The sequence below is a fragment of the Phyllobates terribilis genome, unplaced genomic scaffold, assembly GCF_046119375.1.
Source record: "Phyllobates terribilis strain yellow unplaced genomic scaffold, ASM4611937v1 Scaffold_3__8_contigs__length_932513732, whole genome shotgun sequence".
NCBI classification, from domain to species: Eukaryota; Metazoa; Chordata; class Amphibia; order Anura; family Dendrobatidae; genus Phyllobates; species Phyllobates terribilis.
In genome coordinates, this window is record NW_027362763.1 from 593,071,217 (window position 1) to 593,143,305 (window position 72,089).

The following is a 72,089-nucleotide window of genomic DNA, read 5'->3' on the forward strand; positions in this document are numbered from 1 at the left end:
TCACACTTTCAGAGAGGGGAAATGTCAGTGAGCATTCCAATTTCAGTTCCAGAGCGATTCGCCTGATGAGTCCTTGATATTTAGTCGTTTTCAGCCAATTTTCTGAATTTTTGAAAATTTCAGTTTTTTGTGAAAATTTCCGCTAAATGAGGGAATAATATGTGTGAGGGTACCCCAGGAGAGTTCCAAATGTGTGTGGGTAGAATATATATCCCACGGGGGTAAAATTGAAAAAAGTTTAAAAAAATTTTTTTTTGGACTTAGTCATTTTTCCGGCGTTTATCACACTTTCAGAGAGGGGAAATGTCAGTGAGCATTCCGATTTCAGTTCCAGAGCGATTTGCCCGATGAGTCCTTGATATTTATCAGTTTTCAGCCAATTTTCTGAATTTTTGAAAATTTCAGTTTTTTGTGAAAATATCCGCTAAATGAGGGAATAATATGTGTGAGGGTACCACAGGAGAGTTCCAAATGTGTGTGGGTAGAATATATATCCCACGGGGGTAAAATTGAAAAAAGTTGACATTTTTTTATTTGGACTTAGTCATTTTTCCGGAGTTTATCAGACTTTCAGAGAGGGGATATGTCAGTGAGCGTTCCGATTTCAGTTCCAGAGCGATTCGCCTGATGAGTCCTTGATATTTAGTCGTTTTCAGCCAATTTTCTGAATTTTTGAAAATTTCACTTTTTTGTGAAAATATCCGCTAAATGAGGGAATAATATGTGTGAGGGTACCCCAGGAGAGTTCCAAATGTGTGTGGGTAGAATATATATCCCACAGGGGTAAAATTGAAAAAAGTTTAAAAAAATTTTTTTTTGAACTTAGTCATTTTTCCAGCGTTTATCACACTTTCAGAGAGGGGAAATGTCAGTGAGCATTCCGATTTCAGTTCCAGAGCGATTCGCCTGATGAGTCCTTGATATTTAGCCGTTTTCACCCAACTTTCTGAATTTTTGAAAATTTCACTTCTTTGTGAAAATATCCGCTAAATGAGGGAATAATATGTGTGAGGGTACCCCAGGAGAGTTCCAAATGTGTGTGGATAGAATATATATCCCACGGGGGTAAAATTGAAAAAAGTTTAAAACATTTTTTTTTTGGACTTAGTCATTTTTCCGGCATTTATCACACTTTCAGAGAGGGGAAATGTCAGTGAGCATTCCGATTTCAGTTCCAGAGCGATTCGCCTGATGAGTCCTTGATATTTAGTCGTTTTCAGCCAATTTTCAGAATTTTTGAAAATTTCACTTTTTTGTAAAAATATCCGCTAAATGAGGGAATAATATGTGTGAGGGTACCCCAGGAGATTTCCAAATGTGTGTGGGTAGAATATATATCCCACGGGGGTAAAATTGAAAAAAGTTTAAAAAAATTCTTTTTTGGACTTAGTCATTTTTCCGGCGTTTATCACACTTTCAGAGAGGGGAAATGTCAGTGAGCATTCCGATTTCAGTTCCAGAGCGATTTGCCCGATGAGTCCTTGATATTTATCAGTTTTCAGCCAATTTTCTGAATTTTTGAAAATTTCACTTTTTTGTGAAAATATCCGCTAAATGAGGGAATAAAATGTGTGAGGGTACCCCAGGAGAGTTTGAAATGTGTGTGGGTAGAATATATATCCCACGGGGGTAAAATTGAAAAAAGTTTAAAAAAACTCTTTTTTGGACTTAGTCATTTTTCCGGTGTTTATCAGACTTTCAGAGAGGGGAAATGTCAGTGAGAGTTCCGATTTCAGTTCCAGAGCGATTTGCCCGATGAGTCCTTGATATTTAGTCGTTTTCAGCCAATTTTCAGAATTTTTGAAAATTTCACTTTTTTGTAAAAATATCCGCTAAATGAGGGAATAATATGTGTGAGGGTACAACAGGAGAGTTCCAAATGTGTGTGGGTAGAATATATATCCCACGGGGGTAAAATTCAAAAAAGTTTAAAAAAATTTTTTTTTGGACTTAGTCATTTTTCCAGCGTTTATCACACTTTCAGAGAGGGGAAATGTCAGTGAGCATTCCGATTTCAGTTCCAGAGCGATTCGCCTGATGAGTCCTTGATATTTAGTCGTTTTCAGCCAATTTTCTGAATTTTTGAAAATTTCAGTTTTTTGTGAAAATTTCCGCTAAATGAGGGAATAATATGTGTGAGGGTACCCCAGGAGAGTTCCAAATGTGTGTGGGTAGAATATATATCCCACGGGGGTAAAATTGAAAAAAGTTTGAAAAATTTTTTTTTTGGACTTAGGCATTTTTCCGGCGTTTATCACACTTTCAGAGAGGGGAAATGTCAGTGAGCATTCCGATTTCAGTTCCAGAGCGATTTGCCCGATGAGTCCTTGATATTTATCAGTTTTCAGCCAATTTTCTGAATTTTTGAAAATTTCAGTTTTTTGTGAAAATATCCGCTAAATGAGGGAATAATATGTGTGAGGGTACCACAGGAGAGTTCCAAATGTGTGTGGGTAGAATATATATCCCACGGGGGTAAAATTGAAAAAAGTTGACATTTTTTTATTTGGACTTAGTCATTTTTCCGGAGTTTATCAGACTTTCAGAGAGGGGATATGTCAGTGAGCATTCCGATTTCAGTTCCAGAGCGATTCGCCTGATGAGTCCTTGATATTTAGTCGTTTTCAGCCAATTTTCTGAATTTTTGAAAATTTCACTTTTTTGTGAAAATATCCGCTAAATGAGGGAATAATATGTGTGAGGGTACCCCAGGAGAGTTCCAAATGTGTGTGGGTAGAATATATATCCCACAGGGGTAAAATTGAAAAAAGTTTAAAAAAATTTTTTTTTGAACTTAGTCATTTTTCCGGCATTTATCACACTTTCAGAGAGGGGAAATGTCAGTGAGCATTCCGATTTCAGTTCCAGAGCGATTCGCCTGATGAGTCCTTGATATTTAGTCGTTTTCAGCCAATTTTCAGAATTTTTGAAAATTTCACTTTTTTGTAAAAATATCCGCTAAATGAGGGAATAATATGTGTGAGGGTACCCCAGGAGATTTCCAAATGTGTGTGGGTAGAATATATATCCCACGGGGGTAAAATTGAAAAAAGTTTAAAAAAATTCTTTTTTGGACTTAGTCATTTTTCCGGCGTTTATCAGACTTTCAGAGAGGGGAAATGTCAGTGAGCATTCCAATTTCAGTTCCAGAGAGATTTGCCCGATGAGTCCTTGATATTTAGTCGTTTTCAGCCAATTTTCTGAATGTTTTAAAACTTCACTTTTTTGTGAAAATATCCGCTAAATGAGGGAATAATATGTGTGAGGGTACCCCAGGAGAGTTCCAAATGTGTGTGGGTAGAATATATATCCCACGGGGGTAAAATTGAAAAAAGTTTAAAAAAATTCTTTTTTGGACTTAGTCATTTTTCCGGCGTTCATCAGTCTTTCAGAGAGTGGAAATGTCAGTGAGCATAACGATTTCAGTTCCAGAGCGATTCGCCCGATGAGTCCTTGATATTTAGTCATTTTCAGTCAATTTTCTGAATTTTTGAAAATTTCACTTTTTTGAGAAAATATCCTCTAAATGAGGGAATAATATGTGTGATGGTAGACTAGGAGAGTTACAGATGTGTGTGGGTAGAATTTATTTCCCACGGGGGTAAAATTGAAAAAAGTTGAAAAATTATTTTTTTTTGGACTTAGTCATTTTTCCGGCGTTTATCAGTCTTTCAGAGAGGGAAAATGTCAGTGAGCATAACGATTTCAGTTCCAGAGCGATTCGCCCGATGAGTCCTTGATATTTAGTCGTTTTCTGCCAGTTTTCAGAATTTTTGATAATTTCACTTTTTTGTGAAAATATCCGCTAAATGAGGGAATAATATGTGTGAGGGTACCCCAGTAGAGTTCCAAATGTGTGTGGGTAGAATATATATCCCACGGGGGTAAAATTGAAAAAAGTTTTAAAAATTTTTTTTTTTTGGACTTAGTCATTTTTCCGGCATTTATCAGATTTTCAGAGAGGGGAAATTTCAGAGAGCGTTCCGATTTCAGTTCCAGAGCATTTTGAAAGATGAGTCCTTGATATTTAGTCGTTTTCAGCCAATTTTCTGAATTTTTGAAAATTTCACTTTTTTGAGAAAATATCCGCTAAATGAGGGAATAATATGTGTGAGGGTACCCCAGGAGAGCACCAAATTTGTGTGGGTAGAATATATATCCCACAGGGGTAAAATTGAAAAAAGTTGAAAAAAATTTTTTTTTGGACTTAGTCATTTTTCCAGCGTTTATCAGACTTTCAGAGAGGGGAAATGTCATTGAGCATTCCGATTTCATTTCCAGAGCGATTCGCCCAATGAGTCCTTGATGTTTAGTCGTTTGCAGCCAATTTTCTGAATTTTTGAAAATTTCTCTGTTTTGTGAAAATATCCGCTAAATGAGGGAATAATATGTGTGAGGGTACCCCAGGAGAGTTCCAAATGTGTGTGGGTAGAATATATATCCCACGGGGGTAAAATTGAAAAAAGTTGAAAATAATTTTTTTTTGTACTTAGTCATTTTCCGGCGTTTATCAGACTTTCAGAGAGGGGAAATGTCAGTGAGTGTTACGATTTCAGTTCCAGAGCGATTCGCCCGATGAGTCCTTGATATTTAGTCGTTTTCAGCCAATTTTCTGAATTTTTGAAAATTTCACTTTTTTGAGAAAATATCCGCTAAATGAGGGAATAATATGTGTGATGGTAGACCAGGAGAGTTCCAAATGTGTGTGGGTAGAATTTTATTCCCACGGGGGTAAAATTGAAAAAAGTTGAAAAATTTTTTTTTTGGACTTAGTCATTTTTCCAGCGTTTATCAGACTTTCAGAGAGGGGAAATGTCAGTAAGCATTCCGATTTCATTTCCAGAGCGATTCGCCCAATGAGTCCTTGATGTTTAGTCGTTTTCAACCAATTTTCAGAATTTTTAAAAATTTCACTTTTTTGTGAAAATATCCGCTAAATGAGGGAATAATATGTGTGGGTACCCCAGGAGAATTCCAAATGTGTGTGGGTAGAATATATATCCCACGGTGGTAAAATTGAAAAAAGTTGAAAACAATCTTTTTTTGGACTTAGTCATTTTTGCGGCGTTTATCAGACTTTCAGAAAGGGAAAATGTCAGTGAGTGTTACGATTTCATTTCCAGAGCGATTCGCCCGATGATTCTTTGATATTTATTCGTTTTCAGCCAATTTTCATAATTTTTGAAAATTTCACTTTTTTGAGAAAATATCCGCTAAATGAGGGAATAATATGTGTGATGGTAGACCAGGAGAGTTCCAAATGTGTGTGGGTAGAATTTATTTCCCACGGGGGTAAAATTGAAAAAAGTTGAAAAATTTTTTTTTTGGACTTAGTCATTTTTCCAGCGTTTATCAGACTTTCAGAGAGGGGAAATGTCAGTGAGCATTCCGATTTCATTTCCAGAGCGATTCGCCCAATGAGTCCTTGATGTTTAGTCGTTTGCAGCCAATTTTTTCAGAATTTTTGAAAATATCTCTTTTTTGTGAAAATATCCGCTAAATGAGGGAATAATATGTGTGAGGGTACACCAGGAGAGTTCCAAATGTGTGTGGGTAGAATATATATCCCACGGGGGTAAAATTGAAAAAAGTTGAAAACAATCTTTTTTTGGACTTAGTCATTTTTTCGGCGTTTATCACACCTTCAAAGATGAGAAATGTCAGTGAGCATTCCTATTCCAGTTCCAGAGCGATTCGCCCAATGCGTCCTTGATATTTTGTCGTTTTCAGCCAATTTTCAGAATTTTTGAAAATTTCACTTTTTTGAGAAAATATCTGCTAAATGAGGGAATAATATGTGTGAGGGTATACAAGGAGAGTTCCAAATGTGTGTGGGTAGAATATATATCCCACAGGGGTAAAATTGAAAAAAGTTGAAAAAATTTTTTTTTGGGACTTAGTCATTTTTGCGGCGTTTATCAGACTTTCAGAGAGGGGAAATGTCAGTGAGTGTTACGATTTCAGTTCCAGAGCGATTCGCCCGATGAGTCCTTGATATTTTGTCGTTTTCAGCCAATTTTCAGAATTTTTGAAAATTTCACTTTTTTGAGAAAATATCCGCTAAATGAGGGAATAATATGTCTGAGGGTACCCCAGGAGAGTACCAAATGTGTGGGTAGAATAAATATCCCACGGGGGTAAAATTGAAAAATGTTGAAAAGAATTTTTTTTTGTACTTAGTAATTTTTCGGCGTTTATCAGACTTTCAGAGAGGGGAAATGTCAGTGAGCATTCCGATTTCAGTTCCAGAGCGATTTGCCCGATGAGTCCTTGATATTTAGTCGTTTTCAGCCAATTTTCTGAATTTTTGAAAATATTACTTTTTTGTGAAAATATCCGCTAAATGAGGGAATAATATGTGTGGGTACCCCAGGAGAGTTCCAAATGTGTGTGGATAGAATATATATCCCACGGGGGTAAAATTGAAAAAAGTTGAAAATAATTTTTTTTTTGGACTTAGTCATTTTTCCGGCGTTTATCAGACTTTCAGAGAGGGTAATGTCAGCGAGCATTCCGATTTCAGTTCCAGAGCGATTCGCCCGATGAGTCTTTGATATTTTGTCGTTTTCAGCCAATTTTCAGAATTTTTGAAAATTTCACTTTTTTGTGAAAATATCCACTAAATGAGGTAATAATATTTGTGAGGGTACCCCAGGAGAGTTCCAAATGTGTGTGGGTAGAATATATATCCCACAGAGGTAAAATTGAAAAAAGTTGTAAAAAAATTGTTTTTGGAATTAGTCATTTTTCCGGCGTTTATCAGACTTTCAGAGAGGGGAAATGTCAGTGAGTGTTACGATTTCAGTTCCAGAGCGATTTGCCCGATGAGTCCTTGATATTTAGTAGTTTTCAGCCAATTTTCTGAATTTTTGAAAATTTCACTTTTTTGAGAAAATATCCGCTAAATGAGGGAATAATATGTGTGATGGTAGACCATGAGAGTTCCAAATGTGTGTGGGTAGAATATACATCCCACGGGGGTAAAATTGAAAAAAGTTGAAGAGAATTTTTTTTTGGACTTAGGCATTTTTCCGGCGTTTATCAGACTTTCAGAGAGGGGAAATGTCAGTGAGCATTCCGATTTCAGTTCCAGAGCGATTTACCCGATGAGTCTTTGATATTTAGTCGTTTTCAGCCAATTTTCAGAGTTTTTGAAAACTTCACTTTTTTGTGAAAATATCTGCTAAATGAGGGAATAATATGTGTGAGGGTACCCCAGGAGAGTTCCAAATGTGTGTGGGTAGAATATATATCCCACAGATGAAAAATGTAAAAAAGTTGTAAAAAAATTTTTTTTGGACTTAGTCATTTTTCTGGCATTTATTAGACTTTCAGAGAGGGGAAATGTCAGTGAGCATTCCGATTTCAGTTCCAGAGCGATTCGCCCTATGAGTCCTTGATATTTTGTCGTTTTCAGACAATTTTCAGATTTTTTGAAAATTTCACTTTTTTGTGAAAATATCCGCTAAATGAGGGAATAATATGTGTGTGGGTACCCCAGGAGAGTTCCAAATGTGTGTGGGTAGAATATATATTACACGGGGGTAAAATTGAAAAAAGTTGAAAAGAATTTTTTTTTGGGAAATAGTCATTTTTCCGGCATTTATCAGACTTTCAGATAGGGAAAAAGTCAGTGAGCATTCCGATTTCAATTCCAGAGCGATTCGCCCGATGAGTCCTTGATATTTAGTCGTTTTCAGCCAATTTTCTGAATTTTTGAAAATTTCACTTTTTTGTAAAATTATCCGCTAAATGAGGGAATAATATGTGTGAGGGTACACCAGGAGAGTTCCAAATGTGTGTGGGTAGAATATATATCCCACGGGGATAAAATTGAAAAAAGTTTAAAAAAAATTTTTTTTGGACTTAGTCATTTTTGCGGCGTTTATCACACTTTCAGAGAGGGGAATTGTCAGTGAGCATTCCGATTTCAATTCCAGAGCGATTCGCCCGATGAGTCCTTGATATTTAGTCGTTTTCAGCCAATTTTCAGAATTTTTGAAAATTTCACTTTTTTGTGAAAATATCCGCTAAATGAGGGAATAATATGTGTGAGGGTACCCCAGGAGAGTTCCAAATGTGTGTGGGTAGAATATATATCCCACGGGGGTTAAATTGAAAAAAGTTTAAAAAAATTCTTTTTTGGACTTAGTCATTTTTCTGGCGTTTATCAGACTTTCAGAGAGGGGAAATGTCAGTGAGCGTTCCGATTTCAGTTCCAGAGCGATTCGCCATATGAGTCCTTGATACTTAGTTGTTTTCAGCCAATTTTCTGAATTTTTGAAAATTTCACTTTTTTGTAAAAATATCCGCTAAATGAGGGAATAATATGTGTGAGGGTACCCCAGGAGAGTTCCAAATGTGTGTGGGTAGAATATATATCCCACGGGGGTAAAATTGAAAAAAGTTTAAAAAAAATCTTTTTTGGACTTAGTCATTTTTCCGGCGTTTATCAGACTTTCAGAGAGGGGAAATGTCAGTGAGCATTCCGATTTCAGTTCCAGAGCGATTTGCCCGATGAGTCCTTGATATTTAGTCGTTTTCAGCCAATTTTCAGAATTTTTGAAAATTTCACTTTTTTGTAAAAATATCCGCTAAATGAGGGAATAATATGTGTGAGGGTACCCCAGGAGAGTTCCAAATGTGTGTGGGTAGAATATATATCCCACGGGGGTAAAATTGAAAAAAGTTTAAAAAAATTTTTTTTGGACTTAGTCATTTTTGCGGCGTTTATCACACTTTCAGAGAGGGGAAATGTCAGTGAGCATTCCGATTTCAATTCCAGAGCGATTCGCCCGATTAGTCCTTGATATTTAGTCGTTTTCAGCCAATTTTCTGAATTTTTGAAAATTTCACTTTTTTGTGAAAATATCCGCTAAATGAGGGAATAATATGTGTGAGGGTACCCCAGGAGAGTTCCAAATGTGTGTGGGTAGAATATATATCCCACAGGGGTAAAATTGAAAAAAGTTTAAAAAAATTTTTTTTTGAACTTAGTCATTTTTCCGGCATTTATCACACTTTCAGAGAGGGGAAATGTCAGTGAGCATTCCGATTTCAGTTCCAGAGCGATTCGCCTGATGAGTCCTTGATATTTAGTCGTTTTCAGCCAATTTTCAGAATTTTTGAAAATTTCACTTTTTTGTAAAAATATCCGCTAAATGAGGGAATAATATGTGTGAGGGTACCCCAGGAGATTTCCAAATGTGTGTGGGTAGAATATATATCCCACGGGGGTAAAATTGAAAAAAGTTTAAAAAAATTCTTTTTTGGACTTAGTCATTTTTCCGGCGTTTATCAGACTTTCAGAGAGGGGAAATGTCAGTGAGCATTCCAATTTCAGTTCCAGAGAGATTTGCCCGATGAGTCCTTGATATTTAGTCGTTTTCAGCCAATTTTCTGAATGTTTTAAAACTTCACTTTTTTGTGAAAATATCCGCTAAATGAGGGAATAATATGTGTGAGGGTACCCCAGGAGAGTTCCAAATGTGTGTGGGTAGAATATATATCCCACGGGGGTAAAATTGAAAAAAGTTTAAAAAAATTCTTTTTTGGACTTAGTCATTTTTCCGGCGTTCATCAGTCTTTCAGAGAGTGGAAATGTCAGTGAGCATAACGATTTCAGTTCCAGAGCGATTCGCCCGATGAGTCCTTGATATTTAGTCATTTTCAGTCAATTTTCTGAATTTTTGAAAATTTCACTTTTTTGAGAAAATATCCTCTAAATGAGGGAATAATATGTGTGATGGTAGACTAGGAGAGTTACAGATGTGTGTGGGTAGAATTTATTTCCCACGGGGGTAAAATTGAAAAAAGTTGAAAAATTATTTTTTTTTGGACTTAGTCATTTTTCCGGCGTTTATCAGTCTTTCAGAGAGGGAAAATGTCAGTGAGCATAACGATTTCAGTTCCAGAGCGATTCGCCCGATGAGTCCTTGATATTTAGTCGTTTTCTGCCAGTTTTCAGAATTTTTGATAATTTCACTTTTTTGTGAAAATATCCGCTAAATGAGGGAATAATATGTGTGAGGGTACCCCAGTAGAGTTCCAAATGTGTGTGGGTAGAATATATATCCCACGGGGGTAAAATTGAAAAAAGTTTTAAAAATTTTTTTTTTTTGGACTTAGTCATTTTTCCGGCATTTATCAGATTTTCAGAGAGGGGAAATTTCAGAGAGCGTTCCGATTTCAGTTCCAGAGCATTTTGAAAGATGAGTCCTTGATATTTAGTCGTTTTCAGCCAATTTTCTGAATTTTTGAAAATTTCACTTTTTTGAGAAAATATCCGCTAAATGAGGGAATAATATGTGTGAGGGTACCCCAGGAGAGCACCAAATTTGTGTGGGTAGAATATATATCCCACAGGGGTAAAATTGAAAAAAGTTGAAAAAAATTTTTTTTTGGACTTAGTCATTTTTCCAGCGTTTATCAGACTTTCAGAGAGGGGAAATGTCATTGAGCATTCCGATTTCATTTCCAGAGCGATTCGCCCAATGAGTCCTTGATGTTTAGTCGTTTGCAGCCAATTTTCTGAATTTTTGAAAATTTCTCTGTTTTGTGAAAATATCCGCTAAATGAGGGAATAATATGTGTGAGGGTACCCCAGGAGAGTTCCAAATGTGTGTGGGTAGAATATATATCCCACGGGGGTAAAATTGAAAAAAGTTGAAAATAATTTTTTTTTGTACTTAGTCATTTTCCGGCGTTTATCAGACTTTCAGAGAGGGGAAATGTCAGTGAGTGTTACGATTTCAGTTCCAGAGCGATTCGCCCGATGAGTCCTTGATATTTAGTCGTTTTCAGCCAATTTTCTGAATTTTTGAAAATTTCACTTTTTTGAGAAAATATCCGCTAAATGAGGGAATAATATGTGTGATGGTAGACCAGGAGAGTTCCAAATGTGTGTGGGTAGAATTTTATTCCCACGGGGGTAAAATTGAAAAAAGTTGAAAAATTTTTTTTTTGGACTTAGTCATTTTTCCAGCGTTTATCAGACTTTCAGAGAGGGGAAATGTCAGTAAGCATTCCGATTTCATTTCCAGAGCGATTCGCCCAATGAGTCCTTGATGTTTAGTCGTTTTCAACCAATTTTCAGAATTTTTAAAAATTTCACTTTTTTGTGAAAATATCCGCTAAATGAGGGAATAATATGTGTGGGTACCCCAGGAGAATTCCAAATGTGTGTGGGTAGAATATATATCCCACGGTGGTAAAATTGAAAAAAGTTGAAAACAATCTTTTTTTGGACTTAGTCATTTTTGCGGCGTTTATCAGACTTTCAGAAAGGGAAAATGTCAGTGAGTGTTACGATTTCATTTCCAGAGCGATTCGCCCGATGATTCTTTGATATTTATTCGTTTTCAGCCAATTTTCATAATTTTTGAAAATTTCACTTTTTTGAGAAAATATCCGCTAAATGAGGGAATAATATGTGTGATGGTAGACCAGGAGAGTTCCAAATGTGTGTGGGTAGAATTTATTTCCCACGGGGGTAAAATTGAAAAAAGTTGAAAAATTTTTTTTTTGGACTTAGTCATTTTTCCAGCGTTTATCAGACTTTCAGAGAGGGGAAATGTCAGTGAGCATTCCGATTTCATTTCCAGAGCGATTCGCCCAATGAGTCCTTGATGTTTAGTCGTTTGCAGCCAATTTTTTCAGAATTTTTGAAAATATCTCTTTTTTGTGAAAATATCCGCTAAATGAGGGAATAATATGTGTGAGGGTACACCAGGAGAGTTCCAAATGTGTGTGGGTAGAATATATATCCCACGGGGGTAAAATTGAAAAAAGTTGAAAACAATCTTTTTTTGGACTTAGTCATTTTTTCGGCGTTTATCACACCTTCAAAGATGAGAAATGTCAGTGAGCATTCCTATTCCAGTTCCAGAGCGATTCGCCCAATGCGTCCTTGATATTTTGTCGTTTTCAGCCAATTTTCAGAATTTTTGAAAATTTCACTTTTTTGAGAAAATATCTGCTAAATGAGGGAATAATATGTGTGAGGGTATACAAGGAGAGTTCCAAATGTGTGTGGGTAGAATATATATCCCACAGGGGTAAAATTGAAAAAAGTTGAAAAAATTTTTTTTTGGGACTTAGTCATTTTTGCGGCGTTTATCAGACTTTCAGAGAGGGGAAATGTCAGTGAGTGTTACGATTTCAGTTCCAGAGCGATTCGCCCGATGAGTCCTTGATATTTTGTCGTTTTCAGCCAATTTTCAGAATTTTTGAAAATTTCACTTTTTTGAGAAAATATCCGCTAAATGAGGGAATAATATGTCTGAGGGTACCCCAGGAGAGTACCAAATGTGTGGGTAGAATAAATATCCCACGGGGGTAAAATTGAAAAATGTTGAAAAGAATTTTTTTTTGTACTTAGTAATTTTTCGGCGTTTATCAGACTTTCAGAGAGGGGAAATGTCAGTGAGCATTCCGATTTCAGTTCCAGAGCGATTTGCCCGATGAGTCCTTGATATTTAGTCGTTTTCAGCCAATTTTCTGAATTTTTGAAAATATTACTTTTTTGTGAAAATATCCGCTAAATGAGGGAATAATATGTGTGGGTACCCCAGGAGAGTTCCAAATGTGTGTGGATAGAATATATATCCCACGGGGGTAAAATTGAAAAAAGTTGAAAATAATTTTTTTTTTGGACTTAGTCATTTTTCCGGCGTTTATCAGACTTTCAGAGAGGGTAATGTCAGCGAGCATTCCGATTTCAGTTCCAGAGCGATTCGCCCGATGAGTCTTTGATATTTTGTCGTTTTCAGCCAATTTTCAGAATTTTTGAAAATTTCACTTTTTTGTGAAAATATCCACTAAATGAGGTAATAATATTTGTGAGGGTACCCCAGGAGAGTTCCAAATGTGTGTGGGTAGAATATATATCCCACAGAGGTAAAATTGAAAAAAGTTGTAAAAAAATTGTTTTTGGAATTAGTCATTTTTCCGGCGTTTATCAGACTTTCAGAGAGGGGAAATGTCAGTGAGTGTTACGATTTCAGTTCCAGAGCGATTTGCCCGATGAGTCCTTGATATTTAGTAGTTTTCAGCCAATTTTCTGAATTTTTGAAAATTTCACTTTTTTGAGAAAATATCCGCTAAATGAGGGAATAATATGTGTGATGGTAGACCATGAGAGTTCCAAATGTGTGTGGGTAGAATATACATCCCACGGGGGTAAAATTGAAAAAAGTTGAAGAGAATTTTTTTTTGGACTTAGGCATTTTTCCGGCGTTTATCAGACTTTCAGAGAGGGGAAATGTCAGTGAGCATTCCGATTTCAGTTCCAGAGCGATTTACCCGATGAGTCTTTGATATTTAGTCGTTTTCAGCCAATTTTCAGAGTTTTTGAAAACTTCACTTTTTTGTGAAAATATCTGCTAAATGAGGGAATAATATGTGTGAGGGTACCCCAGGAGAGTTCCAAATGTGTGTGGGTAGAATATATATCCCACAGATGAAAAATGTAAAAAAGTTGTAAAAAAATTTTTTTTGGACTTAGTCATTTTTCTGGCATTTATTAGACTTTCAGAGAGGGGAAATGTCAGTGAGCATTCCGATTTCAGTTCCAGAGCGATTCGCCCTATGAGTCCTTGATATTTTGTCGTTTTCAGACAATTTTCAGATTTTTTGAAAATTTCACTTTTTTGTGAAAATATCCGCTAAATGAGGGAATAATATGTGTGTGGGTACCCCAGGAGAGTTCCAAATGTGTGTGGGTAGAATATATATTACACGGGGGTAAAATTGAAAAAAGTTGAAAAGAATTTTTTTTTGGGAAATAGTCATTTTTCCGGCATTTATCAGACTTTCAGATAGGGAAAAAGTCAGTGAGCATTCCGATTTCAATTCCAGAGCGATTCGCCCGATGAGTCCTTGATATTTAGTCGTTTTCAGCCAATTTTCTGAATTTTTGAAAATTTCACTTTTTTGTAAAATTATCCGCTAAATGAGGGAATAATATGTGTGAGGGTACACCAGGAGAGTTCCAAATGTGTGTGGGTAGAATATATATCCCACGGGGATAAAATTGAAAAAAGTTTAAAAAAAATTTTTTTTGGACTTAGTCATTTTTGCGGCGTTTATCACACTTTCAGAGAGGGGAATTGTCAGTGAGCATTCCGATTTCAATTCCAGAGCGATTCGCCCGATGAGTCCTTGATATTTAGTCGTTTTCAGCCAATTTTCAGAATTTTTGAAAATTTCACTTTTTTGTGAAAATATCCGCTAAATGAGGGAATAATATGTGTGAGGGTACCCCAGGAGAGTTCCAAATGTGTGTGGGTAGAATATATATCCCACGGGGGTTAAATTGAAAAAAGTTTAAAAAAATTCTTTTTTGGACTTAGTCATTTTTCTGGCGTTTATCAGACTTTCAGAGAGGGGAAATGTCAGTGAGCGTTCCGATTTCAGTTCCAGAGCGATTCGCCATATGAGTCCTTGATACTTAGTTGTTTTCAGCCAATTTTCTGAATTTTTGAAAATTTCACTTTTTTGTAAAAATATCCGCTAAATGAGGGAATAATATGTGTGAGGGTACCCCAGGAGAGTTCCAAATGTGTGTGGGTAGAATATATATCCCACGGGGGTAAAATTGAAAAAAGTTTAAAAAAAATCTTTTTTGGACTTAGTCATTTTTCCGGCGTTTATCAGACTTTCAGAGAGGGGAAATGTCAGTGAGCATTCCGATTTCAGTTCCAGAGCGATTTGCCCGATGAGTCCTTGATATTTAGTCGTTTTCAGCCAATTTTCAGAATTTTTGAAAATTTCACTTTTTTGTAAAAATATCCGCTAAATGAGGGAATAATATGTGTGAGGGTACCCCAGGAGAGTTCCAAATGTGTGTGGGTAGAATATATATCCCACGGGGGTAAAATTGAAAAAAGTTTAAAAAAATTTTTTTTGGACTTAGTCATTTTTGCGGCGTTTATCACACTTTCAGAGAGGGGAAATGTCAGTGAGCATTCCGATTTCAATTCCAGAGCGATTCGCCCGATTAGTCCTTGATATTTAGTCGTTTTCAGCCAATTTTCTGAATTTTTGAAAATTTCACTTTTTTGTGAAAATATCCGCTAAATGAGGGAATAATATGTGTGAGGGTACCCCAGGAGAGTTCCAAATGTGTGTGGGTAGAATATATATCCCACGAGGTTGAATTGAAAAAAGTTTAAAAAAATTCTTTTTTGGACTTAGTCATTTTTCCGGCGTTTATCAGACTTTCAGAGATAGGAAATGTCAGTGAGCATTCCGATTTCAGTTCCAGAGCGATTTGCCCGATGAGTCCTTGATATTTAGTCGTTTTCAGCCAATTTTCAGAATTTTTGAAAATTTCACTTTTTTGTAAAAATATCCGTTAAATGAGGGAATAATATGTGTGAGGGTACCCCAGGAGAGTTCCAAATGTGTGTGGGTAGAATATATATCCCACGGGGGTAAAATTGAAAAAAGTTTAAAAATTTTTTTTTTGGACTTAGTCATTTTTGCGGCGTTTATCACACTTTCAGAGAACGGAAATGTCAGTGAGCATTCCGATTTCAATTCAAGAGCGATTCGCCCGATGAGTCCTTGATATTTAGTCGTTTTCAGCCAATTTTCTGAATTTTTGAAAATTTCACTTTTTTGTGAAAATATCCGCTAAATGAAGGAATAATATGTGTGAGGGTACCCCAGGAGAGTTCCAAATGTGTGTGGGTAGAATATATATCCCACGGGGGTTAAATTGAAAAAAGTTTAAAAAAATTCTTTTTTGGACTTAGTCATTTTTCTGGCGTTTATCAGACTTTCAGAGAGGGGAAATGTCAGTGAGCGTTCCGATTTCAGTTCCAGAGCGATTCGCCATATGAGTCCTTGATACTTAATTGTTTTCAGCCAATTTTCTGAATTTTTGAAAATTTCACTTTTTTGTAAAAATATCCGCTAAATGAGGGAATAATATGTGTGAGGGTACCCCAGAAGAGTTCCAAATGTGTGTGGGTAGAATATATATCCCACGGGGGTAAAATTGAAAAAAGTTTAAAAAAAATCTTTTTTGGACTTAGTCATTTTTCCGGCGTTTATCAGACTTTCAGAGAGGGGAAATGTCAGTGAGCATTCCGATTTCAGTTCCAGAGCGATTTGCCCGATGAGTCCTTGATATTTAGTCGTTTTCAGCCAATTTTCAGAATTTTTGAAAATTTCACTTTTTTGTAAAAATATCCGCTAAATGAGGGAATAATATGTGTGAGGGTACCCCAGGAGAGTTCCAAATGTGTGTGGGTAGAATATATATCCCACGGGGGTAAAATTGAAAAAAGTTTAAAAAAATTTTTTTTGGACTTAGTCATTTTTGCGGCGTTTATCACACTTTCAGAGAGGGGAAATGTCAGTGAGCATTCCGATTTCAATTCCAGAGCGATTCGCCCGATTAGTCCTTGATATTTAGTCGTTTTCAGCCAATTTTCTGAATTTTTGAAAATTTCACTTTTTTGTGAAAATATCCGCTAAATGAGGGAATAATATGTGTGAGGGTACCCCAGGAGAGTTCCAAATGTGTGTGGGTAGAATATATATCCCACGAGGTTGAATTGAAAAAAGTTAAAAAAAATTCTTTTTTGGACTTAGTCATTTTTCCGGCGTTTATCAGACTTTCAGAGATAGGAAATGTCAGTGAGCATTCCGATTTCAGTTCCAGAGCGATTTGCCCGATGAGTCCTTGATATTTAGTCATTTTCAGCCAATTTTCAGAATTTTTGAAAATTTCACTTTTTTGTAAAAATATCCGTTAAATGAGGGAATAATATGTGTGAGGGTACCCCAGGAGAGTTCCAAATGTGTGTGGGTAGAATATATATCCCACGGGGGTAAAATTGAAAAAAGTTTAAAAATTTTTTTTTTGGACTTAGTCATTTTTGCGGCGTTTATCACACTTTCAGAGAGGGGAAATGTCAGTGAGCATTCCGATTTCAATTCCAGAGCGATTCGCCCGATGAGTCCTTGATATTTAGTCGTTTTCAGCCAATTTTCTGAATTTTTTAAAATTTCACTTTTTTGTGAAAATATCCGCTAAATGAAGGAATAATATGTGTGAGGGTACCCCAGGAGAGTTCCAAATGTGTGTGGGTAGAATATATATCCCACGGGGGTTAAATTGAAAAAAGTTAAAAAAAATTCTTTTTTGGACTTAGTCATTTTTCTGGCGTTTATCAGACTTTCAGAGAGGGGAAATGTCAGTGAGCGTTCCGATTTCAGTTCCAGAGCGATTCGCCATATGAGTCCTTGATATTTAGTTGTTTTCAGCAAATTTTCTGAATTTTTGAAAATTTCTCTTTTTTGTAAAAATATCCGCTAAATGAGGGAATAATATGTGTGAGGGTACCCCAGGAGAGTTCCAAATGTGTGTGGGTAGAATATATATCCCACGGGGGTAAAATTGAAAAAAGTTTAAAAAAAATCTTTTTTGGACTTAGTCATTTTTCCGGCGTTTATCAGACTTTCAGAGAGGGGAAATGTCAGTGAGCATTCCGATTTCAATTCCAGAGCGATTCGCCCGATGAGTCCTTGATATTTAGTAGTTTTCAGCCAATTTTCTGAATTTTTGAAAATTTCACTTTTTTGTGAAAATATCCACTAAATTAGGGAATAATATGTGTGAGGGTACCCCAGGAGAGTTCCAAATGTGTGTGGGTAGAATATATTTCCCACGGGGGTAAAATTGAAAAAAGTTTAAAAAAATTTTTTTTTGGACTTAGTCATTTTTGCGGCGTTTATCACACTTTCAGAGAGGGGAAATGTCAGTGAGCATTCCGATTTCAATTCCAGAGCGATTCGCCCGATGAGTCCTTGATATTTAGTCGTTTTCAGCCAATTTTCTGAATTTTTGAAAATTTCACTTTTTTGTGAAAATATCCGCTAAATGAGGGAATAATATGTGTGAGGGTACCCCAGGAGAGTTCCAAATGTGTGTGGGTAGAATATATATCCCACGGGGTTAAATTGAAAAAAGTTAAAAAAAATTCTTTTTTGGACTTAGTCATTTTTCCGGCGTTTATCAGACTTTCAGAGATAGGAAATGTCAGTGAGCATTCCGATTTCAGTTCCAGAGCGACTTGCCCGATGTGTCCTTGATATTTAGTCGTTTTCAGCCAATTTTCAGAATTTTTGAAAATTTCACTTTTTTGTGAAAATATCCGCTAAATGAGGGAATAATATGTGTGAGGGTACCCCAGGAGAGTTCCAAATGTGTGTGGGTAGAATATATATCCCACGGGGGTTAAATTGAAAAAAGTTTAAAAAAATTCTTTTTTGGACTTAGTCATTTTTCTGGCGTTTATCAGACTTTCAGAGAGGGGAAATGTCAGTGAGCGTTCCGATTTCAGTTCCAGAGCGATTCGCCATATGAGTCCTTGATATTTAGTTGTTTTCAGCAAATTTTCTGAATTTTTGAAAATTTCACTTTTTTGTAAAAATATCCGCTAAATGAGGGAATAATATGTGTGAGGGTACCCCAGGAGAGTTCCAAATGTGTGTGGGTAGAATATATATCCCACGGGGGTAAAATTGAAAAAAGTTTAAAAAAAATCTTTTTTGGACTTAGTCATTTTTCCGGCGTTTATCAGACTTTCAGAGAGGGGAAATGTCAGTGAGCATTCCGATTTCAATTCCAGAGCGATTCGCCCGGTGAGTCCTTGATATTTAGTAGTTTTCAGCCAATTTTCTGAATTTTTGAAAATTTCACTTTTTTGTGAAAATATCCACTAAATTAGGGAATAATATGTGTGAGGGTACCCCAGGAGAGTTCCAAATGTGTGTGGGTAGAATATATATCCCACGGGGTTAAATTGAAAAAAGTTTAAAAAAAATTTTTTTGGGACTTAGTCATTTTTGCGGCGTTTATCACACTTTCAGAGAGGGGAAATGTCAGTGAGCATTCCGATTTCAATTCCAGAGCGATTCGCCCGATGAGTCCTTGATATTTAGTCATTTTCAGCCAATTTTCTGAATTTTTGAAAATTTCACTTTTTTGTGAAAATATCCGCTAAATGAGGGAATAATATGTGTGAGTGTACCCCAGGAGAGTTCCAAATGTGTGTGGGTAGAATATATATCCCACGGGGGTTAAATTGAAAAAAGTTTAAAAAAATTCTTTTTTGGACTTAGTCATTTTTCTGGCGTTTATCAGACTTTCAGAGAGGGGAAATGTCAGTGAGCGTTCCGATTTCAGTTCCATAGCAATTCGCCATGTGAGTCCTTGATATTTAGTCGTTTTCAGCCAATTTTCTGAATTTTTGAAAATTTCACTTTTTTGTGAAAATATCCGCTAAATGAGGGAATAATATGTGTGAGGGTACCCCAGGAGAGTTCCAAATGTGTGTGGGTAGAATATATATCCCACGGGGATAAAATTGAAAAAAGTTTAAAAAAAATTTTTTTTGGACTTAGTCATTTTTGCGGCGTTTATCACACTTTCAGAGAGGGGAATTGTCAGTGAGCATTCCGATTTCAATTCCAGAGCGATTCGCCCGATGAGTCCTTGATATTTAGTCGTTTTCAGCCAATTTTCAGAATTTTTGAAAATTTCACTTTTTTGTGAAAATATCCGCTAAATGAGGGAATAATATGTGTGAGGGTACCCCAGGAGAGTTCCAAATGTGTGTGGGTAGAATATATATCCCACGGGGGTTAAATTGAAAAAAGTTTAAAAAAATTCTTTTTTGGACTTAGTCATTTTTCTGGCGTTTATCAGACTTTCAGAGAGGGGAAATGTCAGTGAGCGTTCCGATTTCAGTTCCAGAGCGATTCGCCATATGAGTCCTTGATACTTAGTTGTTTTCAGCCAATTTTCTGAATTTTTGAAAATTTCACTTTTTTGTAAAAATATCCGCTAAATGAGGGAATAATATGTGTGAGGGTACCCCAGGAGAGTTCCAAATGTGTGTGGGTAGAATATATATCCCACGGGGGTAAAATTGAAAAAAGTTTAAAAAAAAATCTTTTTTGAACTTAGTCATTTTTCCGGCGTTTATCAGACTTTCAGAGAGGGGAAATGTCAGTGAGCATTCCGATTTCAGTTCCAGAGCGATTTGCCCGATGAGTCCTTGATATTTAGTCGTTTTCAGCCAATTTTCAGAATTTTTGAAAATTTCACTTTTTTGTAAAAATATCCGCTAAATGAGGGAATAATATGTGTGAGGGTACCCCAGGAGAGTTCCAAATGTGTGTGGGTAGAATATATATCCCACGGGGGTAAAATTGAAAAAAGTTTAAAAAAATTTTTTTTGGACTTAGTCATTTTTGCGGCGTTTATCACACTTTCAGAGAGGGAAAATGTCAGTGAGCATTCCGATTTCAATTCCAGAGCGATTCGCCCGATTAGTCCTTGATATTTAGTCGTTTTCAGCCAATTTTCTGAATTTTTGAAAATTTCACTTTTTTGTGAAAATATCCGCTAAATGAGGGAATAATATGTGTGAGGGTACCCCAGGAGAGTTCCAAATGTGTGTGGGTAGAATATATATCCCACGGGGTTAAATTGAAAAAAGTTAAAAAAAATTCTTTTTTGGACTTAGTCATTTTTGCGGCGTTTATCACACTTTCAGAGAGGGGAAATGTCAGTGAGCATTCCGATTTCAATTCCAGAGCGATTCGCCCGATGAGTCCTTGATATTTAGTCGTTTTCAGCCAATTTTCTGAATTTTTGAAAATTTCACTTTTTTGTGAAAATATCCGCTAAATGAAGGAATAATATGTGTGAGGGTACCCCAGGAGAGTTCCAAATGTGTGTGGGTAGAATATATATCCCACGGGGTTAAATTGAAAAAAGTTTAAAAAAATTCTTTTTTGGACTTAGTCATTTTTCCGGCGTTTATCAGACTTTCAGAGATAGGAAATGTCAGTGAGCATTCCGATTTCAGTTCCAGAGCGATTTGCCCGATGAGTCCTTGATATTTAGTCGTTTTCAGCCAATTTTCAGAATTTTTGAAAATTTAACTTTTTTGTAAAAATATCCGTTAAATGAGGGAATAATATGTGTGAGGGTACCCCAGGAGAGTTCCAAATGTGTGTGGGTAGAATATATTTCCCACGGGGGTAAAATTGAAAAAAGTTTAAAAAAATTTTTTTTTGGACTTAGTCATTTTTGCGGCGTTTATCACACTTTCAGAGAGGGGAAATGTCAGTGAGCATTCCGATTTCAATTCCAGAGCGATTCGCCCGATGAGTCCTTGATATTTAGTCGTTTTCAGCCAATTTTCTGAATTTTTGAAAATTTCACTTTTTTGTGAAAATATCCGCTAAATGAGGGAATAATATGTGTGAGGGTACCCCAGGAGAGTTCCAAATGTGTGTGGGTAGAATATATATCCCACGGGGGTTAAATTGAAAAAAGTTTAAAAAAATTCTTTTTTGGACTTAGTCATTTTTCTGGCGTTTATCAGACTTTCAGAGAGGGGAAATGTCAGTGAGCGTTCCGATTTCAGTTCCAGAGCGATTCGCCATATGAGTCCTTGATATTAAGTTGTTTTCAGCCAATTTTCTGAATTTTTGAAAATTTCACTTTTTTGTAAAAATATCCGCTAAATGAGGGAATAATATGTGTGAGGGTACCCCAGGAGAGTTCCAAATGTGTGTGGGTAGAATATATATCCCACGGGGGTAAAATTGAAAAAAGTTTAAAAAAAATCTTTTTTGGACTTAGTCATTTTTCCGGCGTTTATCAGACTTTCAGAGAGGGGAAATGTCAGTGAGCATTCCGATTTCAGTTCCAGAGCGATTTGCCCGATGAGTCCTTGATATTTAGTCGTTTTCAGCCAATTTTCAGAATTTTTGAAAATTTCACTTTTTTGTAAAAATATCCGCTAAATGAGGGAATAATATGTGTGAGGGTACCCCAGGAGAGTTCCAAATGTGTGTGGGTAGAATATATATCCCACGGGGGTAAAATTGAAAAAAGATTAAAAAAATTTTTTTTTGGACTTTGTCATTTTTGCGGCGTTTATCACACTTTCAGAGAGGGGAAATGTCAGTGAGCATTCCGATTTCAATTCCAGAGCGATTCACCCGATTAGTCCTTGATATTTAGTAGTTTTCAGCCAATTTTCTGAATTTTTGAAAATTTCACTTTTTTGTGAAAATATCCGCTAAATGAGGGAATAATATGTGTGAGGGTACCCCAGGAGAGTTCCAAATGTGTGTGGGTAGAATATATATCCCACGGGGTTAAATTGAAAAAAGTTAAAAAAAATTCTTTTTTGGACTTAGTCATTTTTCCGGCGTTTATCAGACTTTCAGAGATAGGAAATGTCAGTGAGCATTCCGATTTCAGTTCCAGAGCGATTTGCCCGATGAGTCCTTGATATTTAGTCGTTTTCAGCCAATTTTCAGAATTTTTGAAAATTTCACTTTTTTGTGAAAATATCCGCTAAATGAGGGAATAATATGTGTGAGGGTACCCCAGGAGAGTTCCAAATGTGTGTGGGTAGAATATATATCCCACGGGGGTTAAATTGAAAAAAGTTTAAAAAAATTCTTTTTTGGACTTAGTCATTTTTCTGGCGTTTATCAGACTTTCAGAGAGGGGAAATGTCAGTGAGCGTTCCGATTTCAGTTCCAGAGCGATTCGCCATATGAGTCCTTGATATTTAGTAGTTTTCAGCCAATTTTCAGAATTTTTGAAAATTTCACTTTTTTGTGAAAATATCCACTAAATTAGGGAATAATATGTGTGAGGGTACCCCAGGAGAGTTCCAAATGTGTGTGGGTAGAATATATATCCCACGGGGGTAAAATTGAAAAAAGTTTAAAAAAATTTCTTTTTGGACTTAGTCATTTTTCTGGCGTTTATCAGACTTTCAGAGAGGGGAAATGTCAGTGAGCATTCCGATTTCAATTCCAGAGCGATTCGCCCGATGAGTCCTTGATATTTAGTCGTTTTCAGCCAATTTTCTGAATTTTTGAAAATTTCACTTTTTTGTGAAAATATCCGCTAAATGAGGGAATAATATGTGTGAGGGTACCCCAGGAGAGTTCCAAATGTGTTTGGGTAGAATATATATCCCACGGGGTTAAATTGAAAAAAGTTTAAAAAAATTCTTTTTTGGACTTAGTCATTTTTCCGGCGTTTATCAGACTTTCAGAGATAGGAAATGTCAGTGAGCATTCCGATTTCAGTTCCAGAGCGATTTGCCCGATGAGTCCTTGATATTTAGTCGTTTTCAGCCAATTTTCAGAATTTTTGAAAATTTCACTTTTTTGTGAAAATATCCGCTAAATGAGGGAATAATATGTGTGAGGGTACCCCAGGAGAGTTCCAAATGTGTGTGGGTAGAATATATATCCCACGGGGGTTAAATTGAAAAAAGTTTAAAAAAATTCTTTTTTGGACTTAGTCATTTTTCTGGCGTTTATCAGACTTTCAGAGAGGGGAAATGTCAGTGAGCGTTCCGATTTCAGTTCCAGAGCGATTCGCCATATGAGTCCTTGATACTTAGTTGTTTTCAGCCAATTTTCTGAATTTTTGAAAATTTCACTTTTTTGTAAAAATATCCGCTAAATGAGGGAATAATATGTGTGAGGGTACCCCAGGAGAGTTCCAAATGTGTGTGGGTAGAATATATATCCCACGGGGGTAAAATTGAAAAAAGTTTAAAAAAAATCTTTTTTGGACTTAGTCATTTTTCCGGCGTTTATCAGACTTTCAGAGAGGGGAAATGTCAGTGAGCATTCCGATTTCAGTTCCAGAGTGATTTGCCCGATGAGTCCTTGATATTTAGTCGTTTTCAGCCAATTTTCAGAATTTTTGAAAATTTCACTTTTTTGTAAAAATATCCGCTAAATGAGGGAATAATATGTGTGAGGGTACCCCAGGAGAGTTCCAAATGTGTGTGGGTAGAATATATATCCCACGGGGGTAAAATTGAAAAAAGTTTAAAAAAATTTTTTTTGGACTTAGTCATTTTTGCGGCGTTTATCACACTTTCAGAGAGGGGAAATGTCAGTGAGCATTCCGATTTCAATTCCAGAGCGATTCGCCCGATTAGTCCTTGATATTTAGTCGTTTTCAGCCAATTTTCTGAATTTTTGAAAATTTCACTTTTTTGTGAAAATATCCGCTAAATGAGGGAATAATATGTGTGAGGGTACCCCAGGAGAGTTCCAAATGTGTGTGGGTAGAATATATATCCCACGGGGTTAAATTGAAAAAAGTTAAAAAAAATTCTTTTTTGGACTTAGTCATTTTTGCGGCGTTTATCACACTTTCAGAGAGGGGAAATGTCAGTGAGCATTCCGATTTCAATTCCAGAGCGATTCGCCCGATGAGTCCTTGATATTTAGTCGTTTTCAGCCAATTTTCTGAATTTTTGAAAATTTCACTTTTTTGTGAAAATATCCGCTAAATGAAGGAATAATATGTGTGAGGGTACCCCAGGAGAGTTCCAAATGTGTGTGGGTAGAATATATATCCCACGGGGTTAAATTGAAAAAAGTTTAAAAAAATTCTTTTTTGGACTTAGTCATTTTTCCGGCGTTTATCAGACTTTCAGAGATAGGAAATGTCAGTGAGCATTCCGATTTCAGTTCCAGAGCGATTTGCCCGATGAGTCCTTGATATTTAGTCGTTTTCAGCCAATTTTCAGAATTTTTGAAAATTTAACTTTTTTGTAAAAATATCCGTTAAATGAGGGAATAATATGTGTGAGGGTACCCCAGGAGAGTTCCAAATGTGTGTGGGTAGAATATATTTCCCACGGGGGTAAAATTGAAAAAAGTTTAAAAAAATTTTTTTTTGGACTTAGTCATTTTTGCGGCGTTTATCACACTTTCAGAGAGGGGAAATGTCAGTGAGCATTCCGATTTCAATTCCAGAGCGATTCGCCCGATGAGTCCTTGATATTTAGTCGTTTTCAGCCAATTTTCTGAATTTTTGAAAATTTCACTTTTTTGTGAAAATATCCGCTAAATGAGGGAATAATATGTGTGAGGGTACCCCAGGAGAGTTCCAAATGTGTGTGGGTAGAATATATATCCCACGGGGGTTAAATTGAAAAAAGTTTAAAAAAATTCTTTTTTGGACTTAGTCATTTTTCTGGCGTTTATCAGACTTTCAGAGAGGGGAAATGTCAGTGAGCGTTCCGATTTCAGTTCCAGAGCGATTCGCCATATGAGTCCTTGATATTAAGTTGTTTTCAGCCAATTTTCTGAATTTTTGAAAATTTCACTTTTTTGTAAAAATATCCGCTAAATGAGGGAATAATATGTGTGAGGGTACCCCAGGAGAGTTCCAAATGTGTGTGGGTAGAATATATATCCCACGGGGGTAAAATTGAAAAAAGTTTAAAAAAAATCTTTTTTGGACTTAGTCATTTTTCCGGCGTTTATCAGACTTTCAGAGAGGGGAAATGTCAGTGAGCATTCCGATTTCAGTTCCAGAGCGATTTGCCCGATGAGTCCTTGATATTTAGTCGTTTTCAGCCAATTTTCAGAATTTTTGAAAATTTCACTTTTTTGTAAAAATATCCGCTAAATGAGGGAATAATATGTGTGAGGGTACCCCAGGAGAGTTCCAAATGTGTGTGGGTAGAATATATATCCCACGGGGGTAAAATTGAAAAAAGATTAAAAAAATTTTTTTTTGGACTTTGTCATTTTTGCGGCGTTTATCACACTTTCAGAGAGGGGAAATGTCAGTGAGCATTCCGATTTCAATTCCAGAGCGATTCACCCGATTAGTCCTTGATATTTAGTAGTTTTCAGCCAATTTTCTGAATTTTTGAAAATTTCACTTTTTTGTGAAAATATCCGCTAAATGAGGGAATAATATGTGTGAGGGTACCCCAGGAGAGTTCCAAATGTGTGTGGGTAGAATATATATCCCACGGGGTTAAATTGAAAAAAGTTAAAAAAAATTCTTTTTTGGACTTAGTCATTTTTCCGGCGTTTATCAGACTTTCAGAGATAGGAAATGTCAGTGAGCATTCCGATTTCAGTTCCAGAGCGATTTGCCCGATGAGTCCTTGATATTTAGTCGTTTTCAGCCAATTTTCAGAATTTTTGAAAATTTCACTTTTTTGTGAAAATATCCGCTAAATGAGGGAATAATATGTGTGAGGGTACCCCAGGAGAGTTCCAAATGTGTGTGGGTAGAATATATATCCCACGGGGGTTAAATTGAAAAAAGTTTAAAAAAATTCTTTTTTGGACTTAGTCATTTTTCTGGCGTTTATCAGACTTTCAGAGAGGGGAAATGTCAGTGAGCGTTCCGATTTCAGTTCCAGAGCGATTCGCCATATGAGTCCTTGATATTTAGTAGTTTTCAGCCAATTTTCAGAATTTTTGAAAATTTCACTTTTTTGTGAAAATATCCACTAAATTAGGGAATAATATGTGTGAGGGTACCCCAGGAGAGTTCCAAATGTGTGTGGGTAGAATATATATCCCACAGGGGTAAAATTGAAAAAAGTTTAAAAAAATTTCTTTTTGGACTTAGTCATTTTTCTGGCGTTTATCAGACTTTCAGAGAGGGGAAATGTCAGTGAGCATTCCGATTTCAATTCCAGAGCGATTCGCCCGATGAGTCCTTGATATTTAGTCGTTTTCAGCCAATTTTCTGAATTTTTGAAAATTTCACTTTTTTGTGAAAATATCCGCTAAATGAGGGAATAATATGTGTGAGGGTACCCCAGGAGAGTTCCAAATGTGTTTGGGTAGAATATATATCCCACGGGGTTAAATTGAAAAAAGTTTAAAAAAATTCTTTTTTGGACTTAGTCATTTTTCCGGCGTTTATCAGACTTTCAGAGATAGGAAATGTCAGTGAGCATTCCGATTTCAGTTCCAGAGCGATTTGCCCGATGAGTCCTTGATATTTAGTCGTTTTCAGCCAATTTTCAGAATTTTTGAAAATTTCACTTTTTTGTGAAAATATCCGCTAAATGAGGGAATAATATGTGTGAGGGTACCCCAGGAGAGTTCCAAATGTGTGTGGGTAGAATATATATCCCACGGGGTTAAATTGAAAAAAGTTTAAAAAAAATTTTTTTGGGACTTAGTCATTTTTGCGGCGTTTATCACACTTTCAGAGAGGGGAAATGTCAGTGAGCATTCCGATTTCAATTCCAGAGCGATTCGCCCGATGAGTCCTTGATATTTAGTCGTTTTCAGCCAATTTTCTGAATTTTTGAAAATTTCACTTTCTTGTGAAAATATCCGCTAAATGAGGGAATAATATGTGTGAGTGTACCCCAGGAGAGTTCCAAATGTGTGTGGGTAGAATATATATCCCACGGGGGTTAAATTGAAAAAAGTTTAAAAAAATTCTTTTTTGGACTTAGTCATTTTTCTGGCGTTTATCAGACTTTCAGAGAGGGGAAATGTCAGTGAGCGTTCCGATTTCAGTTCCATAGCAATTCGCCATGTGAGTCCTTGATATTTAGTTGTTTTCAGCCAATTTTCAGAATTTTTGAAAATTTCACTTTTTTGTAAAAATATCCACTAAATGAGGGAATAATATGTGTGAGGGTACCCCAGGAGAGTTCCAAATGTGTGTGGGTGGAATATATATCCCACGGGGGTAAAATTGAAAAAAGTTTAAAAAAAATCTTTTTTGGAATTAGTCATTTTTCCGGCGTTTATCAGACTTTCAGAGAGGGGAAATGTCAGTGAGCATTCCGATTTCAATTCCAGAGCGAATCGCCCGATGAGTCCTTGATATTTAGTAGTTTTCAGCCAATTTTCTGAATTTTTGAAAATTTCACTTTTTTGTGAAAATATCCGCTAAATGAGGGAATAATATGTGTGAGGGTACCCCAGGAGAGTTCCAAATGTGTGTGGGTAGAATATATATCCCACGGGGTTAAATTGAAAAAAGTTAAAAAAAATTCTTTTTTGGACTTAGTCATTTTTCCGACGTTTATCAGACTTTCAGAGATAGGAAATGTCAGTGAGCATTCCGATTTCAGTTCCAGAGCGATTCGCCTAATGAGTCCTTGATATTTAGTCGTTTTCAGCCAATTTTCTGAATTTTTGAAAATTTCACTTTTTTGTGAAAATATCCGCTAAATGAGGGAATAATATGTGTGAGGGTACCCCAGGAGAGTTCCAAATGTGTGTGGGTAGAATATATATCCCACGGGGGGTAAAATTAAAAAAGTTAAAAAAAAATCTTTTTTGGACTTAGTCATTTTTCCGGCGTTTATCAGACTTTCAGAGAGGGGAAATGTCAGTGAGCATTCCGATTTCAGTTCCAGAGCGATTTGCCCGATGAGTCCTTGATATTTAGTCGTTTTCAGCCAATTTTCTGAATTTTTGAAAATTTCACTTTTTTGTGAAAATATCCGCTAAATGAGGGAATAATATGTGTGAGGGTACCCCAGGAGAGTTCCAAATGTGTGTGGGTAGAATATATATCCCACAGGGGTAAAATTGAAAAAAGTTTAAAAAAATTTTTTTTTGGACTTAGACATTTTTCCAGCGTTTATCACACTTTCAGAGAGGGGAAATGTCAGTGAGCATTCCGATTTCAATTCCAGAGAGATTCGCCCGATGAGTCCTTGATATTTAGTCGGTTTCAGCCAATTTTCTGAATTTTTGAAAATTTCACTTTTTTGTGAAAATATCCGCTAAATGAGGGAATAATATGTGTGAGGGTACCCCAGGAGAGTTCCAAATGTGTGTGGGTAGAATATATATCCCACGGGGGTAAAATTGAAAAAAGTTTAAAAAATTTTTTTTTTGGACTTAGTCATTTTTCCGGCGTTTATCACACTTTCAGAGAGGGGAAATGTCAGTGAGCATTCCGATTTCAGTTCCAGAGCGATTCGCCTGATGAGTCCTTGATATTTAGTCGTTTAAAGCCAATTTTCTGAATTTTTGAAAATTTCACTTTTTTGTGAAAATATCCGCTAAATGAGGGAATAAAATGTGTGAGGGTACCCCAGGAGAGTTTGAAATGTGTGTGGGTAGAATATATATTCCACGGGGGTAAAATTGAAAAAAGTTTAAAAAAATTCTTTTTTGGACTTAGTCATTTTTCCGGTGTTCATCAGACTTTCAGAGAGGGGAAATATCAGTGAGCGTTCCGATTTCAGTTCCAGAGCGATTTGCCCGATGAGTCCTTGATATTTAGTCGTTTTCAGCCAATTTTCAGAATTTTTGAAAATTTCACTTTTTTGTGAAAATATCCGCTAAATGAGGGAATAAAATGTGTGAGGGTACCCCAGGAGAGTTTGAAAGGTGTGTAGGTAGAATATATATCCCACGGGGGTAAAATTGAAAAAAGTTTAAAAAAATTTTTTTTTGGACTTAGTCATTTTTCCGGCGTTTATCACACTTTCAGAGAGGGGAAATGTCAGTGAGCATTCCGATTTCAGTTCCAGAGCAATTTGCCCGATGAGTCCTTGATATTTAGTCGTTTTCAGCCAATTTTCTGAATTTTTGAAAATTTCACTTTTTTGTGAAAATATCCGCTAAATGAGGGAATAAAATGTGTGAGGGTACCCCAGGAGAGTTTGAAAGGTGTGTAGGTAGAATATATATCCCACGGGGGTAAAATTGAAAAAAGTTTAAAAAAATTCTTTTTTGGACTTAGTCATTTTTCCGGCGTTTATCAGACTTTCAGAGAGGGGAAATGTCAGTGAGCGTTCCGATTTCAGTTCCAGAGCGATTCGCCTGATGAGTCCTTGATATTTAGTCGTTTTCAGCCAATTTTCTGAATTTTTGAAAATTTCACTTTTTTGTGAAAATATCCGCTAAATGAGGGAATAATATGTGTGAGGGTACCCCAGGAGAGTTCCAAATGTGTGTGGGTAGAATATATATCCCACGGGGTTAAATTGAAAAAAGTTAAAAAAAATTCTTTTTTGGACTTAGTCATTTTTCCGGCGTTTATCAGACTTTCAGAGATAGGAAATGTCAGTGAGCATTCCGATTTCAGTTCCAGAGCGATTCGCCTAATGAGTCCTTGATATTTAGTCGTTTTCAGCCAATTTTCTGAATTTTTGAAAATTTCACTTTTTTGTGAAAATATCCGCTAAATGAGGGAATAATATGTGTGAGGGTACCCCAGGAGAGTTCGAAATGTGTGTGGGTAGAATATATATCCCACGGGGGTAAAATTGAAAAAAGTTTAAAAAAATTTTTTTTTGGACTTAGTCATTTTTGCGGCGTTTATCACACTTTCAGAGAGGGGAAATGTCAGTGAGCATTCCGATTTCAATTCCAGAGCGATTCGCCCGATGAGTCCTTGATATTTAGTCGTTTTCAGCCAATTTTCTGAATTTTTGAAAATTTCACTTTTTTGTGAAAATATCCGCTAAATGAGGGAATAATATGTGTGAGGGTACCCCAGGAGAGTTCCAAATGTGTGTGGGTAGAATATATATCCCACAGGGGTTAAATTGAAAAAAGTTTAAAAAATTCTTTTTTGGACTTAGTCATTTTTCCGGCGTTTATCAGACTTTCAGAGAGGGGAAATGTCAGTGAGCATTCCGATTTCAGTTCCAGAGCGATTCGCCTAATGAGTCCTTGACATTTAGTCGTTTTCAGCCAATTTTCTGAATTTTTGAAAATTTCACTTTTTTGTAAAAATATCCGCTAAATGAGGGAATAATATGTGTGAGGGTACCCCAGGAGAGTTCCAAATGTGTGTGGGTAGAATATATATCCCACGGGGGGTAAAATTAAAAAAGTTTAAAAAAAATCTTTTTTGGACTTAGTCATTTTTCCGGCGTTTATCACACTTTCAGAGAGGGGAAATGTCAGTGAGCATTGCGATTTCAGTTCCAGAGCGATTCGCCTGATGAGTCCTTGATATTTAGCCGTTTTCAGCCAATTTTCTGAATTTTTGAAAATTTCAGTTTTTTGTGAAAATATCCGCTAAATGAGGGAATAATATGTGTGAGGGTACCCCAGGAGAGTTCCAAATGTGTGTGGGTAGAATATATATCCCACGGGGTTAAATTGAAAAAAGTTAAAAAAAATTCTTTTTTGGACTTAGTCATTTTTCCGGCGTTTATCAGACTTTCAGAGATAGGAAATGTCAGTGAGCATTCCGATTTCAGTTCCAGAGCGATTCGCCTAATGAGTCCTTGATATTTAGTCGTTTTCAGCCAATTTTCTGAATTTTTGAAAATTTCACTTTTTTGTGAAAATATCCGCTAAATGAGGGAATAATATGTGTGAGGGTACCCCAGGAGAGTTCCAAATGTGTGTGGGTAGAATATATATCCCACGGGGGTAAAATTGAAAAAAGTTTAAAAAAATTCTTTTTTGGACTTAGTCATTTTCCGGCGTTTATCAGACTTTGAGAGAGGGGAAATGTCAGTGAGCATTCCGATTTCAGTTCCAGAGCGATTTGCCCGATGAGTCCTTGATATTTAGTCGTTTTCAGCCAATTTTCAGAATTTTTGAAAATTTCACTTTTTTGTAAAAATATCCGCTAAATGAGGGAATAATATGTGTGAGGGTACCCCAGGAGAGTTCCAAATGTGTGTGGGTAGAATATATATCCCACGGGGGTAAAATTGAAAAAAGTTTAAAAAAATTTTTTTTTGGACTTAGTCATTTTTGCGGCGTTTATCACACTTTCAGAGAGGGGAAATGTCAGTGAGCATTCCGATTTCAATTCCAGAGCGATTCGCCCGATGAGTCCTTGATATTTATCAGTTTTCAGGCATTTTTCTGAATTTTTGAAAATTTCACTTTTTTGTGAAAATATCCGCTAAATGAGGGAATAATATGTGTGAGGGTACCCCAGGAGCGTTCCAAATGTGTGTGGGTAGAATATATATCCCACGGGGGTAAAATAGAAAAAAGTTGACAAATTTTTTTATTTGGACTTAGTCATTTTTGCAGAGTTTATCAGACTTTCAGAGAGGGGAAATGTCAGTGAGCGTTCCGATTTCAGTTCCAGAGCGATTCGCCTGATGAGTCCTTGATATTTAGTCGTTTTCAGCCAATTTTCTGAATTTTTGAAAATTTCACTTTTTTGTGAAAATATCCGCTAAATGAGGGAATAATATGTGTGAGGGTACCCCAGGAGCGTTCCAAATGTGTGTGGGTAGAATATATATCCCACGGGGGTAAAATTGAAAAAAGTTTAAAACATTTTTTTTTGGACTTAGTCATTTTTCCGGCATTTATCACACTTTCAGAGAGGGGAAATGTCAGTGAGCATTCCGATTTCAGTTCCAGAGCGATTCGCCCGATGAGTCCTTGATATTTAGTCGTTTTCAGCCAATTTTCAGAATTTTTGAAAATTTCACTTTTTTGTGAAAATATCCGCTAAATGAGGGAATAAAATGTGTGAGGGTACCCCAGGAGAGTTTGAAATGTGTGTAGGTAGAATATATATCCCACGGGGGTAAAATTGAAAAAAGTTTAAAAAAATTTTTTTTTGGACTTAGTCATTTTTCCGGCGTTTATCACACTTTCAGAGAGGGGAAATGTCAGTGAGCATTCCGATTTCAGTTCCAGAGCGATTCGCCTGATGAGTCCTTGATATTTAGTCGTTTTCAGCCAATTTTCTGAATTTTTGAAAATTTCAGTTTTTTGTGAAAATATCCGCTAAATGAGGGAATAATATGTGTGAGGGTACCCCAGGAGAGTTCCAAATTTATGTGGGTAGAATATATATCCCACGGGGGTAAAATTAAAAAAAGTTTAAAAAAATTTTTTTTTGTACTTAGTCATTTTTGCGGCGTTTATCACACTTTCAGAGAGGGGAAATGTCAGTGAGTATTCCGATTTCAATTCCAGAGCGATTCGCCCGATGAGTCCTTGATATTTAGTCGTTTTCAGCCAATTTTCTGAATTTTTGAAAATTTCACTTTTTTGTGAAAATATCCGCTAAATGAGGGAATAATATGTGTGAGGGTACCCCAGGAGAGTTCCAAATGTGTGTGGGTAGAATATATATCCCACAGGGGTTAAATTGAAAAAAGTTTAAAAAATTCTTTTTTGGACTTAGTCATTTTTCCAGCATTTATCAGAATTTCAGAGAGGGGAAATGTCAGTGAGCATTCCGATTCCAATTCCAGAGCGATTCGCCTAATGAGTCCTTGATATTTAGTCGTTTTCAGCCAATTTTCTGAATTTTTGAAAATTTCACTTTTTTGTAAAAATATCCGCTAAATGAGGGAATAATATGTGTGAGGGTACCCCAGGAGAGTTCCAAATGTGTGTGGGTAGAATATATATCCCACGGGGGGTAAAATTAAAAAAGTTTAAAAAAAATCTTTTTTGGACTTAGTCATTTTTCCGGCGTTTATCAGACTTTCAGAGAGGGGAAATGTCAGTGAGCATTCCGATTTCAGTTCCAGAGCGATTTGCCCGATGAGTCCTTGATATTTAGTCGTTTTCAGCCAATTTTCTGAATTTTTGAAAATTTCACTTTTTTGTGAAAATATCCGCTAAATGAGGGAATAATATGTGTGAGGGTACCCCAGGAGAGGTCCAAATGTGTGTGGGTAGAATATATATCCCACGGGGGTAAAATTGAAAAAAGTTTAAAAAAATTCTTTTTTGGACTTAGTCATTTTTCCGGCGTTTATCAGACTTTCAGAGAGGGGAAATGTCAGTGAGCGTTCTGATTTCAGTTCCAGAGCGATTCGCCTGATGAGTCCTTGATATTTAGTCGTTTTCAGCCAATTTTCTGAATTTTTGAAAATTTCACTTTTTTGTGAAAATATCCGCTAAATGAGGGAATAATATGTGTGAGGGTACCCCAGGAGAGTTCCAAATGTGTGTGGGTAGAATATATATCCCACAGGGGTAAAATTGAAAAAAGTTTAAAAAAATTCTTTTTTGGACTTAGACATTTTTCCAGCGTTTATCACACTTTCAGAGAGGGGAAATGTCAGTGAGCATTCCGATTTCAATTCCAGAGCGATTCGCCCGATGAGTCCTTGATATTTAGTCGTTTTCAGCCAATTTTCTGAATTTTTGAAAATTTCACTTTTTTGTGAAAATATCCGCTAAATGAGGGAATAAAATGTGTGAGGGTACCCCAGGAGAGTTTGAAATGTGTGTGGGTAGAATATATATCCCACGGGGGTAAAATTGAAAAAAGTTTAAAAAAATTCTTTTTTGGACTTAGTCATTTTTCCGGTGTTTCTCAGACTTTCAGAGAGGGGAAATATCAGTGAGCGTTCCGATTTCAGTTCCAGAGCGATTTGCCCGATGAGTCCTTGATATTTAGTAGTTTTCAGCCATTTTTCTGAATTTTTGAAAATTTCACTTTTTTGTGAAAATATCCGCTAAATGAGGGAATAATATGTGTGCGGGTACCACAGGAGAGTTGCAAATGTGTGTGGGTAGAATATATATCCCACGGGGGTAAAATTGAAAAAAGTTGACAAATTTTTTTATTTGGACTTAGTCATTTTTCCGGCATTTATCACACTTTCAGAGAGGGGAAATGTCAGTGAGCATTCCGATTTCAGTTCCAGAGCGATTCGCCCGATGAGTCCTTGATATTTAGTCGTTTTCAGCCAATTTTCTGAATTTTTGAAAATTTCACTTTTTTGTGAAAATATCCGCTAAATGAGGGAATAATATGTGTGAGGGTACCCCAGGAGAGTTCCAAATGTGTGTGGGTAGAATATATATCCCACGGGGGTAAAATTGAAAAAAGTTTAAAAAAATTTTTTTTTGGACTTAGTCATTTTTGCGGCGTTTATCACACTTTCAGAGAGGGGAAATGTCAGTGAGCGTTCCGATTTCAGTTCCAGAGCGATTCGCCTGATGAGTCCTTGATATTTAGTCGTTTTCAGCCAATTTTCTGAATTTTTGAAAATTTCAGTTTTTTGTGAAAATATCCGCTAAATGAGGGAATAATATGTGTGAGGGTACCCCAGGAGAGTTCGAAATGTGTGTGGGTAGAATATATATCCCACGGGGGTAAAATTGAAAAAAGTTTAAAAAAATTTTTTTTTGGACTTAGTCATTTTTGCGGCGTTTATCACACTTTCAGAGAGGGGAAATGTCAGTGAGCATTCCGATTTCAATTCCAGAGCGATTCGCCCGATGAGTCCTTGATATTTAGTCGTTTTCAGCCAATTTTCTGAATTTTTGAAAATTTCACTTTTTTGTGAAAATATCCGCTAAATGAGGGAATAATATGTGTGAGGGTACCCCAGGAGAGTTCCAAATGTGTTTGGGTAGAATATATATCCCAAAGGGGTTAAATTGAAAAAAGTTTAAAAAATTCTTTTTTGGACTTAGTCATTTTTCCGGCATTTATCAGACTTTCAGAGAGGGGAAATGTCAGTGAGCGTTCCGATTTCAGTTGCAGAGCGATTCGCCTGATGAGTCCTTGATATTTAGTCGTTTTCAGCCAATTTTCTGAATTTTTGAAAATTTCACTTTTTTGTGAAAATATCCGCTAAATGAGGGAATAATATGTGTGAGGGTACCCCAGGAGAGTTCCAAATGTGTGTGGGTAGAATATATATCCCACGGGGGTAAAATTGAAAAAAGTTTAAAAAAATTCTTTTTTGGACTTAGTCATTTTTCCGGTGTTTCTCAGACTTTCAGAGAGGGGAAATATCAGTGAGCGTTCCGATTTCAGTTCCAGAGCGATTTGCCCGATGAGTCCTTGATATTTAGTAGTTTTCAGCCATTTTTCTGAATTTTTGAAAATTTCACTTTTTTGTGAAAATATCCGCTAAATGAGGGAATAATATGTGTGCGGGTACCACAGGAGAGTTGCAAATGTGTGTGGGTAGAATATATATCCCACGGGGGTAAAATTGAAAAAAGTTGACAAATTTTTTTATTTGGACTTAGTCATTTTTCCGGCATTTATCACACTTTCAGAGAGGGGAAATGTCAGTGAGCATTCCGATTTCAGTTCCAGAGCGATTCGCCCGATGAGTCCTTGATATTTAGTCGTTTTCAGCCAATTTTCTGAATTTTTGAAAATTTCACTTTTTTGTGAAAATATCCGCTAAATGAGGGAATAATATGTGTGAGGGTACCCCAGGAGAGTTCCAAATGTGTGTGGGTAGAATATATATCCCACGGGGGTAAAATTGAAAAAAGTTTAAAAAAATTTTTTTTTGGACTTAGTCATTTTTGCGGCGTTTATCACACTTTCAGAGAGGGGAAATGTCAGTGAGCGTTCCGATTTCAGTTCCAGAGCGATTCGCCTGATGAGTCCTTGATATTTAGTCGTTTTCAGCCAATTTTCTGAATTTTTGAAAATTTCAGTTTTTTGTGAAAATATCCGCTAAATGAGGGAATAATATGTGTGAGGGTACCCCAGGAGAGTTCGAAATGTGTGTGGGTAGAATATATATCCCACGGGGGTAAAATTGAAAAAAGTTTAAAAAAATTTTTTTTTGGACTTAGTCATTTTTGCGGCGTTTATCACACTTTCAGAGAGGGGAAATGTCAGTGAGCATTCCGATTTCAATTCCAGAGCGATTCGCCCGATGAGTCCTTGATATTTAGTCGTTTTCAGCCAATTTTCTGAATTTTTGAAAATTTCACTTTTTTGTGAAAATATCCGCTAAATGAGGGAATAATATGTGTGAGGGTACCCCAGGAGAGTTCCAAATGTGTTTGGGTAGAATATATATCCCAAAGGGGTTAAATTGAAAAAAGTTTAAAAAATTCTTTTTTGGACTTAGTCATTTTTCCGGCATTTATCAGACTTTCAGAGAGGGGAAATGTCAGTGAGCGTTCCGATTTCAGTTGCAGAGCGATTCGCCTGATGAGTCCTTGATATTTAGTCGTTTTCAGCCAATTTTCTGAATTTTTGAAAATTTCACTTTTTTGTGAAAATATCCGCTAAATGAGGGAATAATATGTGTGAGGGTACCCCAGGAGAGTTCCAAATGTGTGTGGGTAGAATATATATCCCACGGGGGTAAAATTGAAAAAAGTTTAAAAAAATTCTTTTTTGGACTTAGTCATTTTTCCGGCGTTTATCAGACTTTCAGAGAGGGGAAATGTCAGTGAGCATTCCGATTTCAGTTCCAGAGCGATTCGCCTGATGAGTCCTTGATATTTAGTCGTTTTCAGCCAATTTTCTGAATTTTTGAAAATTTCACTTTTTTGTGAAAATATCCGCTAAATGAGGGAATAAAATGTGTGAGGGTACCCCAGGAGAGTTTGAAATGTGTGTGGGTAGAATATATATCCCACGGGGGTAAAATTGAAAAAAGTTTAAAAAAATTCTTTTTTGGACTTAGTCATTTTTCCGGTGTTTATCAGACTTTCAGAGAGGGGAAATATCAGTGAGCGTTCCGATTTCAGTTCCAGAGCGATTTGCCCGATGAGTCCTTGATATTTAGTCGTTTTCAGCCAATTTTCAGAATTTTTGAAAATTTCACTTTTTTGTGAAAATATCCGCTAAATGAGGGAATAAAATGTGTGAGGGTACCCCAGGAGAGTTTGAAATGTGTGTAGGTAGAATATATATCCCACGGGGGTAAAATTGAAAAAAGTTTAAAAAAATTTTTTTTTGGACTTAGTCATTTTTCCGGCGCTTATCACACTTTCAGAGAGGGGAAATGTCAGTGAGCATTCCGATTTCAGTTCCAGAGCGATTCGCCTGATGAGTCCTTGATATTTAGTCGTTTTCAGCCAATTTTCTGAATTTTTGAAAATTTCATTTTTTTGTGAAAATATCCGCTAAATGAGGGAATAATATGTGTGACGGTACCCCAGGAGAGTTCCAAATTTGTGTGGGTAGAATATATATCCCACGGGGGTAAAATTAAAAAAAGTTTAAAAAAATTTTTTTTTGGACTTAGTCATTTTTCCGGCGTTTATCACACTTTCAGAGAGGGGAAATGTCAGTGAGCATTCCGATTTCAGTTCCAGAGCGATATGCCCGATGAGTCCTTGATATTTATCAGTTTTCAGGCATTTTTCTGAATTTTTGAAAATTTCACTTTTTTGTGAAAATATCCGCTAAATGAGGGAATAATATGTGTGAGGGTACCACAGGAGAGTTGCAAATGTGTGTGGGTAGAATATATATCCCACGGGGGTAAAATTGAAAAAAGTTGACAAATTTTTTTATTTGGACTTAGTCATTTTTCCAGAGTTTATCAGACTTTCAGAGAGGGGAAATGTCAGTGAGCGTTCCGATTTCAGTTCCAGAGCGATTCGCCTGATGAGTCCTTGATATTTAGTCGTTTTCAGCCAATTTTCTGAATTTTTGAAAATTTCACTTTTTTGTGAAAATATCCGCTAAATGAGGGAATAATATGTGTGAGGGTACCCCAGGAGCGTTCCAAATGTGTGTGGGTAGAATATATATCCCACGGGGGTAAAATTGAAAAAAGTTTAAAACATTTTTTTTGGACTTAGTCATTTTTCCGGCATTTATCACACTTTCAGAGAGGGGAAATGTCAGTGAGCATTCCGATTTCAGTTCCAGAGCGATTCGCCCGATGAGTCCTTGATATTTAGTCGTTTTCAGCCAATTTTCTGAATTTTTGAAAATTTCACTTTTTTGTGAAAATATCCGCTAAATGAGGGAATAAAATGTGTGAGGGTACCCCAGGAGAGTTTGAAATGTGTGTGGGTAGAATATATATCCCACGGGGGTAAAATTGAAAAAAGTTTAAAAAAATTCTTTTTTGGACTTAGTCATTTTTCCGGTGTTTATCAGACTTTCAGAGAGGGGAAATATCAGTGAGCGTTCCGATTTCAGTTCCAGAGCGATTTGCCCGATGAGTCCTTGATATTTAGTCGTTTTCAGCCAATTTTCAGAATTTTTGAAAATTTCACTTTTTTGTGAAAATATCCGCTAAATGAGGGAATAAAATGTGTGAGGGTACCCCAGGAGAGTTTGAAATGTGTGTAGGTAGAATATATATCCCACGGGGGTAAAATTGAAAAAAGTTTAAAAAAATTTTTTTTGGACTTAGTCATTTTTCCGGCGCTTATCACACTTTCAGAGAGGGGAAATGTCAGTGAGCATTCCGATTTCAGTTCCAGAGCGATTCGCCTGATGAGTCCTTGATATTTAGTCGTTTTCAGCCAATTTTCTGAATTTTTGAAAATTTCATTTTTTTGTGAAAATATCCGCTAAATGAGGGAATAATATGTGTGACGGTACCCCAGGAGAGTTCCAAATTTGTGTGGGTAGAATATATATCCCACGGGGGTAAAATTAAAAAAAGTTTCAAAAAATTTTTTTTTGGACTTAGTCATTTTTCCGGCGTTTATCACACTTTCAGAGAGGGGAAATGTCAGTGAGCATTCCGATTTCAGTTCCAGAGCGATTTGCCCGATGAGTCCTTGATATTTATCAGTTTTCAGCCATTTTTCTGAATTTTTGAAAATTTCACTTTTTTGTGAAAATATCCGCTAAATGAGGGAATAATATGTGTCAGGGTACCACAGGAGAGTTGCAAATGTGTGTGGGTAGAATATATATCCCACGGGGGTAAAATTGAAAAAAGTTGACAAATTTTTTTATTTGGACTTAGTCATTTTTCCGGCATTTATCACACTTTCAGAGAGGGGAAATGTCAGTGAGCATTCCGATTTCAGTTCCAGAGCGATTCGCCCGATGAGTCCTTGATATTTAGTCGTTTTCAGCCAATTTTCTGAATTTTTGAAAATTTCACTTTTTTGTGAAAATATCCGCTAAATGAGGGAATAATATGTGTGAGGGTACCCCAGGAGAGTTCCAAATGTGTGTGGGTAGAATATATATCCCACGGGGGTAAAATTGAAAAAAGTTTAAAAAAATTCTTTTTTGGACTTAGTCATTTTTCCGGCGTTTATCAGACTTTCAGAGAGGGGAAATGTCAGTGAGCGTTCCGATTTCAGTTCCAGAGCGATTCGCCTGATGAGTCCTTGATATTTAGTCGTTTTCAGCCAATTTTCTGAATTTTTGAAAATTTCAGTTTTTTGTGAAAATATCCGCTAAATGAGGGAATAATATGTGTGAGGGTACCCCAGGAGAGTTCGAAATGTGTGTGGGTAGAATATATATCTCACGGGGGTAAAATTGAAAAAAGTTTAAAAAAATTTTTTTTTGGACTTAGTCATTTTTGCGGCGTTTATCACACTTTCAGAGAGGGGAAATGTCAGTGAGCATTCCGATTTCAATTCCAGAGCGATTCGCCCGATGAGTCCTTGATATTTAGTCGTTTTCAGCCAATTTTCTGAATTTTTGAAAATTTCACTTTTTTGTGAAAATATCCGCTAAATGAGGGAATAATATGTGTGAGGGTACCCCAGGAGAGTTCCAAATGTGTGTGGGTAGAATATATATCCCAAAGGGGTTAAATTGAAAAAAGTTTAAAAAATTCTTTTTTGGACTTAGTCATTTTTCCGGCATTTATCAGACTTTCAGAGAGGGGAAATGTCAGTGAGCATTCCGATTTCAATTCCAGAGCGATTCGCCTAATGAGTCCTTGATATTTAGTCGTTTTCAGCCAATTTTCTGAATTTTTGAAAATTTCACTTTTTTGTAAAAATATCCGCTAAATGAGGGAATAATATGTGTGAGGGTACCCCAGGAGAATTCCAAATGTGTGTGGGTAGAATATATATCCCACGGGGGGTAAAATTAAAAAAGTTTAAAAAAAATCTTTTTTGGACTTAGTCATTTTTCCGGCGTTTATCAGACTTTCAGAGAGGGGAAATGTCAGTGAGCATTCCGATTTCAGTTCCAGAGCGATTTGCCCGATGAGTCCTTGATATTTAGTCGTTTTCAGCCAATTTTCTGAATTTTTGAAAATTTCACTTTTTTGTGAAAATATTCGCTAAATGAGGGAATAATATGTGTGAGGGTACCCCAGGAGAGTTCCAAATGTGTGTGGGTAGAATATATATCCCACGGGGGTAAAATTGAAAAAAGTTTAAAAAAATTCTTTTTTGGACTTAGTCATTTTTCCGGCGTTTATCAGACTTTCAGAGAGGGGAAATGTCAGTGAGCGTTCCGATTTCAGTTCCAGAGCGATTCGCCTGATGAGTCCTTGATATTTAGTCGTTTTCAGCCAATTTTCTGAATTTTTGAAAATTTCAGTTTTTTGTGAAAATATCCGCTAAATGAGGGAATAATATGTGTGAGGGTACCCCAGGAGAGTTCCAAATGTGTGTGGGTAGAATATATATGCCACAGGGGTAAAATTGAAAAAAGTTTAAAAAAATTTTTTTTTGGACTTAGACATTTTTCCAGCGTTTATCACACTTTCAGAGAGGGGAAATGTCAGTGAGCATTCCGATTTCAATTCCAGAGCGATTCGCCCGATGAGTCCTTGATATTTAGTCGTTTTCAGCCAATTTTCTGAATTTTTGAAAATTTCACTTTTTTGTGAAAATATCCGCTAAATGAGGGAATAATATGTGTGAGGGTACCCCAGGAGAGTTCCAAATGTGTGTGGGTAGAATATATATCCCACGGGGGTAAAATTGAAAAAAGTTTAAAAAATTTTTTTTTTGGACTTAGTCATTTTTCCGGCGTTTATCACACTTTCAGAGAGGGGAAATGTCAGTGAGCATTCCGATTTCAGTTCCAGAGCGATTCGCCTGATGAGTCCTTGATATTTAGTCGTTTTCAGCCAATTTTCTGAATTTTTGAAAATTTCACTTTTTTGTGAAAATATCCGCTAAATGAGGGAATAAAATGTGTGAGGGTACCCCAGGAGAGTTTGAAATGTGTGTGGGTAGAATATATATCCCACGGGGGTAAAATTGAACAAAGTTTAAAAAAATTCTTTTTTGGACTTAGTCATTTTTCCGGTGTTTATCAGACTTTAAGAGAGGGGAAATATCAGTGAGCGTTCCGATTTCAGTTCCAGAGCGATTTGCCCGATGAGTCCTTGATATTTAGTCGTTTTCAGCCAATTTTCAGAATTTTTGAAAATTTCACTTTTTTGTGAAAATATCTGCTAAATGAGGGAATAAAATGTGTGAGGGTACCCCAGGAGAGTTCCAAATGTGTGTAGGTAGAATATATATCCCACGGGGGTAAAATTGAAAAAAGTTTAAAAAAATTTTTTTTTGGACTTAGTCATTTTTCCGGCGCTTATCACACTTTCAGAGAGGGGAAATGTCAGTGAGCATTCCGATTTCAGTTCCAGAGCGATTCGCCTGATGAGTCCTTGATATTTAGTCGTTTTCAGCCAATTTTCTGAATTTTTGAAAATTTCATTTTTTTGTGAAAATATTCGCTAAATGAGGGAATAATATGTGTGACGGTACCCCAGGAGAGTTCCAAATTTGTGTGGGTAGAATATATATCCAACGGGGGTAAAATTAAAAAAAGTTTAAAAAAATTTTTTTTTGGACTTAGTCATTTTTCCGGCGTTTATCACACTTTCAGAGAGGGGAAATGTCAGTGAGCATTCCGATTTCAGTTCCAGAGCGATATGCCCGATGAGTCCTTGATATTTATCAGTTTTCAGGCATTTTTCTGAATTTTTGAAAATTTCACTTTTTTGTGAAAATATCCGCTAAATGAGGGAATAATATGTGTGAGGGTACCACAGGAGAGTTGCAAATGTGTGTGGGTAGAATATATATCCCACGGGGGTAAAATTGAAAAAAGTTGACAAATTTTTTTATTTGGACTTAGTCATTTTTCCAGAGTTTATCAGACTTTCAGAGAGGGGAAATGTCAGTGAGCGTTCCGATTTCAGTTCCAGAGCGATTCGCCTGATGAGTCCTTGATATTTAGTCGTTTTCAGCCAATTTTCTGAATTTTTGAAAATTTCACTTTTTTGTGAAAATATCCGCTAAATGAGGGAATAATATGTGTGAGGGTACCCCAGGAGCGTTCCAAATGTGTGTGGGTAGAATATATATCCCACGGGGGTAAAATTGAAAAAAGTTTAAAACATTTTTTTTGGACTTAGTCATTTTTCCGGCATTTATCACACTTTCAGAGAGGGGAAATGTCAGTGAGCATTCCGATTTCAGTTCCAGAGCGATTCGCCCGATGAGTCCTTGATATTTAGTCGTTTTCAGCCAATTTTCTGAATTTTTGAAAATTTCACTTTTTTGTGAAAATATCCGCTAAATGAGGGAATAATATGTGTGAGGGTACCCCAGGAGAGTTCCAAATGTGTGTGGTAGAATATATATCCCACGGGGGTAAAATTGAAAAAAGTTTAAAAAAATTCTTTTTTGGACTTAGTCATTTTTCCGGCGTTTATCAGACTTTCAGAGAGGGGAAATGTCAGTGAGCGTTCCGATTTCAGTTCCAGAGCGATTCGCCTGATGAGTCCTTGATATTTAGTCGTTTTCAGCCAATTTTCTGAATTTTTGAAAATTTCAGTTTTTTGTGAAAATATCCGCTAAATGAGGGAATAATATGTGTGAGGGTACCCCAGGAGAGTTCCAAATGTGTGTGGGTAGAATATATATCCCACAGGGGTAAAATTGAAAAAAGTTTAAAAAAATTTTTTTTTGGACTTAGACATTTTTCCAGCGTTTATCACACTTTCAGAGAGGGGAAATGTCAGTGAGCATTCCGATTTCAATTCCAGAGCGATTTGCCCGATGAGTCCTTGATATTTAGTCGTTTTCAGCCAATTTTCAGAATTTTTGAAAATTTCACTTTTTTGTGAAAATATCCGCTAAATGAGGGAATAAAATGTGTGAGGGTACCCCAGGAGAGTTTGAAATGTGTGTAGGTAGAATATATATCCCACGGGGGTAAAATTGAAAAAAGTTTAAAAAAATTTTTTTTGGACTTAGTCATTTTTCCGGCGCTTATCACACTTTCAGAGAGGGGAAATGTCAGTGAGCATTCCGATTTCAGTTCCAGAGCGATTTGCCCGATGAGTCCTTGATATTTATCAGTTTTCAGCCATTTTTCTGAATTTTTGAAAATTTCACTTTTTTGTGAAAATATCCGCTAAATGAGGGAATAATATGTGTGAGGGTACCACAGGAGAGTTGCAAATGTGTGTGGGTAGAATATATATCCCACGGGGGTAAAATTGAAAAAAGTTGACAAATTTTTTTATTTGGACTTAGTCATTTTTCCAGAGTTTATCAGACTTTCAGAGAGGGGAAATGTCAGTGAGCGTTCCGATTTCAGTTCCAGAGCGATTCGCCTGATGAGTCCTTGATATTTAGTCGTTTTCAGCCAATTTTCTGAATTTTTGAAAATTTCACTTTTTTGTGAAAATATCCGCTAAATGAGGGAATAATATGTGTGAGGGTACCCCAGGAGAGTTCCAAATGTGTGTGGGTAGAATATATATCCCACGGGGGTAAAATTGAAAAAAGTTTAAAACATTTTTTTTTGGACTTAGTCATTTTTCCGGCATTTATCACACTTTCAGAGAGGGGAAATGTCAGTGAGCATTCCGATTTCAGTTCCAGAGCGATTCGCCCGATGAGTCCTTGATATTTAGTCGTTTTCAGCCAATTTTCTGAATTTTTGATAATTTCACTTTTTTGTGAAAATATCCGCTAAATGAGGGAATAATATGTGGGAGGGTACCCCAGGAGAGTTCCAAATGTGTGTGGGTAGAATATATATCCCACGGGGGTAAAATTGAAAAAAGTTTAAAAAAATTCTTTTTTGGACTTAGTCATTTTTCCGGTGTTTATCACACTTTCAGAGAGGGGAAATATCAGTGAGCGTTCCGATTTCAGTTCCAGAGCGATTTGCCCGATGAGTCCTTGATATTTAGTCGTTTTCAGCCAATTTTCAGAATTTTTGAAAATTTCACTTTTTTGTGAAAATATCCGCTAAATGAGGGAATAAAATGTGTGAGGGTACCCCAGGAGAGTTTGAAATGTGTGTAGGTAGAATATATATCCCACGGGGGTAAAATTGAAAAAAGTTTAAAAAAATTTTTTTTTGGACTTAGTCATTTTTCCGGCGTTTATCACACTTTCAGAGAGGGGAAATGTCAGTGAGCATTCCGATTTCAGTTCCAGAGCGATTTGCCCGATGAGTCCTTGATATTTATCAGTTTTCAGCCATTTTTCTGAATTTTTGAAAATTTCACTTTTTTGTGAAAATATCCGCTAAATGAGGGAATAATATGTGTGAGGGTACCACAGGAGAGTTGCAAATGTGTGTGGGTAGAATATATATCCCACGGGGGTAAAATTGAAAAAAGTTGACAAATTTTTTTATTTGGACTTAGTCATTTTTCCAGAGTTTATCAGACTTTCAGAGAGGGGAAATGTCAGTGAGCGTTCCGATTTCAGTTCCAGAGCGATTCGCCTGATGAGTCCTTGATATTTAGTCGTTTTCAGCCAATTTTCTGAATTTTTGAAAATTTCACTTTTTTGTGAAAATATCCGCTAAATGAGTGAATAATATGTGTGAGGGTACCCCAGGAGAGTTCCAAATGTGTGTGGGTAGAATATATATCCCACGGGGGTAAAATTGAAAAAAGTTTAAAAACATTTTTTTTTGGACTTAGGGTATGTGCACACGATGCAGAAATGAAGCAGAAAATTTCTGCATCATTTCTGCATCTCCCTGGCAGAAAAAACGCATGCAGATTGTGCATGCGTTTTTCCTGCAGAATACATGCGGATCCACATGCAGATTCACATGCGTTTCCGCATGCAGATTGCCAAGCGCTTTCCAGGCGATGTTAGCATCACCTGGAAAGTGCTTGATAACTAGGTCACACTATATAAATCCATGCAAACAGCATGGATTTATACAGTGTGAACCGAGAGAGTGTATATACTTACCTCCGATGGCCCGCGCTGTCCTGCCTTACTCCGTTCTCCCGGCTGCCGGCAACTTTGAATTGAAAGACCTGCCGACGTCAGCGTCACGTGACCCGTCACATGACTCTGACGTCACCGCAGGTCCTACAACTCACTGCAAGTGCCGGGAATCAAGCGGGAGCGCTGCGCGGGCCGACAGAAGGTAAGTATACATTTATTTTTTATTTTATTCTTCTTTTTACAGCTTTTTTAATGGTACCTGGGTGTGGATGAGACTCTCCTCTCCTCCACACCCGGGTACCATCCGCACATTAGAACGCACCAATTACGCAATTACAGATGCTGTCTTGCGGAATTGGCGCGTTCTAATGCAAGTCAATGGCGGCGAAATCGCCGCGTTTCCGCAAAATTAATTGACATGCTGCGGATTTTTGACCGCAGCGTTAACGCTGCGGAAAAATCCGCATCATGGGCACAGCACATGCGGATTTCCATTGGGGAACATTGCTTCCCTTCTACCATGCGTTTTTCATGCGTTTCCGCGGCGTTTACGCAACTGCAAAAACGCCGCGGAAACGCATGAAATACGCATCGTGTGAACACAGCCTTAGTCATTTTTCCGGCATTTATCACACTTTCAGAGAGGGGAAATGTCAGTGAGCATTCCGATTTCAGTTCCAGAGCGATTCGCCTGATGAGTCCTTGATATTTAGTCGTTTTCAGCCAATTTTCTGAATTTTTGATAATTTCACTTTTTTGTGAAAATATCCGCTAAATGAGGGAATAATATGTGGGAGGGTACCCCAGGAGAGTTCCAAATGTGTGTGGGTAGAATATATATCCCACGGGGGTAAAATTGAAAAAAGTTTAAAAAAATTCTTTTTTGGACTTAGTCATTTTTCGGGTGTTTATCACACTTTCAGAGAGGGGAAATGTCAGTGAGCATTCCGATTTCAGTTCCAGAGCGATTTGCCCGATGAGTCCTTGATATTTAGTCGTTTTCAGCCAATTTTCAGAATTTTTGAAAATTTCACTTTTTTGTAAAAATATCCGCTAAATGAGGGAATAATATGTGTGAGGGTACCCCAGGAGAGTTCCAAATGTGTGTGGGTAGAATATATATCCCACGGGGGTAAAATTGAAAAAAGTTTAAAAAAATTCTTTTTTGGACTTAGTCATTTTTCCGGCGTTTATCATACTTTCAGAGAGGGGAAATGTCAGTGAGCGTTCCGATTTCAGTTCCAGAGCGATTCGCCTGATGAGTCCTTGATATTTAGTCGTTTTCAGCCAATTTTCTGAATTTTTGAAAATTTCACTTTTTTGTGAAAATATCCGCTAAATGAGGGAATAATATGTGTGAGGGTACCCCAGGAGAGTTCCAAATGTGTGTGGGTAGAATATATATCCCACGGGGGTAAAATTGAAAAAAGTTTAAAAAAATTCTTTTTTGGACTTAGTCATTTTTCCGGCGTTTATCAGACTTTCAGAGAGGGGAAATGTCAGTGAGCGTTCCGATTTCAGTTCCAGAGCGATTCGCCTGATGAGTCCTTGATATTTAGTCGTTTTCAGCCAATTTTCTGAATTTTTGAAAATTTCAGTTTTTTGTGAAAATATCCGCTAAATGAGGGAATAATATGTGTGAGGGTACCCCAGGAGAGTTCCAAATGTGTGTGGGTAGAATATATATCCCACAGGGGTAAAATTGAAAAAAGTTTAAAAAAATTTTTTTTTGGACTTAGACATTTTTCCAGCGTTTATCACACTTTCAGAGAGGGGAAATGTCAGTGAGCATTCCGATTTCAATTCCAGAGCGATTCGCCCGATGAGTCCTTGATATTTAGTCGTTTTCAGCCAATTTTCTGAATTTTTGAAAATTTCACTTTTTTGTGAAAATATCCGCTAAATGAGGGAATAATATGTGTGAGGGTACCCCAGGAGAGTTCCAAATGTGTGTGGGTAGAATATATATCCCACGGGGGTAAAATTGAAAAAAGTTTAAAAAATTTTTTTTTTGGACTTAGTCATTTTTCCGGCGTTTATCACACTTTCAGAGAGGGGAAATGTCAGTGAGCATTCCGATTTCAGTTCCAGAGCGATTCGCCTGATGAGTCCTTGATATTTAGTCGTTTTCAGCCAATTTTCTGAATTTTTGAAAATTTCACTTTTTTGTGAAAATATCCGCTAAATGAGGGAATAAAATGTGTGAGGGTACCCCAGGAGAGTTTGAAATGTGTGTGGGTAGAATATATATCCCACGGGGGTAAAATTGAAAAAAGTTTAAAAAAATTCTTTTTTGGACTTAGTCATTTTTCCGGTGTTTATCAGACTTTCAGAGAGGGGAAATATCAGTGAGCGTTCCGATTTCAGTTCCAGAGCGATTTGCCCGATGAGTCCTTGATATTTAGTCGTTTTCAGCCAATTTTCAGAATTATTGAAAATTTCACTTTTTTGTGAAAATATCCGCTAAATGAGGGAGTAATATGTGTGGGTACCCCAGGAGAGTTTGAAATGTGTGTAGGTAGAATATATATCCCACGGGGGTAAAATTGAAAAAAGTTTAAAAAAATTTTTTTTTGGACTTAGTCATTTTTCCGGCGCTTATCACACTTTCAGAGAGGGGAAATGTCAGTGAGCATTCCGATTTCAGTTCCAGAGCGATTCGCCCGATGAGTCCTTGATATTTATCAGTTTTCAGCCATTTTTCTGAATTTTTGAAAATTTCACTTTTTTGTGAAAATATCCGCTAAATGAGGGAATAATATGTGTGAGGGTACCACAGGAGAGTTGCAAATGTGTGTGGGTAGAATATATATCCCACGGGGGTAAAATTGAAAAAAGTTGACAAATTTTTTTATTTGGACTTAGTCATTTTTCCAGAGTTTATCAGACTTTCAGAGAGGGGAAATGTCAGTGAGCGTTCCGATTTCAGTTCCAGAGCGATTCGCCTGATGAGTCCTTGATATTTAGTCGTTTTCAGCCAATTTTCTGAATTTTTGAAAATTTCACTTTTTTGTGAAAATATCCGCTAAATGAGGGAATAATATGTGTGAGGGTACCCCAGGAGAGTTCCAAATGTGTGTGGGTAGAATATATATCCCACGGGGGTAAAATTGAAAAAAGTTTAAAAAATTTTTTTTTGGACTTAGTCATTTTTCCGGCATTTATCACACTTTCAGAGAGGGGAAATGTCAGTGAGCATTCCGATTTCAGTTCCAGAGCGATTTGCCCGATGAGTCCTTGATATTTATCAGTTTTCAGCCATTTTTCTGAATTTTTGAAAATTTCACTTTTTTGTGAAAATATCCGCTAAATGAGGGAATAATATGTGTGAGGGTACCACAGGAGAGTTGCAAATGTGTGTGGGTAGAATATATATCCCACGGGGGTAAAATTGAAAAAAGTTGACAAATTTTTTTATTTGGACTTAGTCATTTTTCCAGAGTTTATCAGACTTTCAGAGAGGGGAAATGTCAGTGAGCGTTCCGATTTCAGTTCCAGAGCGATTCGCCTGATGAGTCCTTGATATTTAGTCGTTTTCAGCCAATTTTCTGAATTTTTGAAAATTTCACTTTTTTGTGAAAATATCCGCTAAATGAGGGAATAATATGTGTGAGGGTACCCCAGGAGAGTTCCAAATGTGTGTGGGTAGAATATATATCCCACGGGGGTAAAATTGAAAAAAGTTTAAAAACATTTTTTTTTGGACTTAGGGTATGTGCACACGATGCAGAAATGAAGCAGAAAATTTCTGCATCATTTCTGCATCTCCCTGGCAGAAAAAACGCATGCAGATTGTGCATGCGTTTTTCCTGCAGAATACATGCGGATCCACATGCAGATTCACATGCGTTTCCGCATGCAGATTGCCAAGCGCTTTCCAGGCGATGTTAGCATCACCTGGAAAGTGCTTGATAACTAGGTCACACTATATAAATCCATGCAAACAGCATGGATTTATACAGTGTGAACCGAGAGAGTGTATATACTTACCTCCGATGGCCCGCGCTGTCCTGCCTTACTCCGTTCTCCCGGCTGCCGGCAACTTTGAATTGAAAGACCTGCCGACGTCAGCGTCACGTGACCCGTCACATGACTCTGACGTCACCGCAGGTCCTACAACTCACTGCAAGTGCCGGGAATCAAGCGGGAGCGCTGCGCGGGCCGACAGAAGGTAAGTATACATTTATTTTTTATTTTATTCTTCTTTTTACAGCTTTTTTAATGGTACCTGGGTGTGGATGAGACTCTCCTCTCCTCCACACCCGGGTACCATCCGCACATTAGAACGCACCAATTACGCAAGTACAGATGCTGTCTTGCGGAATTGGCGCGTTCTAATGCAAGTCAATGGCGGCGAAATCGCCGCGTTTCCGCAAAATTAATTGACATGCTGCGGATTTTTGACCGCAGCGTTAACGCTGCGGAAAAATCCGCATCGTGGGCACAGCACATGCGGATTTCCATTGGGGAACATTGCTTCCCTTCTACCATGCGTTTTTCATGCGTTTCCGCGGCGTTTACGCAACTGCAAAAACGCCGCGGAAACGCATGAAATACGCATCGTGTGAACACAGCCTTAGTCATTTTTCCGGCATTTATCACACTTTCAGAGAGGGGAAATGTCAGTGAGCATTCCGATTTCAGTTCCAGAGCGATTCGCCCGATGAGTCCTTGATATTTAGTCGTTTTCAGCCAATTTTCTGAATTTTTGATAATTTCACTTTTTTGTGAAAATATCCGCTAAATGAGGGAATAATATGTGGGAGGGTACCCCAGGAGAGTTCCAAATGTGTGTGGGTAGAATATATATCCCACGGGGGTAAAATTGAAAAAAGTTTAAAAAAATTCTTTTTTGGACTTAGTCATTTTTCGGGTGTTTATCACACTTTCAGAGAGGGGAAATGTCAGTGAGCATTCCGATTTCAGTTCCAGAGCGATTTGCCCGATGAGTCCTTGATATTTAGTCGTTTTCAGCCAATTTTCAGAATTTTTGAAAATTTCACTTTTTTGTAAAAATATCCGCTAAATGAGGGAATAATATGTGTGAGGGTACCCCAGGAGAGTTCCAAATGTGTGTGGGTAGAATATATATCCCACGGGGGTAAAATTGAAAAATGTTTAAAAAAATTCTTTTTTGGACTTAGTCATTTTTCCGGCGTTTATCAGACTTTCAGAGAGGGGAAATGTCAGTGAGCGTTCCGATTTCAGTTCCAGAGCGATTCGCCTGATGAGTCCTTGATATTTAGTCGTTTTCAGCCAATTTTCTGAATTTTTGAAAATTTCACTTTTTTGTGAAAATATCCGCTAAATGAGGGAATAATATGTGTGAGGGTACCCCAGGAGAGTTCCAAATGTGTGTGGGTAGAATATATATCCCACAGGGGTAAAATTGAAAAAAGTTTAAAAAAATTTTTTTTTGGACTTAGACATTTTTCCAGCGTTTATCACACTTTCAGAGAGGGGAAATGTCAGTGAGCATTCCGATTTCAATTCCAGAGCGATTCGCCCGATGAGTCCTTGATATTTAGTCGTTTTCAGCCAATTTTCTGAATTTTTGAAAATTTCACTTTTTTGTGAAAATATCCGCTAAATGAGGGAATAATATGTGTGAGGGTACCCCAGGAGAGTTCCAAATGTGTGTGGGTAGAATATATATCCCACGGGGGTAAAATTGAAAAAAGTTTAAAAAATTTTTTTTTTGGACTTAGTCATTTTTCCGGCGTTTATCACACTTTCAGAGAGGGGAAATGTCAGTGAGCATTCCGATTTCAGTTCCAGAGCGATTCGCCTGATGAGTCCTTGATATTTAGTCGTTTTCAGCCAATTTTCTGAATTTTTGAAAATTTCACTTTTTTGTGAAAATATCCGCTAAATGAGGGAATAAAATGTGTGAGGGTACCCCAGGAGAGTTTGAAATGTGTGTGGGTAGAATATATATCCCACGGGGGTAAAATTGAAAAAAGTTTAAAAAAATTCTTTTTTGGACTTAGTCATTTTTCCGGTGTTTATCAGACTTTCAGAGAGGGGAAATATCAGTGAGCGTTCCGATTTCAGTTCCAGAGCGATTTGCCCGATGAGTCCTTGATATTTAGTCGTTTTCAGCCAATTTTCAGAATTATTGAAAATTTCACTTTTTTGTGAAAATATCCGCTAAATGAGGGAGTAATATGTGTGGGTACCCCAGGAGAGTTTGAAATGTGTGTAGGTAGAATATATATCCCACGGGGGTAAAATTGAAAAAAGTTTAAAAAAATTTTTTTTTGGACTTAGTCATTTTTCCGGCGCTTATCACACTTTCAGAGAGGGGAAATGTCAGTGAGCATTCCGATTTCAGTTCCAGAGCGATTCGCCCGATGAGTCCTTGATATTTATCAGTTTTCAGCCATTTTTCTGAATTTTTGAAAATTTCACTTTTTTGTGAAAATATCCGCTAAATGAGGGAATAATATGTGTGAGGGTACCACAGGAGAGTTGCAAATGTGTGTGGGTAGAATATATATCCCACGGGGGTAAAATTGAAAAAAGTTGACAAATTTTTTTATTTGGACTTAGTCATTTTTCCAGAGTTTATCAGACTTTCAGAGAGGGGAAATGTCAGTGAGCGTTCCGATTTCAGTTCCAGAGCGATTCGCCTGATGAGTCCTTGATATTTAGTCGTTTTCAGCCAATTTTCTGAATTTTTGAAAATTTCACTTTTTTGTGAAAATATCCGCTAAATGAGGGAATAATATGTGTGAGGGTACCCCAGGAGAGTTCCAAATGTGTGTGGGTAGAATATATATCCCACGGGGGTAAAATTGAAAAAAGTTTAAAAAATTTTTTTTTGGACTTAGGGTATGTGCACACGATGCAGAAATGAAGCAGAAAATTTCTGCATCATTTCTGCATCTCCCTGGCAGAAAAAACGCATGCAGATTGTGCATGCGTTTTTCCTGCAGAATACATGCGGATCCACATGCAGATTCACATGCGTTTCCGCATGCAGATTGCCAAGCGCTTTCCAGGCGATGTTAGCATCACCTGGAAAGTGCTTGATAACTAGGTCACACTATATAAATCCATGCAAACAGCATGGATTTATACAGTGTGAACCGAGAGAGTGTATATACTTACCTCCGATGGCCCGCGCTGTCCTGCCTTACTCCGTTCTCCCGGCTGCCGGCAACTTTGAATTGAAAGACCTGCCGACGAGAGCGTCACGTGACCCGTCACATGACTCTGACGTCACCGCAGGTCCTACAACTCACTGCAAGTGCCGGGAATCAAGCGGGAGCGCTGCGCGGGCCGACAGAAGGTAAGTATACATTTATTTTTTATTTTATTCTTCTTTTTACAGCTTTTTTAATGGTACCTGGGTGTGGATGAGACTCTCCTCTCCTCCACACCCGGGTACCATCCGCACATTAGAACGCACCAATTACGCAAGTACAGATGCTGTCTTGCGGAATTGGCGCGTTCTAATGCAAGTCAATGGCGGCGAAATCGCCGCGTTTCCGCAAAATTAATTGACATGCTGCGGATTTTTGACCGCAGCGTTAACGCTGCGGAAAAATCCGCATCATGGGCACAGCACATGCGGATTTCCATTGGGGAACATTGCTTCCCTTCTACCATGCGTTTTTCATGCGTTTCCGCGGCGTTTACGCAACTGCAAAAACGCCGCGGAAACGCATGAAATACGCATCGTGTGAACACAGCCTTAGTCATTTTTCCGGCATTTATCACACTTTCAGAGAGGGGAAATGTCAGTGAGCATTCCGATTTCAGTTCCAGAGCGATTCGCCCGATGAGTCCTTGATATTTAGTCGTTTTCAGCCAATTTTCTGAATTTTTGATAATTTCACTTTTTTGTGAAAATATCCGCTAAATGAGGGAATAATATGTGGGAGGGTACCCCAGGAGAGTTCCAAATGTGTGTGGGTAGAATATATATCCCACGGGGGTAAAATTGAAAAAAGTTTAAAAAAATTCTTTTTTGGACTTAGTCATTTTTCGGGTGTTTATCACACTTTCAGAGAGGGGAAATGTCAGTGAGCATTCCGATTTCAGTTCCAGAGCGATTTGCCCGATGAGTCCTTGATATTTAGTCGTTTTCAGCCAATTTTCAGAATTTTTGAAAATTTCACTTTTTTGTAAAAATATCCGCTAAATGAGGGAATAATATGTGTGAGGGTACCCCAGGAGAGTTCCAAATGTGTGTGGGTAGAATATATATCCCACGGGGGTAAAATTGAAAAAAGTTTAAAAAATTTTTTTTTGGACTTAGTCATTTTTCCGGCGTTTATCACACTTTCAGAGAGGGGAAATGTCAGTGAGCATTCCGATTTCAGTTCCAGAGCGATTCGCCTGATGAGTCCTTGATATTTAGTCGTTTTCAGCCAATTTTCTGAATTTTTGAAAATTTCACTTTTTTGTGAAAATATCCGCTAAATGAGGGAATAAAATGTGTGAGGGTACCCCAGGAGAGTTTGAAATGTGTGTGGGTAGAATATATATCCCACGGGGGTAAAATTGAAAAAAGTTTAAAAAAATTCTTTTTTGGACTTAGTCATTTTTCCGGTGTTTATCAGACTTTCAGAGAGGGGAAATATCAGTGAGCGTTCCGATTTCAGTTCCAGAGCGATTTGCCCGATGAGTCCTTGATATTTAGTCGTTTTCAGCCAATTTTCAGAATTTTTGAAAATTTCACTTTTTTGTGAAAATATCCGCTAAATGAGGGAGTAATATGTGTGGGTACCCCAGGAGAGTTTGAAATGTGTGTAGGTAGAATATATATCCAACGGGGGTAAAATTGAAAAAAGTTTAAAAAAATTTTTTTTTGGACTTAGTCATTTTTCCGGCGCTTATCACACTTTCAGAGAGGGGAAATGTCAGTGAGCATTCCGATTTCAGTTCCAGAGCAATTCGCCCGATGAGTCCTTGATATTTATCAGTTTTCAGCCATTTTTCTGAATTTTTGAAAATTTCACTTTTTTGTGAAAATATCCGCTAAATGAGGGAATAATATGTGTGAGGGTACCACAGGAGAGTTGCAAATGTGTGTGGGTAGAATATATATCCCACGGGGGTAAAATTGAAAAAAGTTGACAAATTTTTTTATTTGGACTTAGTCATTTTTCCAGAGTTTATCAGACTTTCAGAGAGGGGAAATGTCAGTGAGCGTTCCGATTTCAGTTCCAGAGCGATTCGCCTGATGAGTCCTTGATATTTAGTCGTTTTCAGCCAATTTTCTGAATTTTTGAAAATTTCACTTTTTTGTGAAAATATCCGCTAAATGAGGGAATAATATGTGTGAGGGTACCCCAGGAGAGTTCCAAATGTGTGTGGGTAGAATATATATCCCACGGGGGTAAAATTGAAAAAAGTTTAAAACATTTTTTTTTGGACTTAGTCATTTTTCCGGCATTTATCACACTTTCAGAGAGGGGAAATGTCAGTGAGCATTCCGATTTCAGTTCCAGAGCGATTCGCCCGATGAGTCCTTGATATTTAGTCGTTTTCAGCCAATTTTCTGAATTTTTGATAATTTCACTTTTTTGTGAAAATATCCGCTAAATGAGGGAATAATATGTGGGAGGGTACCCCAGGAGAGTTCCAAATGTGTGTGGGTAGAATATATATCCCACGGGGGTAAAATTGAAAAAAGTTTAAAAAAATTCTTTTTTGGACTTAGTCATTTTTCCGGTGTTTATCAGACTTTCAGAGAGGGGAAATATCAGTGAGCGTTCCGATTTCAGTTCCAGAGCGATTCGCCTGATGAGTCCTTGATATTTAGTCGTTTTCAGCCAATTTTCAGAATTTTTGAAAATTTCACTTTTTTGTAAAAATATCCGCTAAATGAGGGAATAATATGTGTGAGGGTACCCCAGGAGAGTTCCAAATGTGTGTGGGTAGAATATATATTCCACGGGGGTAAAATTGAAAAAAGTTTAAAAAATTTTTTTTTTGGACTTAGTCATTTTTCCGGCGTTTATCACACTTTCAGAGAGGGGAAATGTCAGTGAGCATTCCGATTTCAGTTCCAGAGCGATTCGCCTGATGAGTCCTTGATATTTAGTCGTTTTCAGCCAATTTTCTGAATTTTTGAAAATTTCAGTTTTTTGTGAAAATATCCGCTAAATGAGGGAATAATATGTGTGAGGGTACCCCAGGAGAGTTCCAAATTTATGTGGGTAGAATATATATCCCACGGGGGTAAAATTAAAAAAAGTTTAAAAAAATTTTTTTTTGGACTTAGTCATTTTTCCGGCGTTTATCACACTTTCAGAGAGGGGAAATGTCAGTGAGCATTCCGATTTCAGTTCCAGAGCGATTTGCCCGATGAGTCCTTGATATTTATCAGTTTTCAGCCATTTTTCTGAATTTTTGAAAATTTCACTTTTTTGTGAAAATATCCGCTAAATGAGGGAATAATATGTGTGAGGGTACCACAGGAGAGTTGCAAATGTGTGTGGGTAGAATATATATCCCACGGGGGTAAAATTGAAAAAAGTTGACAAATTTTTTTATTTGGACTTAGTCATTTTTCCAGAGTTTATCAGACTTTCAGAGAGGGGAAATGTCAGTGAGCGTTCCGATTTCAGTTCCAGAGCGATTCGCCTGATGAGTCCTTGATATTTAGTCGTTTTCAGCCAATTTTCTGAATTTTTGAAAATTTCACTTTTTTTGTGAAAATATCCGCTAAATGAGGGAATAATATGTGTGAGGGTACCCCAGGAGAGTTCCAAATGTGTGTGGGTAGAATATATATCCCACGGGGGTAAAATTGAAAAAAGTTTAAAAACATTTTTTTTTGGACTTAGTCATTTTTCCGGCATTTATCACACTTTCAGAGAGGGGAAATGTCAGTGAGCATTCCGATTTCAGTTCCAGAGCGATTTGCCCGATGAGTCCTTGATATTTAGTCGTTTTCAGCCAATTTTCAGAATTTTTGAAAATTTCACTTTTTTGTAAAAATATCCGCTAAATGAGGGAATAATATGTGTGAGGGTACCCCAGGAGAGTTCCAAATGTGTGTGGGTAGAATATATATTCCACGGGGGTAAAATTGAAAAAAGTTTAAAAAAATTTTTTTTTGGACTTAGTCATTTTTCCGGCGTTTATCACACTTTCAGAGAGGGGAAATGTCAGTGAGCATTCCGATTTCAGTTCCAGAGCGATTCGCCTGATGAGTCCTTGATATTTAGTCGTTTTTAGCCAATTTTCTGAATTTTTGAAAATTTCAGTTTTTTGTGAAAATATCCGCTAAATGAGGGAATAATATGTGTGAGGGTACCCCAGGAGAGTTCCAAATTTATGTGGGTAGAATATATATCCCACGGGGGTAAAATTAAAAAAAGTTTAAAAAAATTCTTTTTTGGACTTAGTCATTTTTCCGGTGTTTATCAGACTTTCAGAGAGGGGAAATGTCAGTGAGCATTCCGATTTCAGTTCCAGAGCGATTTGCCCGATGAGTCATTGATATTTAGTCGTTTTCAGCCAATTTTCAGAATTTTTGAAAATTTCACTTTTTTGTGAAAATATCCGCTAAATGAGGGAATAAAATGTGTGAGGGTACCCCAGGAGAGTTTGAAATGTGTGTAGGTAGAATATATATCCCACGGGGGTAAAATTGAAAAAAGTTTAAAAAAATTCTTTTTTGGACTTAGTCATTTTTCCGGCGTTTATCAGACTAAAAGAGAGGGGAAATGTCAGTGAGCATTCCAATTTCAGTTCCAGAGAGATTTGCCCGATGAGTCCTTGATATTTAGACGTTTTCAGCCAACTTTCTGAATTTTTGAAAATTTCACTTCTTTGTGAAAATATCCGCTAAATGAGGGAATAAAATGTGTGAGGGTACCCCAGGAGAGTTTGAAATGTGTGTAGGTAGAATTTATATCCCACGGGGGTAAAATTGAAAAAAGTTGACAAATTTTTTTATTTGGACTTAGTCATTTTTCCAGAGTTTATCAGACTTTCAGAGAGGGGAAATGTCAGTGAGCGTTCCGATTTCAGTTCCAGAGCGATTCGCCTGATGAGTCCTTGATATTTAGTCGTTTTCAGCCAATTTTCTGAATTTTTGAAAATTTCACTTTTTTGTGAAAATATCCGCTAAATGAGGGAATAATATGTGTGAGGGTACCCCAGGAGAGTTCCAAATGTGTGTGGGTAGAATATATATCCCACGGGGGTAAAATTGAAAAAAGTTTAAAAAAATTCTTTTTTGGACTTAGTCATTTTTCGGGTGTTTATCAGACTTTCAGAGAGGGGAAATGTCAGTGAGTGTTCCGATTTCAGTTCCAGAGCGATTTGCCCGATGAGTCCTTGATATTTAGTCGTTTTCAGCCAATTTTCAGAATTTTTGAAAATTTCACTTTTTTGTAAAAATATCCGCTAAATGAGGGAATAATATGTGTGAGGGTACCCCAGGAGAGTACCAAATGTGTGTGTGCAGAATATGTATTCCACGGGGGTAAAATTGAAAAAAGTTTAAAAAAATTTTTTTTTGGACTTAGTCATTTTTCCGGCGTTTATCACACTTTCAGAGAGGGGAAATGTCAGTGAGCATTCCGATTTCAGTTCCAGAGCCATTCGCCTGATGAGTCCTTGATATTTAGTCGTTTTCAGCCAATTTTCTGAATTTTTGAAAATTTCAGTTTTTTGTGAAAATATCCGCTAAATGAGGGAATAATATGTGTGAGGGTACCCCAGGAGAGTTCCAAATTTGTGTGGGTAGAATATATATCCCACGGGGGTAAAATTAAAAAAAGTTTAAAAAAATTTTTTTTTGGACTTAGTCATTTTTCCGGCGTTTATCACACTTTCAGAGAGGGGAAATGTCAGTGAGCATTCCGATTTCAGTTCCAGAGCGATTTGCCCGATGAGTCCTTGATATTTATCAGTTTTCAGCCATTTTTCTAAATTTTTGAAAATTTCACTTTTTTGTGAAAATATCCGCTAAATGAGGGAATAATATGTGTGAGGGTACCACAGGAGAGTTCCAAATGTGTGTGGGTAGAATTTATATCCCACGGGGGTAAAATTGAAAAAAGTTGACAAATTTTTTTATTTGGACTTAGTCATTTTTCCAGAGTTTATCAGACTTTCAGAGAGGGGAAATGTCAGTGAGCGTTCCGATTTCAGTTCCAGAGCGATTCGCCTGATGAGTCCTTGATATTTAGTCGTTTTCAGCCAATTTTCTGAATTTTTGAAAATTTCACTTTTTTGTGAAAATATCCGCTAAATGAGGGAATAATATGTGTGAGGGTACCCCAGGAGAGTTCCAAATGTGTGTGGGTAGAATATATATCCCACGGGGGTAAAATTGAAAAAAGTTTAAAAAAATTCTTTTTTGGACTTAGTCATTTTTCGGGTGTTTATCAGACTTTCAGAGAGGGGAAATGTCAGTGAGTGTTCCGATTTCAGTTCCAGAGCGATTTGCCCGATGAGTCCTTGATATTTAGTCGTTTTCAGCCAATTTTCAGAATTTTTGAAAATTTCACTTTTTTGTAAAAATATCCGCTAAATGAGGGAATAATATGTGTGAGGGTACCCCAGGAGAGTACCAAATGTGTGTGTGCAGAATATGTATTCCACGGGGGTAAAATTGAAAAAAGTTTAAAAAAATTTTTTTTTGGACTTAGTCATTTTTCCGGCGTTTATCACACTTTCAGAGAGGGGAAATGTCAGTGAGCATTCCGATTTCAGTTCCAGAGCCATTCGCCTGATGAGTCCTTGATATTTAGTCGTTTTTAGCCAATTTTCTGAATTTTTGAAAATTTCAGTTTTTTGTGAAAATTTCCGCTAAATGAGGGAATAATATGTGTGAGGGTACCCCAGGAGAGTTCCAAATGTGTGTGGGTAGAATATATATCCCACGGGGGTAAAATTGAAAAAAGTTGCCATTTTTTTATTTGGACTTAGTCATTTTTCCGGAGTTTATCAGACTTTCAGAGAGGGAATATGTCAGTGAGCGTTCCGATTTCAGTTCCAGAGCGATTCGCCTGATGAGTCCTTGATATTTAGTCGTTTTCAGCCAATTTTCTGAATTTTTGAAAATATTACTTTTTTGTGAAAATATCCGCTAAATGAGGGAATAATATGTGTGAGGGTACCCCAGGAGAGTTCCAAATGTGTGTGGGTAGAATATATATCCCACGGGGGTAAAATTGATAAAAGTTTAAAAAAATTCTTTTTTGGACTTAGTCATTTTTCCGGCGTTTATCAGACTAAAAGAGAGGGGAAATGTCAGTGAGCATTCCGATTTCAGTTCCAGAGCGATTTGCCCGATGAGTCCTTGATATTTAGTCGTTTTCAGCCAATTTTCTGAATTTTTGAAAATTTCACTTTTTTGTGAAAATATCCGCTAAATGAGGGAATAATATGTGTGAGGGTACCCCAGGAGAGTTCCAAATGTGTGTGGGTAGAATATATATCCCACGGGGGTAAAATTGAAAAAAGTTTAAAAAAATTCTTTTTTGGACTTAGTCATTTTTCCGGCGTTTATCAGACTTTCAGAGAGGGGAAATGTCAGTGAGCGTTCCGTTTTCAGTTCCAGAGCGATTCGCCTGATGAGTCCTTGATATTTAGTCGTTTTCAGCCAATTTTCTGAATTTTTGAAAATTTCACTTTTTTGTGAAAATATCCGCTAAATGAGGGAATAATATGTGTGAGGGTACCCCAGGAGAGTTCCAAATGTGTGTGGGTAGAATATATATCCCACGGGGGTAAAATTGAAAAAAGTTTAAAAAAATTCTTTTTTGGACTTAGTCATTTTTCCGGCGTTTATCAGACTTTCAGAGAGGGGAAATGTCAGTGAGCGTTCCGATTTCAGTTCCAGAGCGATTCGCCTGATGAGTCCTTGATATTTAGTCGTTTTCAGCCAATTTTCTGAATTTTTGAAAATTTCACTTTTTTGTGAAAATATCCGCTAAATGAGGGAATAATATGTGTGAGGGTACCCCAGGAGAGTTCCAAATGTGTGTGGGTAGAATATATATCCCACGGGGGTAAAATTGAAAAAAGTTTAAAAAAATTCTTTTTTGGACTTAGTCATTTTTCCGGCGTTTATCAGACTTTCAGAGAGGGGAAATGTCAGTGAGCGTTCCGATTTCAGTTCCAGAGCGATTCGCCTGATGAGTCCTTGATATTTAGTCGTTTTCAGCCAATTTTCTGAATTTTTGAAAATTTCAGTTTTTTGTGAAAATATCCGCTAAATGAGGGAATAATATGTGTGAGGGTACCCCAGGAGAGTTCCAAATGTGTGTGCGTAGAATATATATCCCACGGGGGTAAAATTGAAAAAAGTTTAAAAAATTTTTTTTTTGGACTTAGTCATTTTTCCGGCGTTTATCACACTTTCAGAGAGGGGAAATGTCAGTGAGCATTCCGATTTCAGTTCCAGAGCGATTCGCCTGATGAGTCCTTGATATTTAGTCGTTTTCAGCCAATTTTCTGAATTTTTGAAAATTTCACTTTTTTGTGAAAATATCCGCTAAATGAGGGAATAATATGTGTGAGGGTACCCCAGGAGAGTTCCAAATGTGTGTGGGTAGAATATATATCCCACGGGGGTAAAATTGAAAAAAGTTTAAAAAAATTCTTTTTTGGACTTAGTCATTTTTCGGGTGTTTATCAGACTTTCAGAGAGGGGAAATGTCAGTGAGTGTTCCGATTTCAGTTCCAGAGCGATTTGCCCGATGAGTCCTTGATATTTAGTCGTTTTCAGCCAATTTTCAGAATTTTTGAAAATTTCACTTTTTTGTAAAAATATCCGCTAAATGAGGGAATAATATGTGTGAGGGTACCCCAGGAGAGTACCAAATGTGTGTGTGCAGAATATGTATTCCACGGGGGTAAAATTGAAAAAAGTTTAAAAAAATTTTTTTTTGGACTTAGTCATTTTTCCGGCGTTTATCACACTTTCAGAGAGGGGAAATGTCAGTGAGCATTCCGATTTCAGTTCCAGAGCCATTCGCCTGATGAGTCCTTGATATTTAGTCGTTTTCAGCCAATTTTCTGAATTTTTGAAAATTTCAGTTTTTTGTGAAAATATCCGCTAAATGAGGGAATAATATGTGTGAGGGTACCCCAGGAGAGTTCCAAATTTGTGTGGGTAGAATATATATCCCACAGGGGTAAAATTGAAAAAAGTTTAAAAAAATTCTTTTTTGGACTTAGTCATTTTTCGGGTGTTTATCAGACTTTCAGAGAGGGGAAATGTCAGTGAGCGTTCCGATTTCAGTTCCAGAGCGATTTGCCCGATGAGTCCTTGATATTTAGTCGTTTTCAGCCAATTTTCAGAATTTTTGAAAATTTCACTTTTTTGTAAAATTATCCGCTAAATGAGGGAATAATATGTGTGAGGGTACCCCAGGAGAGTTCCAAATGTGTGTGGGTAGAATATATATTCCACGGGGGTAAAATTGAAAAAAGTTTAAAAAAATTTTTTTTTGGACTTAGTCATTTTTCCGGCGTTTATCACACTTTCAGAGAGGGGAAATGTCAGTGAGCATTCCGATTTCAGTTCCAGAGCGATTCGCCTGATGAGTCCTTGATATTTAGTCGTTTTTAGCCAATTTTCTGAATTTTTGAAAATTTCAGTTTTTTGTGAAAATTTCCGCTAAATGAGGGAATAATATGTGTGAGGGTACCCCAGGAGAGTTCCAAATGTGTGTGGGTAGAATATATATCCCACGGGGGTAAAATTGAAAAAAGTTGACATTTTTTTATTTGGACTTAGTCATTTTTCCGGAGTTTATCAGACTTTCAGAGAGGGGATATGTCAGTGAGCGTTCCGATTTCAGTTCCAGAGCGATTCGCCTGATGAGTCCTTGATATTTAGTCGTTTTCAGCCAATTTTCTGAATTTTTGAAAATATTACTTTTTTGTGAAAATATCCGCTAAATGAGGGAATAATATGTGTGAGGGTACCCCAGGAGAGTTCCAAATGTGTGTGGGTAGAATATAAATCCCACGGGGGTAAAATTGAAAAAAGTTTAAAAAAATTCTTTTTTGGACTTAGTCATTTTTCCGGTGTTTATCAGACTTTCAGAGAGGGGAAATGTCAGTGAGCATTCCGATTTCAGTTCCAGAGCGATTTGCCCGATGAGTCCTTGATATTTAGTCGTTTTCAGCCAATTTTCAGAATTTTTGAAAATTTCACTTTTTTGTAAAAATATCCGCTAAATGAGGGAATAATATGTGTGAGGGTACCCCAGGAGAGTTCCAAATGTGTGTGGGTAGAATATATATTCCACGGGGGTAAAATTGAAAAAAGTTTAAAAATTTTTTATTTTGGACTTAGTCATTTTTCCGGCGTTTATCACACTTTCAGAGAGGGGAAATGTCAGTGAGCATTCCGATTTCAGTTCCAGAGCGATTCGCCTGATGAGTCCTTGATATTTAGTCGTTTTTAGCCAATTTTCTGAATTTTTGAAAATTTCAGTTTTTTGTGAAAATTTCCGCTAAATGAGGGAATAATATGTGTGAGGGTACCCCAGGAGAGTTCCAAATGTGTGTGGGTAGAATATATATCCCACGGGGGTAAAATTGAAAAAAGTTGCCATTTTTTTATTTGGACTTAGTCATTTTTCCGGAGTTTATCAGACTTTCAGAGAGGGAATATGTCAGTGAGCGTTCCGATTTCAGTTCCAGAGCGATTCGCCTGATGAGTCCTTGATATTTAGTCGTTTTCAGCCAATTTTCTTAATTTTTGAAAATATTACTTTTTTGTGAAAATATCCGCTAAATGAGGGAATAATATGTGTGAGGGTACCCCAGGAGAGTTCCAAATGTGTGTGGGTAGAATATATATCCCACGGGGGTAAAATTGATAAAAGTTTAAAAAAATTCTTTTTTGGACTTAGTCATTTTTCCGGCGTTTATCAGACTAAAAGAGAGGGGAAATGTCAGTGAGCATTCCGATTTCAGTTCCAGAGCGATTTGCCCGATGAGTCCTTGATATTTAGTCGTTTTCAGCCAATTTTCTGAATTTTTGAAAATTTCACTTTTTTGTGAAAATATCCGCTAAATGAGGGAATAATATGTGTGAGGGTACCCCAGGAGAGTTCCAAATGTGTGTGGGTAGAATATATATCCCACGGGGGTAAAATTGAAAAAAGTTTAAAAAAATTCTTTTTTGGACTTAGTCATTTTTCCGGCGTTTATCAGACTTTCAGAGAGGGGAAATGTCAGTGAGCGTTCCGTTTTCAGTTCCAGAGCGATTCGCCTGATGAGTCCTTGATATTTAGTCGTTTTCAGCCAATTTTCTGAATTTTTGAAAATTTCAGTTTTTTGTGAAAATATCCGCTAAATGAGGGAATAATATGTGTGAGGGTACCCCAGGAGAGTTCCAAATGTGTGTGGGTAGAATATATATCCCACAGGGGTAAAATTGAAAAAAGTTTAAAAAAATTTTTTTTTGGACTTAGACATTTTTCCAGCGTTTATCACACTTTCAGAGAGGGGAAATGTCAGTGAGCATTCCGATTTCAATTCCAGAGCGATTCGCCCGATGAGTCCTTGATATTTAGTCGTTTTCAGCCAATTTTCTGAATTTTTGAAAATTTCACTTTTTTGTGAAAATATTCGCTAAATGAGGGAATAATATGTGTGAGGGTACCCCAGGAGAGTTCCAAATGTGTGTGGGTAGAATATATATCCCACGGGGGTAAAATTGAAAAAAGTTTAAAAAATTTTTTTTTTGGACTTAGTCATTTTTCCGGCGTTTATCACACTTTCAGAGAGGGGAAATGTCAGTGAGCATTCCGATTTCAGTTCCAGAGCGATTCGCCTGATGAGTCCTTGATATTTAGTCGTTTTTAGCCAATTTTCTGAATTTTTGAAAATTTCAGTTTTTTGTGAAAATTTCCGCTAAATGAGGGAATAATATGTGTGAGGGTACCCCAGGAGAGTTCCAAATGTGTGTGGGTAGAATATATATCCCACGGGGGTAAAATTGAAAAAAGTTGCCATTTTTTTATTTGGACTTAGTCATTTTTCCGGAGTTTATCAGACTTTCAGAGAGGGAATATGTCAGTGAGCGTTCCGATTTCAGTTCCAGAGCGATTCGCCTGATGAGTCCTTGATATTTAGTCGTTTTCAGCCAATTTTCTTAATTTTTGAAAATATTACTTTTTTGTGAAAATATCCGCTAAATGAGGGAATAATATGTGTGAGGGTACCCCAGGAGAGTTCCAAATGTGTGTGGGTAGAATATATATCCCACGGGGGTAAAATTGATAAAAGTTTAAAAAAATTCTTTTTTGGACTTAGTCATTTTTCCGGCGTTTATCAGACTAAAAGAGAGGGGAAATGTCAGTGAGCATTCCGATTTCAGTTCCAGAGCGATTTGCCCGATGAGTCCTTGATATTTAGTCGTTTTCAGCCAATTTTCTGAATTTTTGAAAATTTCACTTTTTTGTGAAAATATCCGCTAAATGAGGGAATAATATGTGTGAGGGTACCCCAGGAGAGTTCCAAATGTGTGTGGGTAGAATATATATCCCACGGGGGAAAATTGAAAAAAGTTTAAAAAAATTCTTTTTTGGACTTAGTCATTTTTCCGGCATTTATCAGACTTTCAGAGAGGGGAAATGTCAGTGAGCGTTCCGTTTTCAGTTCCAGAGCGATTCGCCTGATGAGTCCTTGATATTTAGTCGTTTTCAGCCAATTTTCTGAATTTTTGAAAATTTCACTTTTTTGTGAAAATATCCGCTAAATGAGGGAATAATATGTGTGAGGGTACCCCAGGAGAGTTCCAAATGTGTGTGGGTAGAATATATATCCCACAGGGGTAAAATTGAAAAAAGTTTAAAAAAATTCTTTTTTGGACTTAGTCATTTTTCCGGCGTTTATCAGACTTTCAGAAAGGGGAAATGTCAGTGAGCGTTCCGATTTCAGTTCCAGAGCGATTCGTCTGATGAGTCCTTGATATTTAGTCGTTTTCAGCCAATTTTCTGAATTTTTGAAAATTTCAGTTTTTTGTGAAAATATCCGCTAAATGAGGGAATAATATGTGTGAGGGTACCCCAGGAGAGTTCCAAATGTGTGTGGGTAGAATATATATCCCACAGGGGTAAAATTGAAAAAAGTTTAAAAAAATTTTTTTTTGGACTTAGACATTTTTCCAGCGTTTATCACACTTTCAGAGAGGGGAAATGTCAGTGAGCATTCCGATTTCAATTCCAGAGCGATTCGCCCGATGAGTCCTTGATATTTAGTCGTTTTCAGCCAATTTTCTGAATTTTTGAAAATTTCACTTTTTTGTGAAAATATCCGCTAAATGAGGGAATAATATGTGTGAGGGTACCCCAGGAGAGTTCCAAATGTGTGTGGGTAGAATATATATCCCACGGGGGTAAAATTGAAAAAAGTTTAAAAAATTTTTTTTTTGGACTTAGTCATTTTTCCGGCGTTTATCACACTTTCAGAGAGGGGAAATGTCAGTGAGCATTCCGATTTCAGTTCCAGAGCGATTCGCCTGATGAGACCTTGATATTTAGTCGTTTTTAGCCAATTTTCTGAATTTTTGAAAATTTCAGTTTTTTGTGAAAATTTCCGCTAAATGAGGGAATAATATGTGTGAGGGTACCCCAGGAGAGTTCCAAATGTGTGTGGGTAGAATATATATCCCACGGGGGTAAAATTGAAAAAAGTTTAAAAAAATTCTTTTTTGGACTTAGTCATTTTTCCGGCGTTTATCAGACTTTCAGAGAGGGGAAATGTCAGTGAGCGTTCCGATTTCAGTTCCAGAGCGATTCGCCTGATGAGTCCTTGATATTTAGTCGTTTTCAGCCAATTTTCTGAATTTTTGAAAATTTCAGTTTTTTGTGAAAATATCCGCTAAATGAGGGAATAATATGTGTGAGGGTACCCCAGGAGAGTTCCAAATGTGTGTGGGTAGAATATATATCCCACAGGGGTAAAATTGAAAAAAGTTTAAAAAAAATTTTTTTTGGACTTAGACATTTTTCCAGCGTTTATCACACTTTCAGAGAGGGGAAATGTCAGTGAGCATTCCGATTTCAATTCCAGAGCGATTCGCCCGATGAGTCCTTGATATTTAGTCGTTTTCAGCCAATTTTCTGAATTTTTGAAAATTTCACTTTTTTGTGAAAATATCCGCTAAATGAGGGAATAATATGTGTGAGGGTACCCCAGGAGAGTTCCAAATGTGTGTGGGTAGAATATATATCCCACGGGGGTAAAATTGAAAAAAGTTTAAAAAATTTTTTTTTTGGACTTAGTCATTTTTCCGGCGTTTATCACACTTTCAGAGAGGGGAAATGTCAGTGAGCATTCCGATTTCAGTTCCAGAGCGATTCGCCTGATGAGTCCTTGATATTTAGTCGTTTTCAGCCAATTTTCAGAATTTTTGAAAATTTCACTTTTTTGTAAAAATATCCGCTAAATGAGGGAATAATATGTGTGAGGGTACCCCAGGAGAGTTCCAAATGTGTGTGGGTAGAATATATATTCCACGGGGGTAAAATTGAAAAAAGTTTAAAAATTTTTTATTTTGGACTTAGTCATTTTTCCGGCGTTTATCACACTTTCAGAGAGGGGAAATGTCAGTGAGCATTCCGATTTCAGTTCCAGAGCGATTCGCCTGATGAGTCCTTGATATTTAGTCGTTTTTAGCCAATTTTCTGAATTTTTGAAAATTTCAGTTTTTTGTGAAAATTTCCGCTAAATGAGGGAATAATATGTGTGAGGGTACCCCAGGAGAGTTCCAAATGTGTGTGGGTAGAATATATATCCCACGGGGGTAAAATTGAAAAAAGTTGCCATTTTTTTATTTGGACTTAGTCATTTTTCCGGAGTTTATCAGACTTTCAGAGAGGGGAAATGTCAGTGAGCGTTCCGTTTTCAGTTCCAGAGCGATTCGCCTGATGAGTCCTTGATATTTAGTCGTTTTCAGCCAATTTTCTGAATTTTTGAAAATTTCACTTTTTTGTGAAAATATCCGCTAAATGAGGGAATAATATGTGTGAGGGTACCCCAGGAGAGTTCCAAATGTGTGTGGGTAGAATATATATCCCACGGGGGTAAAATTGAAAAAAGTTTAAAAAAATTCTTTTTTGGACTTAGTCATTTTTCCGGCGTTTATCAGACTTTCAGAGAGGGGAAATGTCAGTGAGCGTTCCGATTTCAGTTCCAGAGCGATTCGCCTGATGAGTCCTTGATATTTAGTCGTTTTCAGCCAATTTTCTGAATTTTTGAAAATTTCAGTTTTTTGTGAAAATATCCGCTAAATGAGGGAATAATATGTGTGAGGGTACCCCAGGAGAGTTCCAAATGTGTGTGGGTAGAATATATATCCCACAGGGGTAAAATTGAAAAAAGTTTAAAAAAATTTTTTTTTGGACTTAGACATTTTTCCAGCGTTTATCACACTTTCAGAGAGGGGAAATGTCAGTGAGCATTCCGATTTCAATTCCAGAGCGATTCGCCCGATGAGTCCTTGATATTTAGTCGTTTTCAGCCAATTTTCTGAATTTTTGAAAATTTCACTTTTTTGTGAAAATATCCGCTAAATGAGGGAATAATATGTGTGAGGGTACCCCAGGATAGTTCCAAATGTGTGTGGGTAGAATATATATCCCACGGGGGTAAAATTGAAAAAAGTTGCCATTTTTTTATTTGGACTTAGTCATTTTTCCGGAGTTTATCAGACTTTCAGAGAGGGAATATGTCAGTGAGCGTTCCGATTTCAGTTCCAGAGCGATTCGCCTGATGAGTCCTTGATATTTAGTCGTTTTCAGCCAATTTTCTTAATTTTTGAAAATATTACTTTTTTGTGAAAATATCCGCTAAATGAGGGAATAATATGTGTGAGGGTACCCCAGGAGAGTTCCAAATGTGTGTGGGTAGAATATATATCCCACGGGGGTAAAATTGATAAAAGTTTAAAAAAATTCTTTTTTGGACTTAGTCATTTTTCCGGCGTTTATCAGACTAAAAGAGAGGGGAAATGTCAGTGAGCATTCCGATTTCAGTTCCAGAGCGATTTGCCCGATGAGTCCTTGATATTTAGTCGTTTTCAGCCAATTTTCTGAATTTTTGAAAATTTCACTTTTTTGTGAAAATATCCGCTAAATGAGGGAATAATATGTGTGAGGGTACCCCAGGAGAGTTCCAAATGTGTGTGGGTAGAATATATATCCCACGGGGGTAAAATTGAAAAAAGTTTAAAAAAATTCTTTTTTGGACTTAGTCATTTTTCCGGCGTTTATCAGACTTTCAGAGAGGGGAAATGTCAGTGAGCGTTCCGTTTTCAGTTCCAGAGCGATTCGCCTGATGAGTCCTTGATATTTAGTCGTTTTCAGCCAATTTTCTGAATTTTTGAAAATTTCAGTTTTTTGTGAAAATATCCGCTAAATGAGGGAATAATATGTGTGAGGGTACCCCAGGAGAGTTCCAAATGTGTGTGGGTAGAATATATATCCCACAGGGGTAAAATTGAAAAAAGTTTAAAAAAATTTTTTTTTGGACTTAGACATTTTTCCAGCGTTTATCACACTTTCAGAGAGGGGAAATGTCAGTGAGCATTCCGATTTCAATTCCAGAGCGATTCGCCCGATGAGTCCTTGATATTTAGTCGTTTTCAGCCAATTTTCTGAATTTTTGAAAATTTCACTTTTTTGTGAAAATATCCGCTAAATGAGGGAATAATATGTGTGAGGGTACCCCAGGAGAGTTCCAAATGTGTGTGGGTAGAATATATATCCCACGGGGGTAAAATTGAAAAAAGTTTAAAAAATTTTTTTTTTGGACTTAGTCATTTTTCCGGCGTTTATCACACTTTCAGAGAGGGGAAATGTCAGTGAGCATTCCGATTTCAGTTCCAGAGCGATTCGCCTGATGAGTCCTTGATATTTAGTCGTTTTTAGCCAATTTTCTGAATTTTTGAAAATTTCAGTTTTTTGTGAAAATTTCCGCTAAATGAGGGAATAATATGTGTGAGGGTACCCCAGGAGAGTTCCAAATGTGTGTGGGTAGAATATATATCCCACGGGGGTAAAATTGAAAAAAGTTGCCATTTTTTTATTTGGACTTAGTCATTTTTCCGGAGTTTATCAGACTTTCAGAGAGGGAATATGTCAGTGAGCGTTCCGATTTCAGTTCCAGAGCGATTCGCCTGATGAGTCCTTGATATTTAGTCGTTTTCAGCCAATTTTCTTAATTTTTGAAAATATTACTTTTTTGTGAAAATATCCGCTAAATGAGGGAATAATATGTGTGAGGGTACCCCAGGAGAGTTCCAAATGTGTGTGGGTAGAATATATATCCCACGGGGGTAAAATTGATAAAAGTTTAAAAAAATTCTTTTTTGGACTTAGTCATTTTTCCGGCGTTTATCAGACTAAAAGAGAGGGGAAATGTCAGTGAGCATTCCGATTTCAGTTCCAGAGCGATTTGCCCGATGAGTCCTTGATATTTAGTCGTTTTCAGCCAATTTTCTGAATTTTTGAAAATTTCACTTTTTTGTGAAAATATCCGCTAAATGAGGGAATAATATGTGTGAGGGTACCCCAGGAGAGTTCCAAATGTGTGTGGGTAGAATATATATCCCACGGGGGAAAATTGAAAAAAGTTTAAAAAAATTCTTTTTTGGACTTAGTCATTTTTCCGGCGTTTATCAGACTTTCAGAGAGGGGAAATGTCAGTGAGCGTTCCGTTTTCAGTTCCAGAGCGATTCGCCTGATGAGTCCTTGATATTTAGTCGTTTTCAGCCAATTTTCTGAATTTTTGAAAATTTCACTTTTTTGTGAAAATATCCGCTAAATGAGGGAATAATATGTGTGAGGGTACCCCAGGAGAGTTCCAAATGTGTGTGGGTAGAATATATATCCCACAGGGGTAAAATTGAAAAAAGTTTAAAAAAATTCTTTTTTGGACTTAGTCATTTTTCCGGCGTTTATCAGACTTTCAGAAAGGGGAAATGTCAGTGAGCGTTCCGATTTCAGTTCCAGAGCGATTCGTCTGATGAGTCCTTGATATTTAGTCGTTTTCAGCCAATTTTCTGAATTTTTGAAAATTTCAGTTTTTTGTGAAAATATCCGCTAAATGAGGGAATAATATGTGTGAGGGTACCCCAGGAGAGTTCCAAATGTGTGTGGGTAGAATATATATCCCACAGGGGTAAAATTGAAAAAAGTTTAAAAAAATTTTTTTTTGGACTTAGACATTTTTCCAGCGTTTATCACACTTTCAGAGAGGGGAAATGTCAGTGAGCATTCCGATTTCAATTCCAGAGCGATTCGCCCGATGAGTCCTTGATATTTAGTCGTTTTCAGCCAATTTTCTGAATTTTTGAAAATTTCACTTTTTTGTGAAAATATCCGCTAAATGAGGGAATAATATGTGTGAGGGTACCCCAGGAGAGTTCCAAATGTGTGTGGGTAGAATATATATCCCACGGGGGTAAAATTGAAAAAAGTTTAAAAAATTTTTTTTTTGGACTTAGTCATTTTTCCGGCGTTTATCACACTTTCAGAGAGGGGAAATGTCAGTGAGCATTCCGATTTCAGTTCCAGAGCGATTCGCCTGATGAGTCCTTGATATTTAGTCGTTTTTAGCCAATTTTCTGAATTTTTGAAAATTTCAGTTTTTTGTGAAAATTTCCGCTAAATGAGGGAATAATATGTGTGAGGGTACCCCAGGAGAGTTCCAAATGTGTGTGGGTAGAATATATATCCCACGGGGGTAAAATTGAAAAAAGTTTAAAAAAATTCTTTTTTGGACTTAGTCATTTTTCCGGCGTTTATCAGACTTTCAGAGAGGGGAAATGTCAGTGAGCGTTCCGATTTCAGTTCCAGAGCGATTCGCCTGATGAGTCCTTGATATTTAGTCGTTTTCAGCCAATTTTCTGAATTTTTGAAAATTTCAGTTTTTTGTGAAAATATCCGCTAAATGAGGGAATAATATGTGTGAGGGTACCCCAGGAGAGTTCCAAATGTGTGTGGGTAGAATATATATCCCACAGGGGTAAAATTGAAAAAAGTTTAAAAAAAATTTTTTTTGGACTTAGACATTTTTCCAGCGTTTATCACACTTTCAGAGAGGGGAAATGTCAGTGAGCATTCCGATTTCAATTCCAGAGCGATTCGCCCGATGAGTCCTTGATATTTAGTCGTTTTCAGCCAATTTTCTGAATTTTTGAAAATTTCACTTTTTTGTGAAAATATCCGCTAAATGAGGGAATAATATGTGTGAGGGTACCCCAGGAGAGTTCCAAATGTGTGTGGGTAGAATATATATCCCACGGGGGTAAAATTGAAAAAAGTTTAAAAAATTTTTTTTTTGGACTTAGTCATTTTTCCGGCGTTTATCACACTTTCAGAGAGGGGAAATGTCAGTGAGCATTCCGATTTCAGTTCCAGAGCGATTCGCCTGATGAGTCCTTGATATTTAGTCGTTTTCAGCCAATTTTCAGAATTTTTGAAAATTTCACTTTTTTGTAAAAATATCCGCTAAATGAGGGAATAATATGTGTGAGGGTACCCCAGGAG